The sequence below is a fragment of the Sebastes umbrosus genome, chromosome 11, assembly GCF_015220745.1.
Source record: "Sebastes umbrosus isolate fSebUmb1 chromosome 11, fSebUmb1.pri, whole genome shotgun sequence".
Taxonomy (NCBI): domain Eukaryota; kingdom Metazoa; phylum Chordata; class Actinopteri; order Perciformes; family Sebastidae; genus Sebastes; species Sebastes umbrosus.
The window spans coordinates 34270311-34342399 of NC_051279.1; positions in this window are offsets into that span (position 1 = coordinate 34270311).

A 72089-nucleotide genomic window follows, 5' to 3' on the forward strand; every position below is an offset into this window, starting at 1 on the left:
GATGTATAGGAGGGTCCAATAGACAACAGACCATGGATGTAGAAGAGGATCTAATACACCACAGACCATGGATGTAGAAGAGGGTCCAATAGACCACACACCATGGATGTAGAAGAGGGTTCAATAGACCACAGACCATGGATGTAGAAGAGGGTCCAATAGACCACAGACCATGGATGTAGAAGAGGGTTCAATAGACCACAGACCATGGCTGTATAGGAGGGTCCAATAGACCACAGACCATGGATGTAGAAGAGGGTCTAATAGACCACAGACCATGGATGTAGAAGAGGGTCCAATAGACCACACACCATGGATGTAGAAGAGGGTTCAATAGACCACAGACCATGGATGTAGAAGAGTGTCCAATAGACTACAGACCATGGATGTAGAAGAGGGTCCAGTAGACCACAGACCATGGATGTATAGGAGGGTCCAATAGACAACAGACCATGGATGTAGAAGAGGATCTAATACACCACAGACCATGGATGTAGAAGAGGGTCCAATAGACCACACACCATGGATGTAGAAGAGGGTTCAATAGACCACAGACAATGGATGTATAGGAGGGTCCAATAGACCACAGACCATGGATGTAGAAGAGGGTTCAATAGACCACAGACCATGGATGTAGAAGAGGGTCTAATAGACCACAGACCATGGATGTAGAAGAGGGTTCAATAGACCACAGACCATGGATGTATAGGAGGGTCCAATAGACCACAGACCATGGATGTAGAAGAGGGTCTAATAGACCACAGACCATGGATGTATAGGAGGGTCCAATAGACCACAGACCATGGATGTAGAAGAGGGTTCAATGGACCACAGACCATGGATGTATAGGAGGGTCCAACAGACCACAGACCATGGATGTAGAAGAGGGTCTAATAGACCATAGACCATGGATGTATAGGAGGGTCCAATAGACCACAGACCATGGATGTAGAAGAGGGTCTAATAGACCACAGACCATGGATGTATAGGAGGGTCAAATAGACCACAGACCATGGATGTAGAAGAGGGTCTAATAGACCACAGACCATGGATGTATAGGAGGGTCCAATAGACCACAGATCATGGATGTAGTAGAGGGTCAAATATACCACAGACCATGGATGTAGAAGAGGGTCCAATAGACCAAAGACCATGGATGTAGAAGAGGGTCCAATAGACCAGAGACCATGGATGTATAACAGGGTCCAATAGATCACAGACCTTGGATGTATAAGAGGGTCCAATAGACCACAGACCATGGATGTAGAAGAGGGTCCAATAGACCACAGACCATGGATGTAGGTGAGGGTCCAACAGAACCACAGACCATGGATGTAGAAGAGGGTCTAATAGACCACAGACCATGGATGTAGAAGAGGGTCCAATAGACCACAGACCATGGATGTTTAAGAGGGTCCAATAGACCACAGACCATGGATGTAGAAAAGGGTCCACTAGACCACAGACCATGGATGTAGAAGAGGGTCTAATAGACCACAGAGCATGGATGTACAAGAGGGTCCAATAGACCACAGACCATGGATGTAGAAGAGGGTCTAATAGACCACAGACCATGGATGTAGAAGAGGGTCCAATAGACCACAGACCATGGATGTAGAAGAGGGTGCAATAGACCACAGACCATGGATGTTTAAGAGGGTCCAATAGACCACAGACCATGGATGTAGAAGAGGGTCTAATAGACCACAGACCATGGATGTAGAAGAGGGTGCAATAGACCACAGACCATGGATGTTTAAGAGGGTCCAATAGACCACAGACCATGGATGTAGAATAGGGTCAAATAGACCACAGACCATGGGTGTAGAAGAGGGTCCAATAGACCACAGACCATGGATGTTTAAGAGGGTCCAATAGACCACAGACAATGGATGTAGAAGAGGGTCCAATAGACCACAGACCATGGATGTTTAAGAGGGTCCAATAGACCACAGACCATGGATGTAGAAGAGGGACCAATAGACCACAGACCATGGATGTATAAGAGGGTCAAATAGACCACAGACCATGGATGTATAAGAGGGTCCAATAGACCACAGACCATGGATGTAGGTGAGGGTCCAACAGAACCACAAACCATGGATGTAGAAGAGGGCCCAATAGACCACAGACCATGGATGTAGAAGAGGGTTCAACAGACCACAGACCATGGATGTAGAAGAGGGTTCAATAGACCACAGACCATGGATGTAGAAGAGGGCCCAATAGACCACAGACCATGGATGTAGAAGAGGGCCCAATAGTCCACAGACCATGGATGTAGAAGAGGGTCCAATAGACCACACACCATGGATGTAGAAGAGGGTTCAATAGACCACAGACCATGGATGTAGAAGAGTGTCCAATAGACTACAGACCATGGATGTAGAAGAGGGTCCAGTAGACCACAGACCATGGATGTATAGGAGGGTCCAATAGACAACAGACCATGGATGTAGAAGAGGATCTAATACACCACAGACCATGGATGTAGAAGAGGGTCCAATAGACCACACACCATGGATGTAGAAGAGGGTTCAATAGACCACAGACAATGGATGTATAGGAGGGTCCAATAGACCACAGACCATGGATGTAGAAGAGGGTCTAATAGACCACAGACCATGGATGTAGAAGAGGGTTCAATAGACCACAGACCATGGATGTAGAAGAGGGTCTAATAGACCACAGACCATGGATGTAGAAGAGGGTTCAATAGACCACAGACCATGGATGTATAGGAGGGTCCAATAGACCACAGACCATGGATGTAGAAGAGGGTCTAATAGACCACAGACCATGGATGTATAGGAGGGTCCAATAGACCACAGACCATGGATGTAGAAGAGGGTTCAATAGACCACAGACCATGGATGTATAGGAGGGTCCAACAGACCACAGACCATGGATGTAGAAGAGGGTCTAATAGACCATAGACCATGGATGTATAGGAGGGTCCAATAGACCACAGACCATGGATGTAGAAGAGGGTCTAATAGACCACAGACCATGGATGTATAGGAGGGTCAAATAGACCACAGACCATGGATGTAGAAGAGGGTCTAATAGACCACAGACCATGGATGTATAGGAGGGTCCAATAGACCACAGATCATGGATGTAGTAGAGGGTCAAATATACCACAGACCATGGATGCAGAAGAGGGTCCAATAGACCAAAGACCATGGATGTAGAAGAGGGTCCAATAGACCAGAGACCATGGATGTATAACAGGGTCCAATAGATCACAGACCTTGGATGTATAAGAGGGTCCAATAGACCACAGACCATGGATGTAGAAGAGGGTCCAATAGACCACAGACCATGGATGTAGGTGAGGGTCCAACAGAACCACAGACCATGGATGTAGAAGAGGGTCTAATAGACCACAGACCATGGATGTAGAAGAGGGTCCAATAGACCACAGACCATGGATGTTTAAGAGGGTCCAATAGACCACAGACCATGGATGTAGAAAAGGGTCCACTAGACCACAGACCATGGATGTACAAGAGGGTCCAATAGACCACAGACCATGGATGTAGAAGAGGGTCTAATAGACCACAGACCATGGATGTAGAAGAGGGTCCAATAGACCACAGACCATGGATGTAGAAGAGGGTGCAATAGACCACAGACCATGGATGTTTAAGAGGGTCCAATAGACCACAGACCATGGATGTAGAAGAGGGTCTAATAGACCACAGACCATGGATGTAGAAGAGGGTGCAATAGACCACAGACCATGGATGTTTAAGAGGGTCCAATAGACCACAGACCATGGATGTAGAATAGGGTCAAATAGACCACAGACCATGGGTGTAGAAGAGGGTCCAATAGACCACAGACCATGGATGTTTAAGAGGGTCCAATAGACCACAGACAATGGATGTAGAAGAGGGTCCAATAGACCACAGACCATGGATGTTTAAGAGGGTCCAATAGACCACAGACCATGGATGTAGAAGAGGGTCAAATAGACCACAGACCATGGGTGTAGAAGAGGGTCCAATAGACCACAGACCATGGATGTAGAAGAGGGACCAATAGACCACAGACCATGGATGTAGAAGAGGGTCAAATAGACCACAGACCATGGATGTATAAGAGGGTCCAATAGACCACAGACCATGGATGTAGGTGAGGGTCCAACAGAACCACAAACCATGGATGTAGAAGAGGGCCCAATAGTCCACAGACCATGGATGTAGAAGAGGGTCCAATAGACCACAGACCATGGATGTATAGGAGGGTCCAATAGACCACAGACCATGGATGTATAAGAAGGTCCAATAGACCACAGACCATGGATGTAGGTGAGGGTCCAACAGAACCACAGACAATGGATGTAGAAGAGGATCTAATAAACCACAGACCATGGATGTAGAAGAGGGTCCAATAGACCACAGACCATGGATGTAGAAGAGGGTCCAATAGACCACAGACCATGGATGTAGAAGAGGGTCAAATAGACAACAGACCATGGATGTATAAGAGGGTCCAATAGGCCACAGACCATGGATGTAAGTGAGGGTCCAACAGAACCACAGACCATGGATGTAGAAGAGGGTCTAATAGACCACAGACCATGGATGTAGAAGAGGGTTCAACAGACCACAGACCATGGATGTAGAAGAGGGTTCAATAGACCACAGACCATGGATGTAGAAGAGGGCCCAAAATACCACAGACCATGAATGTAGAAGAGGGCCCAATAGTCCACAGACCATGGATGTAGAAGAGGGTCCAATAGACCACAGACCATGGATGTAGAAGAGTGTCCAATAGACTACAGACCATGGATGTAGAAGAGGGTCCAGTAGACCACAGACCATGGATGTAGAAGAGGGTCCAATAGACCACCGACCATGGATGTAGAAGAGTGTCCAATAGACCACAGACCATGGGTGTAGAAGAGGGTCCAATAGACCACAGACCATGGATGTTTAAGAGGGTCCAATAGACCACAGACCATGGATGTAGAAGAGGGTCAAATAGACCACAGACCATGGATGTATAAGAGGGTCCAATAGACCACAGGCCATGGATGTAGGTAAGGGTCCAACAGAACCACAGACCATGGATGTAGAAGAGGGTCTAATAGACCACAGACCATGGATGTAGAAGAGGATCCAATAGATCACAGACCATGGATGTAGAAGAGGGTCCAATAGACCAAAGACCATGGATGTAGAAGAGGGTCCAATAGACCACAGACCATGGATGTTTAAGAGGGTCCAATAGACCACAGACCATGGATGTAGAAGAGGGTCTAATAGACCACAGACCATGGATGTATAGGAGGGTCAAATAGACCACAGACCATGGATGTAGAAGAGGGTCTAATAGACCACAGACCATGGATGTATAGGAGGGTCCAATAGACCACAGATCATGGATGTAGTAGAGGGTCAAATATACCACAGACCATGGATGTAGAAGAGGGTCCAATAGACCAAAGACCATGGATGTAGAAGAGGGTTCAACAGACCACAGACCATGGATGTAGAAGAGGGCCCAATAGACCACAGACCATGGATGTAGAAGAGGGTCTAATAGACCACAGACCATGGATGTAAAAGAGGGTCAAATAGACAACAGACCATGGATGTATAAGAGGGTCCAATAGGCCACAGACCATGGATGTAAGTGAGGGTCCAACAGAACCACAGACCATGGATGTAGAAGAGGGTCTAATAGACCACAGACCATGGATGTAGAAGAGTGTCCAATAGACTACAGACCATGGATGTAGAAGAGGGTCCAGTAGACCACAGACCATGGATGTAGAAGAGGTTCCAATAGACCACAGACCATGGATGTAGAAGAGTTTCCAATAGACTACAGACCATGGATGTAGAAGAGGGTCCAGTAGACCACAGACCATGGATGTATAAGAGGGTCCAATAGACCACAGACCATGGATGTAGGTGAGGGTCCAACAGAACCACAGACCATGGATGTAGAAGAGGGTCTAATAGACCACAGACCATGGATGTAGAAGAGGGTCCAATAGACCACAGACTATGGATGTAGAAGAGGGTCAAATAGACCACAGACCATGGATGTAGAAAAGGGTCCAATAGACCACAGACCATGGATGTAGAAGAGTGTCCAATAGACCACAGACCATGGATGTAGAAGAGGGTCCAGTAGACCACAGACCATGGATGTAGAAGAGGGTCCAATAGACCACAGACCATGGATGTAGAAGAGTGTCCAATAGACCACAGACCATGGGTGTAGAAGAGGGTCCAATAGACCACAGACCATGGATGTTTAAGAGGGTCCAATAGACCACAGACCATGGATGTAGAAGAGGGTCCAATAGACCACAGACCATGGATGTAGAAGAGGGTCAAATAGACCACAGACCATGGATGTATAAGAGGGTCCAATAGACCACAGACCATGGATGTAGGTGAGGGTCCAACAGAACCACAGACCATGGATGTAGCAGAGGGTCTAATAGACCACAGACCATGGATATAGAAGAGGGTCCAATAGATCACAGACCATGGATGTAGAAGAGGGTCCAATAGACCACAGACCATGGATGTAGAAGAGGGTCCAATAGACCACAGACCATGGATGTTTAAGAGGGTCCAATAGACCACAGACAATGGATATAGAAAAGGGTCCAATAGACCACAGACCATGGATGTAGAAGAGGGTCTAATAGACCACAGACCATGGATGTTTAAGAGGGTCCAATAGACCACAGAACATGGATGTAGAAGAGGGTCCAATAGACCACAGACCATGGATGTAGAAGAGGGTCAAATAGACCACAGACCATGGATGTATAAGAGGGTCCAATAGACCACAGACCATGGATGTAGGTGAGGGTCCAACAGAACCACAGACCATGGATGTAGAAGAGGGTCTAATAGACCACAGACCATGGATGTAGAAGAGTTTCCAATAGACTACAGACCATGGATGTAGAAGAGGGTCCAGTAGACCACAGACCATGGATGTAGTAGAGGGTCAAATATATCACAGACCATGGATGTAGAAGAGGGTCCAATAGACCAAAGACCATGGATGTAGAAAAGGGTCCAATAGACCAGAGACCATGGATGTATAACAGGGTCCAATAGACCACAGACCATGGATGTAGAAAAGGGTCCAATAGACCACAGACCATGGATGTAGAAGAGGGTCCAATAGACCACAGACCATGAATGTAGAAGAGGGTCAAATAGACCACAGACCATGAATGTAGAAGAGGGCCCAATAGTCCACAGACCATGGATGTAGAAGAGGGTCCAATAGACCACAGACCATGGATGTAGAAGAGTGTCCAATAGACTACAGACCATGGATGTAGAAGAGGGTCCAGTAGACCACAGACCATGGATGTAGAAGAGGGTCCAATAGACCACCGACCATGGATGTAGAAGAGTGTCCAATAGACCACAGACCATGGGTGTAGAAGAGGGTCCAATAGACCACAGACCATGGATGTTTAAGAGGGTCCAATAGACCACAGACCATGGATGTAGAAGAGGGTCAAATAGACCACAGACCATGGATGTATAAGAGGGTCCAATAGACCACAGGCCATGGATGTAGGTAAGGGTCCAACAGAACCACAGACCATGGATGTAGAAGAGGGTCTAATAGACCACAGACCATGGATGTAGAAGAGGGTCCAATAGATCACAGACCATGGATGTAGAAGAGGGTCCAATAGACCAAAGACCATGGATGTAGAAGAGGGTCCAATAGACCACAGACCATGGATGTTTAAGAGGGTCCAATAGACCACAGACCATGGATGTAGAAGAGGGTCTAATAGACCACAGACCATGGATGTATAGGAGGGTCAAATAGACCACAGACCATGGATGTAGAAGAGGGTCTAATAGACCACAGACCATGGATGTATAGGAGGGTCCAATAGACCACAGATCATGGATGTAGTAGAGGGTCAAATATACCACAGACCATGGATGTAGAAGAGGGTCCAATAGACCAAAGACCATGGATGTAGAAGAGGGTTCAACAGACCACAGACCATGGATGTGGAAGAGGGTTCAATAGACCACAGACCATGGATGTAGAAGAGGGCCCAATAGACCACAGACCATGGATGTAGAAGAGGGTCTAATAGACCACAGACCATGGATGTAAAAGAGGGTCAAATAGACAACAGACCATGGATGTATAAGAGGGTCCAATAGGCCACAGACCATGGATGTAAGTGAGGGTCCAACAGAACCACAGACCATGGATGTAGAAGAGGGTCTAATAGACCACAGACCATGGATGTAGAAGAGTGTCCAATAGACTACAGACCATGGATGTAGAAGAGGGTCCAGTAGACCACAGACCATGGATGTAGAAGAGGTTCCAATAGACCACAGACCATGGATGTAGAAGAGTTTCCAATAGACTACAGACCATGGATGTAGAAGAGGGTCCAGTAGACCACAGACCATGGATGTATAAGAGGGTCCAATAGACCACAGACCATGGATGTAGGTGAGGGTCCAACAGAACCACAGACCATGCATGTAGAAGAGGGTCTAATAGACCACAGACCATGGATGTAGAAGAGGGTCCAATAGACCACAGACTATGGATGTAGAAGAGGGTCAAATAGACCACAGACCATGGATGTAGAAAAGGGTCCAATAGACCACAGACCATGGATGTAGAAGAGTGTCCAATAGACCACAGACCATGGATGTAGAAGAGGGTCCAGTAGACCACAGACCATGGATGTAGAAGAGGGTCCAATAGACCACAGACCATGGATGTAGAAGAATGTCCAATAGACCACAGACCATGGGTGTAGAAGAGGGTCCAATAGACCACAGACCATGGATGTTTAAGAGGGTCCAATAGACCACAGACCATGGATGTAGAAGAGGGTCCAATAGACCACAGACCATGGATGTAGAAGAGGGTCAAATAGACCACAGACCATGGATGTATAAGAGGGTCCAATAGACCACAGACCATGGATGTAGGTGAGGGTCCAACAGAACCACAGACCATGGATGTAGAAGAGGGTCTAATAGACCACAGACCATGGATATAGAAGAGGGTCCAATAGATCACAGACCATGGATGTAGAAGAGGGTCCAATAGACCACAGACCATGGATGTAGAAGAGGGTCCAATAGACCACAGACCATGGATGTTTAAGAGGGTCCAATAGACCACAGACAATGGATATAGAAAAGGGTCCAATAGACCACAGACCATGGATGTAGAAGAGGGTCTAATAGACCACAGACCATGGATGTTTAAGAGGGTCCAATAGACCACAGAACATGGATGTAGAAGAGGGTCCAATAGACCACAGACCATGGATGTAGAAGAGGGTCAAATAGACCACAGACCATGGATGTATAAGAGGGTCCAATAGACCACAGACCATGGATGTAGGTGAGGGTCCAACAGAACCACAGACCATGGATGTAGAAGAGGGTCTAATAGACCACAGACCATGGATGTAGAAGAGTTTCCAATAGACTACAGACCATGGATGTAGAAGAGGGTCCAGTAGACCACAGACCATGGATGTAGTAGAGGGTCAAATATATCACAGACCATGGATGTAGAAGAGGGTCCAATAGACCAAAGGCCATGGATGTAGAAAAGGGTCCAATAGACCAGAGACCATGGATGTATAACAGGGTCCAATAGACCACAGACCATGGATGTAGAAAAGGGTCCAATAGACCACAGACCATGGATGTAGAAGAGGGTCCAATAGACCACAGACCATGAATGTAGAAGAGGGTCAAATAGACCACAGACCATGGATGTATAAGAGGGTCCAATAGACAACAGACCATGGATGTAGGTGAGGGTCCAACAGAACCACAGACCATGGATGTATAAGAGGGTCCAATAGACAACAGACCATGGATGTAGGTGAGGGTCCAACAGAACCACAGACCATGGATGTAGAAGAGGGTCTAATAGACCACAGACCATGGATGTAGAAGAGGGTCCAATAGACCACGGAAGTAGAAGAGGGTCCAATAGACCACAGACCATGGATGTTTAAGAGGGTCCAATAGACCACAGACCATTGATGTTTAAGAGGGTCCAATAGACCACAGACCATGGATGTAGAAGAGGGTCAAATAGACCACAGACCATGGATGTAGAAGAGGGTCCAATAGACCAAAGACCATGGATGTAGAAGAGGGTCTAATAGACCACAGACCATGGATGTAGAAGAGGGTCCAATAGACCACAGTCCATGGATGTAGAAGAGGGTCCAATAGACCACAGACCATGGATGTATAAGAGGGTCCAATAGACCACAAACCATGGATGTAGGTGAGGGTCCAACAGAACCACAGACCATGGATGTAGAAGAGTGTCCAATAGACCACAGACCATGGATGTAGAAGAGGGTCCAATAGACCACAGACCATGGATGTAGAAGAGGGTCCAATAGACCACAGACCATGGATGTTTAAGAGGGTCCAATAGACTACAGACCATGGATGTAGAAGAGGGTCAAATAGACCACAGACCATGGATGTAGAAAAGGGTCCAATAGACCACAGACCATGGATATAGAAGGGGGTTCAACAGACCACAGACCATCGATGTAGAAGAGGGTTCAATAGACCACAGACCATGGATGTAGAAGAGGGCCCAATAGACCACAGACCATGGATGTTTAAGAGGGTCCAATAGACCACAGACCATGGATGTAGAAGAGGGTCAAATAGACCACAGACCATGGGTGTAGAAGAGGGTCCAATAGACCACAGACCATGGATGTAGAAGAGGGTCAAATAGACCACAGACCATGGATGTAGAAAAGGGTCCAATAGACCATAGACCATGGATGTAGAAGAGGGTTCAATAGACCACAGACCATGGATGTAGAAGAGGGCCCAATAGACCACAGACCATGGATGTAGAAGAGGGTTCAACAGACCATGGATGTAGAAGAGGGTTCAATAGACCACAGACCATGGATGTAGAAGAGGGCCCAATAGACCACAGACCATGGATGTTTAAGAGGGTCCAATAGACCACAGACCATGGATGTAGAAGAGGGTCAAATAGACCACAGACCATGGATGTAGAAGAGGTTGTGTCCTGGTCTTTTGCCCTGCGTGTTAGTAGATAGCCTACAACTCCATTAAACTCTGTTGATGCCATGCTACTAGCACTACTAGCTACTGGCCGATAGCCGGTTGTTTGGGAACAGAAACGTTAATGCATCCACCACGGTACAGGCTTCCAGCATACAGCCCATGGGTGTATTAGAAGATAATAAAAGAGATGAATTACAGCCAATATATCTATTAATACAGCCACGTACAGCTAGCAGGAAGCTGTCATACAGCTAGCAGGAAGCTGTCATATGAGCGTGCAGGGTGGTGTGGTCCCGTGGGTTTGATGCACGTTCATTATGCCGAGGAAAATAAGTCTGGATTCAGCTGTTAGTTCATTTTACTAATTGTAGGACATCATGATTTAAATGAGGGATATTGAAGTTTCCCTACTGGGAAGTTGATTTACATCCTCTTATTTACAGACGTCTCTTTATACATCCATGGACATGGACTCATTGCCGTTTCCAGTCCAAAATGGCGGCAGCACTACCGCAGCGCCATCTAACGGCTGTTTTCAACAAAGCACCAGAGTTTCATCTCTTTGCCTCTATTCTCTTTGGGGCAGAGCGGCGGTCATGAGTGAGCCAGTGGGCTCACATGCACTAACATGCACTAAAAGCATGTGTAGCCGACCCGGCTATTTAAACAAAGCACAGAGAAGCTCTGATTAGAACACACACTTCTGCTTAGGTACACATTACTCCTCTAATCTTTACATAGCAAATAGTTGTTTGATGCTATAATAATGTTCTGAACATCGAATTTAGCACCTTTGAAGGTAGCTGAAAAGATCAATTCAATCATTACTTTAATCCTGCATTTATACACGTCTCCATATATAAAACCTACATTATTTAAGTTGTCTCGCAAACTCAATACATCTCTCACGTCTTGAAAACAAAAACCAGTGTGCAAGGTTCAATATCACCCCTCATAGCTCTATTCAAGGTGAAGTCATGATTTAACATCTCTTTATTACACATACATCTCAGCTAAGATTTTTGTATCCACCTCAAATAAAGTAGAGCACTAGCTCGTAGGACTGTTATCACCTAATGATGACCGTAGTGACCTCCATCATTTGGCAGGGGATACTACTAAATTAGAGCATCCTACATACCATCCTACCTACCTAACAGACCAGAAGGTGCTGAGCTTTAACTGAAATGGTCTGATAGGTAATAAATGCAGCCCAATTCTCAGAACATTTTAAATCATATTTAGAACTCATATTCAGGCCCATGTGTCATACCTTAGCTGGGTGTCTGTTAACGATAGTAATAAATTTATTATTGGTAATAATCCAGAGGACAATCTTGCTGTATGGTGACCCATCTGTCTGATTTCTTTTAAAATTAAACACAAAAACACTTGTATGAGGGATTTTTCTTCCACATTCTCCTTACTGTATATAACATTAGTTGTTTAGGTGCATTTGTGTTTGGTAGGTTAAATTGTAATTGACAATTTTAAAAAGTTATTTTTATAAAACAACTTTATCCTGACAGTAGTGAATGAGACAGGTAATCTGAAAAAAATCCTGTTCCTCTGTGTCCTCCAGTGTCCTCCGGTGCTCCTAACGGCATCTGTAAAATTTCACAGACCGAAGGAAAACAACCAATCAGAGACGTGCTGGAGCCTTGTCTTCTCTAAGCAGCTACTAGCTAGTGTACTGTTTAGCTGTAAAATGAGAATGTTTGTGACCCGGCAGCCATGTTGAGACCAGTTGAGGAAATACCAAGCACCGCCCACCAGCCGGAGCACAAACGTTCTCATTTTACAGCTAAACCGTACACTACAAGATGATTCTGAGAACATCTGAGGAGAGAAATAGGCATTAACGTAACAGAATATTGATTCATATTTGATCAGCACTGCCTAGTTTGACCGTATGATCAGAGTTTGCGAGTTATTGACAGCTGCCTCCGTTGAATGAACAGCCAATAGGAACGTTCTCTCTCTCTCTGAAATGACCTGTGATTGGTCAAAGTCTCCCGTCACGGGCTAGATGTTCTAAAGCCTGAAAACAGAGCCATGAGGAGGAGCAGAAGTCTAGTTTTCTCTCAGAACACTTCAATTACAATATGCTGAAAGGTTATTATTATCATTTTCTAGTAGGCAGAGCTACTGAAAAAAACAAGTTTACTTATCAAAGGAAAAGATCAGGAAACAAATTAGAAAAGTCAAATATAGATCTAATGAGTGAGAGCAAATCTAAACTGCTATGAATTGAACAACTATATGTATGAGAGGGTTATGGTGAAACAGAAAACTAGTTATAAGTAAACAATGAATGAAAACTACTAACTAATCTAAAGAGAAGACTCAAATGTACTCTGTTTTCTTAAAGGTACTAAATGTGAGATTGGGAGCATTTCTATTGCCTCCGCATGGCTCTCAATAGAGGCAGGGCGCTACACTTCCACGACGACGCGTCATCAGCTGTAACCGCCATATGAGAGCAGTGCAGAGCAGCGGCCGTGAGCTAGCCAGTGGGGCACGCTCACATGCACTAACATGCACTAAAAGCACAAAGAAGCTCTGATTATAACACACGCAGGTCTGCTCAGGTAGACATTACTCATCTATATATTTACATAGCAAATAGTGGTTTGATGCTATAATAATACTCTGGATATCGTACAGAAGAGATTTAACCAGAATGTTCTTACCGAGCTCCTCCACCAGTGGACAACAAACAGCCAGGTTAGAATTTAACAAAGGTCTCTGAAGAGAAATAGTTTCTCTTTCAATTGTACTTTCAAGAAGAGTAGAGGGTAACATATAATTCTTAATTCCTCACTCAGTATTTCAATAATTGGACATTCTTTAAGCAAGTCTAAAACAAATAATGCATCAAATAAATAGAAGAAGACTTCCCTGCCAGTAAATGTTGAGGGAAACTAGCATGTGAAATGATGCAGCCCTTGTTATGACCAGAAACACACATCTCTAACCATTACACTGTCACAATCACAGCTGTTTGTATCAGTTATAACAATATTGTTGATGATCATATGAATAATACAAATGTACATGCTTTGATTTCAGCTTACAGTTAATGAAAGCTACAAATAATGATTTAAGCTGACATCGCTGGCTCAGAGAATGAATAATTCAAAGATGCAGATTCAGTCGGTGTCATGTGCTCAGGAACAGCTTGCCTGGGGATACAAACAAGGAGATGTAAGATAAGCAAACTGCTTTTGAAATTCAAACGTGCATGTCAGTTAACATTTCTGAGTTTACCATAAGAATTGTTGATTATGGAATAGATATCAGTAAATATTGTATATAGATATTGATTGATAATAAAAACTGCATTTACATATTCTTGGAATTTGTATATATTTTTCATCTTGTCCACTGCATATTATCATTTTAGTAGAATACAGATAGACTCTCATTCATGTCTATTTAAACATTTGTACTTGATATGTTCCTGACATATTGAAATTGCTATCTGTCTTGTTATAAGAACGACATTTAAGTGCAACACACAGCAGTCAAAAAACATGTCAAAACACCCACATCCATTGTGTTATATGTAAGCCCACACACTGACGGTGTCCTGACGTGCATTATTGGGAGTTGACGAATATCAGCTCGCCATACCAAACACTACTGTCCTATTTCCTCCTATGTCCTATGTGCTTCATTTAAAAAGCATCTGTTTTATTCAACTGTCACTTTATTCCATTCAAATGTTGTTAATCTGTATCCAACTTTACGGTTGCTATGATCAAACTTTTCCTGTCCTGTATCTCTACAAATTATATTCATATTGGACTGTTCGGTACCTTCAAATTTACTTATAGTGCAATCTTCAGTGTCTAAACTTAGCCATAGCTTATTTGCCATAACCATGGTCATCCCCTAACGATTGCATGTGCACATATTGTAAAAAAGAAGGAATTTATAAAATGTTGGCTTTGAACATTAATATACGGTTATTGTTCAATATCCACTTGTCTGGCAATAGGTTGGTAATGTCATATAGCTATCCATCCTTTTCCTGCTGCTTATGCAGATCTGGGTCGTGTTGGCAGCAGGCCACATAAGGTAGTCCAGACATTCTTCTTCCCAGGTCTTTCTGGGGGATCCGCAAGTATTCTCAGGCTGAATTAGATAAAGAATCCCTCCAGTGTCGTCATTGAATTCCAAATGGCTGACTTCCTATTGGGTTTTGGGTATAACTCCAAGAGGCTTTTTTGTGCGTTTCCACATGTTACATCTGCCTACCAAATTTAATACATGTAGGTGAAACCTCAACGAGGGGCTCAATTTTTACAACTTTCTAGGGGGCTTTTGCAACGCCCAAGCCCAAAACCCTTGAAATAACAACATGTTCACGTCATCTGATAAATGTGTAAAGTTTAACAACTTTTCGAGCATGTAAAGGCCCTTGAAAATGCGATTCATTTGAGACAAGAAAAGGAAAAATAATTAAAGCCGCAAGCGGCATTTCGCGGGTTATAGTCTTTATCGCTCAAAGCGCCCCCCTAGTGGCCGATTTAAATGAAACTTCCAGCGGATGTTTCAGCTACTCTTGTGAACATTTGCTGCAAGTTTGGAGATGATTGGCCAAAGGCTTGTGAAGTTAGGTCTATTGATGTGCTGAGCCCTGCCCTCTTAAAGTTCATTGGTCAACAGATTCATAACGCAATGAGTTATCAACACGCTTAATGCAACATTAGATGACATTAGTCCAATAATGATCCATTGAAAATATGGTAGCAATCAGACCAACGGTTTAGGAGGAGATGTCAAAAATGTGTTTTTCAAAAAATCCAATATGGCGGAAAATCTAGTCAGTGGACTTTCGCGGTCCAAGAGACTTTTTTGTAGAGCACAATCATCAGCACATGTCTGTCAAATTTCAAATTGATGGGACTTATGGTGTGAGGGGGCTGGCCTTGAAAAAATGTTATAGCGCCACCATGTGGCCAATTGTTTTCATATTTTATGTGAAGCATTATGACATCATGTACAGTTATGGTACCAAGTTTCATGTCTCTAGCTCGTTCCAGCTCACAGCAAATTGAGCAAAGGCATAATTTAGCATAAAATGCTGAATAGGCCACGCCCACATGCACCGATTAATATCACACTTCAGATCTTGGTTAATACTTGCCCCCAGAGTAGGTACACCAAATTTGATAAAATGCTGTCCACCGGATCGTGAGGTACAAGTTTTTGATATTAGTGGCGGCCCCTATGGGTCAAGCGGAAAATGCTTTGGTACGCCTATTCCCAAACACGTACTAAATATATCTACCAAGATTTGTGATGATTGGATTGATGGTCCATGAATTATGGCCAATTTCCTGCTAAGCTCCTCCCATTGAAAAGTTCATTGGTCAACAGATTCATAACGCAATGAGGTATCAACACGCTTTATGCAACTTTAGATGACATTAGTCCAATAATGATCCACAGAAAATTTGGTAGTAATCGGACCTACGGTTTAGGAGGAGATGTCAAAAATGCGTTTTTCAAAAAATCCAATATGGCGGAAAATATTGCCAGGCGGACTTTAGTGGTCCCAGAGGCTTTATTGTAGATCACACGGAGCTGCACATGTCTGTCAAGTTTCAAGTCAATCGGACTTACGGTGTGAGGGGCGTGGCCTTTCCAATGTCGCGTGTTTGGGCGTTAATTACAGCGCCACAATGTGGCCGATTAGGGTCATAGTTCTTGAGAAGCACATGCACATCATTTGCAGTTATTGTGCCAAGTTTCATTTTTTTCGCTCATTTCAGCTCACGGCAAATTGAGCCGCGGCATAAGACAACAAATAATAATTAAAGCTGCAAGCAGCGATGATCGGGCCCTCGCCCACGCGCGCACGTCGGGGGAACGCGCACGTCGGGGCACGTACATGTCTTCAGGGCAAGACTCTTATAAAACATGTCAAATTTGGGGAAGATTGGACAATGTACAGCCAATTTACAACAACTTCCTGTTTCCTGTAGGGGGCGCTATGACTATCATGCATAATACCACATATATGTCTTCAGGCCTGGTCCATTATCCAGCTTGTGAAGTTTGGAGCAGATTGGACTATGTAAAGTCAAGTAACAACAGCCTCCTGTTTCTTGGCGAAAGGCGCTTTTTCGCTGCCACGCCACGGCAACACGGTTCGATAACTTTTTGATGTTTTGATAAGTTTTCATCCCAACGGTCTTAAGATACTACTGACCATGTTTCAGGTAGATATGATTAATTTCTGAGGCAGAGTACATGAATGTGTACAACATGATATTTCCTGTTACCACTAGGTGGCGCTATGACTGTGAGTCACAATTTGCATATGGATGTTGTCAGATAGGGACCTTTATCAGGCATGAGACATTTGGAGCATATAGGTTAACGTACGACAAAGTTACAACAACTTCCTGTTTCTTGGCGAAAGGCGCTTTTTCGCCGCCACGCCACGGCAACATGGTTCGATAACTTTTTGATCTTTTGATAAGTTTTCATCCCAAAGGTCTTAAGATACTACTGACCAAGTTTGAGGTAGATGTGATTAATTTCTGAGGCAGAGTACATCAATGTGTAAAACATGATATTTCCTGTTACCACTAGGTGGCGCTATGACTGTGAGTCAAAATTTGCATATGGATGTTGTCAGACAGGGACCTTTATCAGGCATGAGAAATTTGGAGCATATAGGTTAATGTACGACAAAGTTACAACAACTTCCTGTTTCTTGGCGAAAGGCGCTTTTTCGCCGCCACGCCACAGCAACATAGTTCGATAACTTTTTGATCTTTGAGTAACTTTTCATCCCAAAGGTCTTAAGATACTACTGACCAAATTTGAAGTTGATCGGGTTAAATCTCTAGGAGGAGTTCGTTAAAGTACAGCGCCTGGATATGGTAAAAAAACGCCATAAAATCCAATATGGCCGACTTCCGGTTGGGTTTACGGTATACCTCCAAGAGGGTTTTATTTACGTCTCGTCATGGTACATATACCTACCAAATTTCGTAAATTTAGGGGAAACGTGTCGTCGGGGCTACTCAATAGGGGGCGCTAGCGAGCCAATTTGCCACACCCGAGCACGAAACCCATATCAGATATTCATTTCACGCACGTCTGACACGTGTGCAAAATTTAAAAAAAAGTTCATTATCCCAAGCACCTCGTTTTCACGCTCAAAGACATAATAGAATAATAATAAGAATTAAAGCTGCAAGCAGCGATGAACGGGCCCTCGCCCCTTGCGCGTCGAGGATGCTGGCGGGACGCCGACCGACGCGGCCGGGCACCGTGAAGCCGAAACTCTGACGAGCGCCACGACGCCTGCCGCAAGGCTCTACGACAAGCGGTTCACAAGTTATGAAGGGGGGCGTGGCTAATGTGTAGGGGGCGGGCATAACCTTCACCAATGAAACAGGCACTCTCTGCTGAGCGATATAACACCTCCCACAAGACTCTACGACAAACGGATCATGAGTAATGAAAGGGGGCGTGGCTAATGTGTAGGGGGCGGGCATAACCTTCACCAATGAAACAGGCACTCTCTGCTGAGTGATATGACACCTCCCACAAGACTCTACGACAAACGGATCATGAGTTATGAAAGGGGGCGGGGCTAATGTGTAGGGGGCGGGGATAACCTTCACCAATGAAACAGGCACTCTCTGCTGAGTGATATGACACCTCCCACAAGACTCTACGACAAACGGATCATGAGTTATGAAAGGGGGCGGGGCTAATGTGTAGGGGCCGTGGCTATGACTATATTTTTGCATTTACATATAATCAGGACTGGACCCTTATCATACCTGAGAAATTTGGGGCAGATCGGACTATGTACAGTTGAGTTACGGTTAACCCACTCTCTGCTGAGTGATATGACACATCCCACAAGACTCTACTATAAACGGTTCATGAGTTATGAAAGGGGGCGGGGCTAACGTCTTAGGGCGGGGCTATGAGTATAATTTTTCATATACATGTCATCAGTACTGGAGCACCATCATACCTGAGAGATTTGGGGCAGATCGGACTATGTACAGTTGAGTTACAATAACTGGCGAATGGCTCAAAATGGCCGCCACGCTACGGTCCGATCGTTAAGTGGACACTCATCATTTTAATAACTTTTCATCTTCAAGGTCTTAAGATGGTCCTGACCAAATTTCAACTCCATCTGATCAAATCTGTAGGAGGAGTTCGTTAAAGTACGCGGCCAATAAAACTCAAAAATTGGGAAAATCGTACATAAAATCCAATATGGCCGACTTCTGGGTGGGCGGGGCTTATGAAACCCAATGAGGAATATGTTTCAAATGATGAGTGGGATATGCATACCAAATTTCATGAATATCGGATCAACTTTGACAAAGTTAAAATTTCAACGCGTTAGGGGGCGCTATAGAGCCGGCTAAACACACTGAGCCTAATGGCTATACATTTAAATGAAGTTCACAGGTGTCTATCATTTTGCCAAATTTCATGAGTTTTCGAGTACCTAAAGGTATGTTCAAAATCTGAAAGACATAAGGGGGCGCTAGAGAGCCAACATGCGACGCCCAAGCAAAATTTCACCACTAAAATAAACTAATTACGAGTTTGGATGTGCGTGTAAAGTTTCATTATTTTTTGTGCATCCTAAAGTCTTCAAATATGCGTTCGTAAATTCTAAAATCACGCAGGAAGTCCAACATGGCTGACTTCCTGTTGGCCGAAGAAATCTCAAAATCATTTAATCCAGGTATGAGGGCGTGAGCAATGACATACTTGAATTTCGTGAAGATCGAAGAAACTTTCTCGGAAAAACTGCGTACGTTAGGGGGCGCTATGGAGCCCTCTGGAGACACCCGAGCCCAGTCACTCCAGAACATTGAATTTCCCACCAGTTCTGACGCATACTCCACTTTTCGTGAGTTTTGGGGATGGCTAAGGTCGTCAAAAACGCGATCTTGCAGCGGAAAAAGAATAATAATAATCCCCAGAAAAACAATAGGTTCCTTGCACTTCGTGCCAGGACACCGTTGGGTCCTGGCACTTTCGTGCTCGGGCCCTAATTAAAGCTGCAAGCAGCGATGAACGGGCCCTCGCCCCTTGCGCGTCGAGGATGCTGGCGGGACGCCGACCGACGCGGCCGGGCACCGTGAAGCCGAAACTCTGACGAGCGCCACGACGCCTGCCGCAAGGCTCTACGACAGGCACTCTCTGCTGAGCGATATAACACCTCCCACAAGACTCTACGACAAACGGATCACGAGTTATGAAAGGGGGCGTGGCTAATGTGTAGGGGGCGGGCATAACTTTCACCAATGAAACAGGCACTCTCTGCTGAGTGATATGACACCCCCCACAAGACTCTACTACAAACGGATCATGAGTTATGAAAGGGGGCGGGGCTAATGTGTAGGGGGCGGGGCTAACCATCCCCAATGAAACAGGCACTCTCTGCTGAGTGATATGACACCTCCCGCAAGACTCTACTATAACCGGTTCATGAGATATGAACGGGGGCGGGGCTAACGTCTTGGGGCGGGGCTATGAGTATAATTTTTCATATACATGTCATCAGTACTGGACCACCATCATACCTGAGAGATTTGGGGCAGATCGGACTATGTACAGTTGAGTTACAATAACTGCCTGTTTCATGGCGAATGGCTCAAAATGGACGCCACGCCACGGTCCGCTCGTTAAGTGAAAACTCACGATTTTAATAACTTTTCATCTTCAAGGTCTTAAGATGGTCCTGACCAAATTTCAAATCGATCTGATTAAATCTGTAGGAGGAGTTCGTTAAAGTACGCGGCCTATAAAATGCTAAAAGTGACATGAAATCCAATATGGCCGACTTCCGGGTGGGCGGAGCTAATGAAACCCAATGAGGAATATGTTTCAAATGATGAGTGGGATATGCATACCAAATTTCATGATTATCGGATCAACTTTGACAAAGTTAAAATTTCAACGCGTTAGGGGGCGCTATAGAGCCGGCTAAACACACTGAGCCTAATGGCTATATATTTAAATAAAGTTCACAGGTGTCTATCATCTTGCCAAATTTCATGAGTTTTCGAGTACCTAAAGGTATGTTCAAAATCTGAAAGACATAAGGGGGCGCTAGAGAGCCAACATGCCACGCCCAAGCAAAATTTCACCACTAAAATGAAGTAATTACTAGTTTGGATGTGTGTGTAAAGTTTCATAAATTTTTGTGCATCCTAAAGTCTTCAAATATGCGTTCGTAAATTCTAAAATCACGCAGGAAGTCCAACATGGCTGACTTCCTGTTTGCCGAAGAAATCTCAAAATCATTTAATCCAGGTATGAGGGCGTGAGCAATGACATACTTGAATTTCGTGAAGATCGAAGAAACTTTCTCTGAAAAACTGCGTACGTTAGGGGGCGCTATGGAGCCCTCTGGAGACACCCGAGCCCAGTCACTCCAGAACATTGAATTTCCCACCAGTTCTGACGCATACTCCACTTTTCGTGAGTTTTGGGGATGGCTAAGGTCGTCAAAAACGCGATCTTGCAGCGGAAAAAGAATAATAATAATAATCCCCAGAAAAACAATAGGTTCCTTGCACTTCGTGCCAGGACACCGTTGGGTCCTGGCACTTTCGTGCTCGGGCCCTAATAATAATAATCCCCAGAAAAACAATAGGTTCCTTGCACTTCGTGCCAGGACACCGTTGGGTCCTGGCACTTTCGTGCTCGGGCCCTAATTAAAGCTGCAAGCAGCGATGAACGGGCCCTCGCCCCTTGCGCGTCGAGGATGCTGGCGGGACGCCGACCGACGCGGCCGGGCACCGTGAAGCCGAAACTCTGACGAGCGCCACGACGCCTGCCGCAAGGCTCTACGACAGGCACTCTCTGCTGAGCGATATAACACCTCCCACAAGACTCTACGACAAACGGATCACGAGTTATGAAAGGGGGCGTGGCTAATGTGTAGGGGGCGGGCATAACTTTCACCAATGAAACAGGCACTCTCTGCTGAGTGATATGACACCCCCCACAAGACTCTACTACAAACGGATCATGAGTTATGAAAGGGGGCGGGGCTAATGTGTAGGGGGCGGGGCTAACCATCCCCAATGAAACAGGCACTCTCTGCTGAGTGATATGACACCTCCCGCAAGACTCTACTATAAACGGTTCATGAGATATGAACGGGGGCGGGGCTAACGTCTTGGGGCGGGGCTATGAGTATAATTTTTCATATACATGTCATCAGTACTGGACCACCATCATACCTGAGAGATTTGGGGCAGATCGGACTATGTACAGTTGAGTTACAATAACTGCCTGTTTCATGGCGAATGGCTCAAAATGGACGCCACGCCACGTTCCGCTCGTTAAGTGAAAACTCACGATTTTAATAACTTTTCATCTTCAAGGTCTTAAGATGGTCCTGACCAAATTTCAAATCGATCTGATTAAATCTGTAGGAGGAGTTCGTTAAAGTACGCGGCCTATAAAATGCTAAAAGTGACATGAAATCCAATATGGCCGACTTCCGGGTGGGCGGAGCTAATGAAACCCAATGAGGAATATGTTTCAAATGATGAGTGGGATATGCATACCAAATTTCATGATTATCGGATCAACTTTGACAAAGTTAAAATTTCAACGCGTGAGGGGGCGCTATAGAGCCGGCTAAACACACTGAGCCTAATGGCTATATATTTAAATAAAGTTCACAGGTGTCTATCATCTTGCCAAATTTCATGAGTTTTCGAGTACCTAAAGGTATGTTCAAAATCTGAAAGACATAAGGGGGCGCTAGAGAGCCAACATGCCACGCCCAAGCAAAATTTCACCACTAAAATGAAGTAATTACTAGTTTGGATGTGTGTGTAAAGTTTCATAAATTTTTGTGCATCCTAAAGTCTTCAAATATGCGTTCGTAAATTCTAAAATCACGCAGGAAGTCCAACATGGCTGACTTCCTGTTTGCCGAAGAAATCTCAAAATCATTTAATCCAGGTATGAGGGCGTGAGCAATGACATACTTGAATTTCGTGAAGATCGAAGAAACTTTCTCTGAAAAACTGCGTACGTTAGGGGGCGCTATGGAGCCCTCTGGAGACACCCGAGCCCAGTCACTCCAGAACATTGAATTTCCCACCAGTTCTGACGCATACTCCACTTTTCGTGAGTTTTGGGGATGGCTAAGGTCGTCAAAAACGCGATCTACCAGCGGAAAAAGAATAATAATTAAAGCTGCAAGCAGCGATGAACGGGCCCTCGCCCCTTGCGCGTCGAGGATGCTGGCGGGACGCCGACCGACGCGGCCGGGCACCGTGAAGCCGAAACTCTGACGAGCGCCACGACGCCTGCCGCAAGGCTCTACGACAGGCACTCTCTGCTGAGCGATATAACACCTCCCCCAAGACTCTACGACAAACGGATCACGAGTTATGAAAGGGGGCGTGGCTAATGTGTAGGGGGCGGGCATAACTTTCACCAATGAAACAGGCACTCTCTGCTGAGTGATATGACACCCCCCACAAGACTCTACTACAAACGGATCATGAGTTATGAAAGGGGGCGGGGCTAATGTGTAGGGGGCGGGGCTAACCATCCCCAATGAAACAGGCACTCTCTGCTGAGTGATATGACACCTCCCGCAAGACTCTACTATAAACGGTTCATGAGATATGAAAGGGGGCGGGGCTAACGTCTTGGGGCGGGGCTATGAGTATAATTTTTCATATACATGTCATCAGTACTGGACCACCATCATACCTGAGAGATTTGGGGCAGATCGGACTATGTACAGTTGAGTTACAATAACTGCCTGTTTCATGGCGAATGGCTCAAAATGGACGCCACGCCACGTTCCGCTCGTTAAGTGAAAACTCACGATTTTAATAACTTTTCATCTTCAAGGTCTTAAGATGGTCCTGACCAAATTTCAAATCGATCTGATTAAATCTGTAGGAGGAGTTCGTTAAAGTACGCGGCCTATAAAATGCTAAAAGTGACATGAAATCCAATATGGCCGACTTCCGGGTGGGCGGAGCTAATGAAACCCAATGAGGAATATGTTTCAAATGATGAGTGGGATATGCATACCAAATTTCATGATTATCGGATCAACTTTGACAAAGTTAAAATTTCAACGCGTTAGGGGGCGCTATAGAGCCGGCTAAACACACTGAGCCTAATGGCTATATATTTAAATAAAGTTCACAGGTGTCTATCATCTTGCCAAATTTCATGAGTTTTCGAGTACCTAAAGGTATGTTCAAAATCTGAAAGACATAAGGGGGCGCTAGAGAGCCAACATGCCACGCCCAAGCAAAATTTCACCACTAAAATGAAGTAATTACTAGTTTGGATGTGTGTGTAAAGTTTCATAAATTTTTGTGCATCCTAAAGTCTTCAAATATGCGTTCGTAAATTCTAAAATCACGCAGGAAGTCCAACATGGCTGACTTCCTGTTTGCCGAAGAAATCTCAAAATCATTTAATCCAGGTATGAGGGCGTGAGCAATGACATACTTGAATTTCGTGAAGATCGAAGAAACTTTCTCTGAAAAACTGCGTACGTTAGGGGGCGCTATGGAGCCCTCTGGAGACACCCGAGCCCAGTCACTCCAGAACATTGAATTTCCCACCAGTTCTGACGCATACTCCACTTTTCGTGAGTTTTGGGGATGGCTAAGGTCGTCAAAAACGCGATCTACCAGCGGAAAAAGAATAATAATTAAAGCTGCAAGCAGCGATGAACGGGCCCTCGCCCCTTGCGCGTCGAGGATGCTGGCGGGACGCCGACCGACGCGGCCGGGCACCGTGAAGCCGAAACTCTGACGAGCGCCACGACGCCTGCCGCAAGGCTCTACGACAGGCACTCCCTGCTGAGCGATATAACACCTCCCACAAGACTCTACGACAAACGGATCACGAGTTATGAAAGGTGGCGTGGCTAATGTGTAGGGGGCGGGCATAACTTTCACCAATGAAACAGGCACTCTCTGCTGAGTGATATGACACCCCCCACAAGACTCTACTACAAACGGATCATGAGTTATGAAAGGGGGCGGGGCTAATGTGTAGGGGGCGGGGCTAACCATCCCCAATGAAACAGGCACTCTCTGCTGAGTGATATGACACCTCCCGCAAGACTCTACTATAAACGGTTCATGAGATATGAAAGGGGGCGGGGCTAACGTCTTGGGGCGGGGCTATGAGTATAATTTTTCATATACATGTCATCAGTACTGGACCACCATCATACCTGAGAGATTTGGGGCAGATCGGACTATGTACAGTTGAGTTACAATAACTGCCTGTTTCATGGCGAATGGCTCAAAATGGACGCCACGCCACGTTCCGCTCGTTAAGTGAAAACTCACGATTTTAATAACTTTTCATCTTCAAGGTCTTAAGATGGTCCTGACCAAATTTCAAATCGATCTGATTAAATCTGTAGGAGGAGTTCGTTAAAGTACGCGGCCTATAAAATGCTAAAAGTGACATGAAATCCAATATGGCCGACTTCCGGGTGGGCGGAGCTAATGAAACCCAATGAGGAATATGTTTCAAATGATGAGTGGGATATGCATACCAAATTTCATGATTATCGGATCAACTTTGACAAAGTTAAAATTTCAACGCGTTAGGGGGCGCTATAGAGCCGGCTAAACACACTGAGCCTAATGGCTATATATTTAAATAAAGTTCACAGGTGTCTATCATCTTGCCAAATTTCATGAGTTTTCGAGTACCTAAAGGTATGTTCAAAATCTGAAAGACATAAGGGGGCGCTAGAGAGCCAACATGCCACGCCCAAGCAAAATTTCACCACTAAAATGAAGTAATTACTAGTTTGGATGTGTGTGTAAAGTTTCATAAATTTTTGTGCATCCTAAAGTCTTCAAATATGCGTTCGTAAATTCTAAAATCACGCAGGAAGTCCAACATGGCTGACTTCCTGTTTGCCGAAGAAATCTCAAAATCATTTAATCCAGGTATGAGGGCGTGAGCAATGACATACTTGAATTTCGTGAAGATCGAAGAAACTTTCTCTGAAAAACTGCGTACGTTAGGGGGCGCTATGGAGCCCTCTGGAGACACCCGAGCCCAGTCACTCCAGAACATTGAATTTCCCACCAGTTCTGACGCATACTCCACTTTTCGTGAGTTTTGGGGATGGCTAAGGTCGTCAAAAACGCGATCTTGCAGCGGAAAAAGAATAATAATTAAAGCTGCAAGCAGCGATGAACGGGCCCTCGCCCCTTGCGCGTCGAGGATGCTGGCGGGACGCCGACCGACGCGGCCGGGCACCGTGAAGCCGAAACTCTGACGAGCGCCACGACGCCTGCCGCAAGGCTCTACGACAAACGGTTCATGAGTTATGAAAGGGGGCGGGGCTAATGTGTAGGGGGCGGGCATAACCTTCACCAATGAAACAGGCACTCTCTGCTGAGCGATATAACACCTCCCACAAGACTCTACGACAAACGGATCATGAGTAATGAAAGGGGGCGTGGCTAATGTGTAGGGGGCGGGCATAACCTTCACCAATGAAACAGGCACTCTCTGCTGAGTTATATGACACTTCCCACAAGACTCTACGACAAACGGATCACGAGTTATGAAAGGGGGCGGGGCTAATGTGTAGGGGGCGGGCATAACCTTCACCAATGAAACAGGCACTCTCTGCTGAGCGATATAACACCTCCCACAAGACTCTACGACAAACGGATCATGAGTAAGGAAAGGGGGCGTGGCTAATGTGTAGGGGGCGGGCATAACCTTCACCAATGAAACAGGCACTCTCTGCTGAGTGATATGACACCTCCCACAAGACTCTACGACAAACGGATCATGAGTTATGAAAGGGGGCGGGGCTAATGTGTAGGGGCCGTGGCTATGACTATATTTTTGCATTTACATATAATCAGGACTGGACCCTTATCATACCTGAGAAATTTGGGGCAGATCGGACTATGTACAGTTGAGTTAGGGTTAACCCACTCTCTGCTGAGTGATATGACACATCCCACAAGACTCTACTATAAACGGTTCATGAGTTATGAACGGGGGCGGGGCTAACGTCTTAGGGCGGGGCTATGAGTATAATTTTTCATATACATGTCATCAGTACTGGAGCACCATCATACCTGAGAGATTTGGGGCAGATCGGACTATGTACAGTTGAGTTACAATAACTGGCGAATGGCTCAAAATGGCCGCCACGCTACGGTCCGATCGTTAAGTGGACACTCATCATTTTAATAACTTTTCATCTTCAAGGTCTTAAGATGGTCCTGACCAAATTTCAACTCCATCTGATCAAATCTGTAGGAGGAGTTCGTTAAAGTACGCGGCCAATAAAACTCAAAAATTGGGAAAATCGTACATAAAATCCAATATGGCCGACTTCCGGGTGGGCGGAGCTAATGAAACCCAATGAGGAATATGTTTCAAATGATGAGTGGGATATGCATACCAAATTTCATGATTATCGGATCAACTTTGACAAAGTTAAAATTTCAACGCGTTAGGGGGCGCTATAGAGCCGGCTAAACACACTGAGCCTAATGGCTATATATTTAAATAAAGTTCACAGGTGTCTATCATCTTGCCAAATTTCATGAGTTTTCGAGTACCTAAAGGTATGTTCAAAATCTGAAAGACATAAGGGGGCGCTAGAGAGCCAACATGCCACGCCCAAGCAAAATTTCACCACTAAAATAAACTAATTACGAGTTTGGATGTGCGTGTAAAGTTTCATTATTTTTTGTGCATCCTAAAGTCTTCAAATATGCGTTCGTAAATTCTAAAATCACGCAGGAAGTCCAACATGGCTGACTTCCTGTTGGCCGAAGAAATCTCAAAATCATTTAATCCAGGTATGAGGGCGTGAGCAATGACATACTTGAATTTCGTGAAGATCGAAGAAACTTTCTCGGAAAAACTGCGTACGTTAGGGGGCGCTATGGAGCCCTCTGGAGACACCCGAGCCCAGTCACTCCAGAACATTGAATTTCCCACCAGTTCTGACGCATACTCCACTTTTCGTGAGTTTTGGGGATGGCTAAGGTCGTCAAAAACGCGATCTACCAGCGGAAAAAGAATAATAATAATAATCCCCAGAAAAACAATAGGTTCCTTGCACTTCGTGCCAGGACACCGTTGGGTCCTGGCACTTTCGTGCTCGGGCCCTAATTAAAGCTGCAAGCAGCGATGAACGGGCCCTCGCCCCTTGCGCGTCGAGGATGCTGGCGGGACGCCGACCGACGCGGCCGGGCACCGTGAAGCCGAAACTCTGACGAGCGCCACGACGCCTGCCGCAAGGCTCTACGACAGGCACTCTCTGCTGAGCGATATAACACCTCCCACAAGACTCTACGACAAACGGATCACGAGTTATGAAAGGGGGCGTGGCTAATGTGTAGGGGGCGGGCATAACTTTCACCAATGAAACAGGCACTCTCTGCTGAGTGATATGACACCCCCCACAAGACTCTACTACAAACGGATCATGAGTTATGAAAGGGGGCGGGGCTAATGTGTAGGGGGCGGGGCTAACCATCCCCAATGAAACAGGCACTCTCTGCTGAGTGATATGACACCTCCCGCAAGACTCTACTATAAACGGTTCATGAGATATGAAAGGGGGCGGGGCTAACGTCTTGGGGCGGGGCTATGAGTATAATTTTTCATATACATGTCATCAGTACTGGACCACCATCATACCTGAGAGATTTGGGGCAGATCGGACTATGTACAGTTGAGTTACAATAACTGCCTGTTTCATGGCGAATGGCTCAAAATGGACGCCACGCCACGTTCCGCTCGTTAAGTGAAAACTCACGATTTTAATAACTTTTCATCTTCAAGGTCTTAAGATGGTCCTGACCAAATTTCAAATCGATCTGATTAAATCTGTAGGAGGAGTTCGTTAAAGTACGCGGCCTATAAAATGCTAAAAGTGACATGAAATCCAATATGGCCGACTTCCGGGTGGGCGGAGCTAATGAAACCCAATGAGGAATATGTTTCAAATGATGAGTGGGATATGCATACCAAATTTCATGATTATCGGATCAACTTTGACAAAGTTAAAATTTCAACGCGTTAGGGGGCGCTATAGAGCCGGCTAAACACACTGAGCCTAATGGCTATATATTTAAATAAAGTTCACAGGTGTCTATCATCTTGCCAAATTTCATGAGTTTTCGAGTACCTAAAGGTATGTTCAAAATCTGAAAGACATAAGGGGGCGCTAGAGAGCCAACATGCCACGCCCAAGCAAAATTTCACCACTAAAATTAAGTAATTACTAGTTTGGATGTGTGTGTAAAGTTTCATAAATTTTTGTGCATCCTAAAGTCTTCAAATATGCGTTCGTAAATTCTAAAATCACGCAGGAAGTCCAACATGGCTGACTTCCTGTTTGCCGAAGAAATCTCAAAATCATTTAATCCAGGTATGAGGGCGTGAGCAATGACATACTTGAATTTCGTGAAGATCGAAGAAACTTTCTCTGAAAAACTGCGTACGTTAGGGGGCGCTATGGAGCCCTCTGGAGACACCCGAGCCCAGTCACTCCAGAACATTGAATTTCCCACCAGTTCTGACGCATACTCCACTTTTCGTGAGTTTTGGGGATGGCTAAGGTCGTCAAAAACGCGATCTACCAGCGGAAAAAGAATAATAATTAAAGCTGCAAGCAGCGATGAACGGGCCCTCGCCCCTTGCGCGTCGGGGATGCTGGCGGGACGCCGACCGACGCGGCCGGGCACGGTGAAGCCGAAACTCTGACGAGCGCGACGACGCCTGCCGCAAGGCTCTACGACAAACGGATCACGAGTTATGAAAGGGGGCGTGGCTAATGTGTAGGGGGCGGGCATAACTTTCACCAATGAAACAGGCACTCTCTGCTGAGTGATATGACACCTCCCACAAGACTCTACGACAAACGGATCATGAGTTATAAATGGGGGCGGGGCTAATGTGTTGGGGGGGGGGCTAACCATCCCCAATGAAACAGGCACTCTCTGCTGAGTGATATGACACCTCCCGCAAGACTCTACTATAAACGGTTCATGAGATATGAAAGGGGGCGGGGCTAACGTCTTGGGGCGGGGCTATGAGTATAATTTTTCATATACATGTCATCAGTACTGGAGCATCATCATACCTGAGAAATCTGGGGCAGATCGGACTATGTACAGTTGAGTTACAATAACTGCCTGTTTCATGGCGAATGGCTCAAAATGGCCGCCACGCTACGGTCCGATCGTTAAGTGGACACTCATCATTTTAATAACTTTTCATCTTCAAGGTCTTAAGATGGTCCTGACCAAATTTCAACTCCATCTGATCAAATCTGTAGGAGGAGTTCGTTAAAGTACGCGGCCTATAAAACGCTAAAAGTGACATGAAATCCAATATGGCCGACTTCCGGGTGGGCGGAGCTAATGAAACCCAATGAGGAATATGTTTCAAATGATGAGTGGGATATGCATACCAAATTTCATGAATATCGGATCAACTTTGACAAAGTTAAAATTTCAACGCGTTAGGGGGCGCTATAGAGCCGGCTAAACACACTGAGCCTAATGGCTATACAGTTACATAAAGTTCACAGGTGTCTATCATTTTGCCAAATTTTATGAGATTCCGAGTACCTAAAGGTATGTTCAAAATCTGAAAGACATAAGGGGGCGCTAGAGAGCCAACATGCCACGCCCAAGCAAAATTTCACCACTAAAATGAAGTAATTACTAGTTTGGATGTGTGTGTAAAGTTTCATAAATTTTTGTGCATCCTAAAGTCTTCAAATATGCGTTCGTAAATTCTAAAATCACGCAGGAAGTCCAACATGGCTGACTTCCTGTTTGCCGAAGAAATCTCAAAATCATTTAATCCAGGTATGAGGGCGTGAGCAATGACATACTTGAATTTCGTGAAGATCGAAGAAACTTTCTCTGAAAAACTGCGTACGTTAGGGGGCGCTATGGAGCCCTCTGGAGACACCCGAGCCCAGTCACTCCAGAACATTGAATTTCCCACCAGTTCTGACGCATACTCCACTTTTCGTGAGTTTTGGGGATGGCTAAGGTCGTCAAAAACGCGATCTACCAGCGGAAAAAGAATAATAATAATAATCCCCAGAAAAACAATAGGTTCCTTGCACTTCGTGCCAGGACACCGTTGGGTCCTGGCACTTTCGTGCTCGGGCCCTAATAATAATAATAATAATCCCCAGAAAAACAATAGGTTCCTTGCACTTCGTGCCAGGACACCGTTGGGTCCTGGCACTTTCGTGCTCGGGCCCTAATTAAAGCTGCAAGCAGCGATGAACGGGCCCTCGCCCCTTGCGCGTCGAGGATGCTGGCGGGACGCCGACCGACGCGGCCGGGCACCGTGAAGCCGAAACTCTGACGAGCGCCACGACGCCTGCCGCAAGGCTCTACGACAGGCACTCTCTGCTGAGCGATATAACACCTCCCACAAGACTCTACGACAAACGGATCACGAGTTATGAAAGGGGGCGTGGCTAATGTGTAGGGGGCGGGCATAACTTTCACCAATGAAACAGGCACTCTCTGCTGAGTGATATGACACCCCCCACAAGACTCTACTACAAACGGATCATGAGTTATGAAAGGGGGCGGGGCTAATGTGTAGGGGGCGGGGCTAACCATCCCCAATGAAACAGGCACTCTCTGCTGAGTGATATGACACCTCCCGCAAGACTCTACTATAAACGGTTCATGAGATATGAAAGGGGGCGGGGCTAACGTCTTGGGGCGGGGCTATGAGTATAATTTTTCATATACATGTCATCAGTACTGGACCACCATCATACCTGAGAGATTTGGGGCAGATCGGACTATGTACAGTTGAGTTACAATAACTGCCTGTTTCATGGCGAATGGCTCAAAATGGACGCCACGCCACGTTCCGCTCGTTAAGTGAAAACTCACGATTTTAATAACTTTTCATCTTCAAGGTCTTAAGATGGTCCTGACCAAATTTCAAATCGATCTGATTAAATCTGTAGGAGGAGTTCGTTAAAGTACGCGGCCTATAAAATGCTAAAAGTGACATGAAATCCAATATGGCCGACTTCCGGGTGGGCGGAGCTAATGAAACCCAATGAGGAATATGTTTCAAATGATGAGTGGGATATGCATACCAAATTTCATGATTATCGGATCAACTTTGACAAAGTTAAAATTTCAACGCGTTAGGGGGCGCTATAGAGCCGGCTAAACACACTGAGCCTAATGGCTATATATTTAAATAAAGTTCACAGGTGTCTATCATCTTGCCAAATTTCATGAGTTTTCGAGTACCTAAAGGTATGTTCAAAATCTGAAAGACATAAGGGGGCGCTAGAGAGCCAACATGCCACGCCCAAGCAAAATTTCACCACTAAAATGAAGTAATTACTAGTTTGGATGTGTGTGTAAAGTTTCATAAATTTTTGTGCATCCTAAAGTCTTCAAATATGCGTTCGTAAATTCTAAAATCACGCAGGAAGTCCAACATGGCTGACTTCCTGTTTGCCGAAGAAATCTCAAAATCATTTAATCCAGGTATGAGGGCGTGAGCAATGACATACTTGAATTTCGTGAAGATCGAAGAAACTTTCTCTGAAAAACTGCGTACGTTAGGGGGCGCTATGGAGCCCTCTGGAGACACCCGAGCCCAGTCACTCCAGAACATTGAATTTCCCACCAGTTCTGACGCATACTCCACTTTTCGTGAGTTTTGGGGATGGCTAAGGTCGTCAAAAACGCGATCTTGCAGCGGAAAAAGAATAATAATAATCCCCAGAAAAACAATAGGTTCCTTGCACTTCGTGCCAGGACACCGTTGGGTCCTGGCACTTTCGTGCTCGGGCCCTAATAATAATCCCCAGAAAAACAATAGGTTCCTTGCACTTCGTGCCAGGACACCGTTGGGTCCTGGCACTTTCGTGCTCGGGCCCTAATAATCCCCAGAAAAACAATAGGTTCCTTGCCCTTCGTGCCAGGACACCGTTGGGTCCTGGCACTTTCGTGCTCGGGCCCTAATAATAATTAAAGCTGCAAGCAGCGATGAACGGGCCCTCGCCCCTTGCGCGTCGAGGATGCTGGCGGGACGCCGACCGACGCGGCCGGGCACCGTGAAGCCGAAACTCTGACGAGCGCCACGACGCCTGCCGCAAGGCTCTACGACAGGCACTCTCTGCTGAGCGATATAACACCTCCCACAAGACTCTACGACAAACGGATCACGAGTTATGAAAGGGGGCGTGGCTAATGTGTAGGGGGCGGGCATAACTTTCACCAATGAAACAGGCACTCTCTGCTGAGTGATATGACACCCCCCCCAAGACTCTACTACAAACGGATCATGAGTTATGAAAGGGGGCGGGGCTAATGTGTAGGGGGCGGGGCTAACCATCCCCAATGAAACAGGCACTCTCTGCTGAGTGATATGACACCTCCCGCAAGACTCTACTATAAACGGTTCATGAGATATGAAAGGGGGCGGGGCTAACGTCTTGGGGCGGGGCTATGAGTATAATTTTTCATATACATGTCATCAGTACTGGACCACCATCATACCTGAGAGATTTGGGGCAGATCGGACTATGTACAGTTGAGTTACAATAACTGCCTGTTTCATGGCGAATGGCTCAAAATGGACGCCACGCCACGTTCCGCTCGTTAATTGAAAACTCACGATTTTAATAACTTTTCATCTTCAAGGTCTTAAGATGGTCCTGACCAAATTTCAAATCGATCTGATTAAATCTGTAGGAGGAGTTCGTTAAAGTACGCGGCCTATAAAATGCTAAAAGTGACATGAAATCCAATATGGCCGACTTCCGGGTGGGCGGAGCTAATGAAACCCAATGAGGAATATGTTTCAAATGATGAGTGGGATATGCATACCAAATTTCATGAATATCGGATCAACTTTGACAAAGTTAAAATTTCAACGCGTTAGGGGGCGCTATAGAGCCGGCTAAACACACTGAGCCTAATGGCTATACAGTTACATAAAGTTCACAGGTGTCTATCATCTTGCCAAATTTCATGAGTTTTCGAGTACCTAAAGGTATGTTCAAAATCTGAAAGACATAAGGGGGCGCTAGAGAGCCAACATGCCACGCCCAAGCAAAATTTCACCACTAAAATTAAGTAATTACTAGTTTGGATGTGTGTGTAAAGTTTCATAAATTTTTGTGCATCCTAAAGTCTTCAAATATGCGTTCGTAAATTCTAAAATCACGCAGGAAGTCCAACATGGCTGACTTCCTGTTTGCCGAAGAAATCTCAAAATCATTTAATCCAGGTATGAGGGCGTGAGCAATGACATACTTGAATTTCGTGAAGATCGAAGAAACTTTCTCTGAAAAACTGCGTACGTTAGGGGGCGCTATGGAGCCCTCTGGAGACACCCGAGCCCAGTCACTCCAGAACATTGAATTTCCCACCAGTTCTGACGCATACTCCACTTTTCGTGAGTTTTGGGGATGGCTAAGGTCGTCAAAAACGCGATCTACCAGCGGAAAAAGAATAATAATAATAATTAAAGCTGCAAGCAGCGATGAACGGGCCCTCGCCCCTTGCGCGTCGGGGATGCTGGCGGGACGCCGACCGACGCGGCCGGGCACCGTGAAGCCGAAACTCTGACGAGCGCCACGACGCCTGCCGCAAGGCTCTACGACAAACGGTTCATGAGTTATGAACGGGGGCGGGGCTAATGTGTAGGGGGCGGGCATAACCTTCACCAATGAAACAGGCACTCTCTGCTGAGTTATATGACACTTCCCACAAGACTCTACGACAAACGGATCACGAGTTATGAAAGGGGGCGGGGCTAATGTGTAGGGGGCGGGCATAACCTTCACCAATGAAACAGGCACTCTCTGCTGAGCGATATAACACCTCCCACAAGACTCTACGACAAACGGATCATGAGTAATGAAAGGGGGCGTGGCTAATGTGTAGGGGGCGGGCATAACCTTCACCAATGAAACAGGCACTCTCTGCTGAGTGATATGACACCTCCCACAAGACTCTACGACAAACGGATCATGAGTTATGAAAGGGGGCGGGGCTAATGTGTAGGGGGCGGGGATAACCTTCACCAATGAAACAGGCACTCTCTGCTGAGTGATATGACACCTCCCACAAGACTCTACGACAAACGGATCATGAGTTATGAAAGGGGGCGGGGCTAATGTGTAGGGGCCGTGGCTATGACTATATTTTTGCATTTACATATAATCAGGACTGGACCCTTATCATACCTGAGAAATTTGGGGCAGATCGGACTATGTACAGTTGAGTTAGGGTTAACCCACTCTCTGCTGAGTGATATGACACATCCCACAAGACTCTACTATAAACGGTTCATGAGTTATGAAAGGGGGCGGGGCTAACGTCTTAGGGCGGGGCTATGAGTATAATTTTTCATATACATGTCATCAGTACTGGAGCACCATCATACCTGAGAGATTTGGGGCAGATCGGACTATGTACAGTTGAGTTACAATAACTGGCGAATGGCTCAAAATGGCCGCCACGCTACGGTCCGATCGTTAAGTGGACACTCATCATTTTAATAACTTTTCATCTTCAAGGTCTTAAGATGGTCCTGACCAAATTTCAACTCCATCTGATCAAATCTGTAGGAGGAGTTCGTTAAAGTACGCGGCCAATAAAACTCAAAAATTGGGAAAATCGTACATAAAATCCAATATGGCCGACTTCTGGGTGGGCGGGGCTTATGAAACCCAATGAGGAATATGTTTCAAATGATGAGTGGGATATGCATACCAAATTTCATGAATATCGGATCAACTTTGACAAAGTTAAAATTTCAACGCGTTAGGGGGCGCTATAGAGCCGGCTAAACACACTGAGCCTAATGGCTATACAGTTACATAAAGTTCACAGGTGTCTATCATTTTGCCAAATTTTATGAGATTCCGAGTACCTAAAGGTATGTTCAAAATCTGAAAGACATAAGGGGGCGCTAGAGAGCCAACATGCCACGCCCAAGCAAAATTTCACCACTAAAATGAAGTAATTACTAGTTTGGATGTGTGTGTAAAGTTTCATAAATTTTTGTGCATCCTAAAGTCTTCAAATATGCGTTCGTAAATTCTAAAATCACGCAGGAAGTCCAACATGGCTGACTTCCTGTTTGCCGAAGAAATCTCAAAATCATTTAATCCAGGTATGAGGGCGTGAGCAATGACATACTTGAATTTCGTGAAGATCGAAGAAACTTTCTCTGAAAAACTGCGTACGTTAGGGGGCGCTATGGAGCCCTCTGGAGACACCCGAGCCCAGTCACTCCAGAACATTGAATTTCCCACCAGTTCTGACGCATACTCCACTTTTCGTGAGTTTTGGGGATGGCTAAGGTCGTCAAAAACGCGATCTTGCAGCGGAAAAAGAATAATAATAATAATAATAATAATTAAAGCTGCAAGCAGCGATGAACGGGCCCTCGCCCCTTGCGCGTCGAGGATGCTGGCGGGACGCCGACCGACGCGGCCGGGCACCGTGAAGCCGAAACTCTGACGAGCGCCACGACGCCTGCCGCAAGGCTCTACGACAGGCACTCTCTGCTGAGCGATATAACACCTCCCACAAGACTCTACGACAAACGGATCACGAGTTATGAAAGGGGGCGTGGCTAATGTGTAGGGGGCGGGCATAACTTTCACCAATGAAACAGGCACTCTCTGCTGAGTGATATGACACCCCCCACAAGACTCTACTACAAACGGATCATGAGTTATGAACGGGGGCGGGGCTAATGTGTAGGGGGCGGGGCTAACCATCCCCAATGAAACAGGCACTCTCTGCTGAGTGATATGACACCTCCCGCAAGACTCTACTATAAACGGTTCATGAGATATGAAAGGGGGCGGGGCTAACGTCTTGGGGCGGGGCTATGAGTATAATTTTTCATATACATGTCATCAGTACTGGACCACCATCATACCTGAGAGATTTGGGGCAGATCGGACTATGTACAGTTGAGTTACAATAACTGCCTGTTTCATGGCGAATGGCTCAAAATGGACGCCACGCCACGTTCCGCTCGTTAAGTGAAAACTCACGATTTTAATAACTTTTCATCTTCAAGGTCTTAAGATGGTCCTGACCAAATTTCAAATCGATCTGATTAAATCTGTAGGAGGAGTTCGTTAAAGTACGCGGCCTATAAAATGCTAAAAGTGACATGAAATCCAATATGGCCGACTTCCGGGTGGGCGGAGCTAATGAAACCCAATGAGGAATATGTTTCAAATGATGAGTGGGATATGCATACCAAATTTCATGATTATCGGATCAACTTTGACAAAGTTAAAATTTCAACGCGTTAGGGGGCGCTATAGAGCCGGCTAAACACACTGAGCCTAATGGCTATATATTTAAATAAAGTTCACAGGTGTCTATCATCTTGCCAAATTTCATGAGTTTTCGAGTACCTAAAGGTATGTTCAAAATCTGAAAGACATAAGGGGGCGCTAGAGAGCCAACATGCCACGCCCAAGCAAAATTTCACCACTAAAATTAAGTAATTACTAGTTTGGATGTGTGTGTAAAGTTTCATAAATTTTTGTGCATCCTGAAGTCTTCAAATATGCGTTCGTAAATTCTAAAATCACGCAGGAAGTCCAACATGGCTGACTTCCTGTTTGCCGAAGAAATCTCAAAATCATTTAATCCAGGTATGAGGGCGTGAGCAATGACATACTTGAATTTCGTGAAGATCGAAGAAACTTTCTCTGAAAAACTGCGTACGTTAGGGGGCGCTATGGAGCCCTCTGGAGACACCCGAGCCCAGTCACTCCAGAACATTGAATTTCCCACCAGTTCTGACGCATACTCCACTTTTCGTGAGTTTTGGGGATGGCTAAGGTCGTCAAAAACGCGATCTTGCAGCGGAAAAAGAATAATAATAATCCCCAGAAAAACAATAGGTTCCTTGCACTTCGTGCCAGGACACCGTTGGGTCCTGGCACTTTCGTGCTCGGGCCCTAATAATAATTAAAGCTGCAAGCAGCGATGAACGGGCCCTCGCCCCTTGCGCGTCGAGGATGCTGGCGGGACGCCGACCGACGCGGCCGGGCACCGTGAAGCCGAAACTCTGACGAGCGCCACGACGCCTGCCGCAAGGCTCTACGACAGGCACTCTCTGCTGAGCGATATAACACCTCCCACAAGACTCTACGACAAACGGATCACGAGTTATGAAAGGGGGCGTGGCTAATGTGTAGGGGGCGGGCATAACTTTCACCAATGAAACAGGCACTCTCTGCTGAGTGATATGACACCCCCCACAAGACTCTACTACAAACGGATCATGAGTTATGAAAGGGGGCGGGGCTAATGTGTAGGGGGCGGGGCTAACCATCCCCAATGAAACAGGCACTCTCTGCTGAGTGATATGACACCTCCCGCAAGACTCTACTATAAACGGTTCATGAGATATGAAAGGGGGCGGGGCTAACGTCTTGGGGCGGGGCTATGAGTATAATTTTTCATATACATGTCATCAGTACTGGACCACCATCATACCTGAGAGATTTGGGGCAGATCGGACTATGTACAGTTGAGTTACAATAACTGCCTGTTTCATGGCGAATGGCTCAAAATGGACGCCACGCCACGTTCCGCTCGTTAAGTGAAAACTCACGATTTTAATAACTTTTCATCTTCAAGGTCTTAAGATGGTCCTGACCAAATTTCAAATCGATCTGATTAAATCTGTAGGAGGAGTTCGTTAAAGTACGCGGCCTATAAAATGCTAAAAGTGACATGAAATCCAATATGGCCGACTTCCGGGTGGGCGGAGCTAATGAAACCCAATGAGGAATATGTTTCAAATGATGAGTGGGATATGCATACCAAATTTCATGATTATCGGATCAACTTTGACAAAGTTAAAATTTCAACGCGTTAGGGGGCGCTATAGAGCCGGCTAAACACACTGAGCCTAATGGCTATATATTTAAATAAAGTTCACAGGTGTCTATCATCTTGCCAAATTTCATGAGTTTTCGAGTACCTAAAGGTATGTTCAAAATCTGAAAGACATAAGGGGGCGCTAGAGAGCCAACATGCCACGCCCAAGCAAAATTTCACCACTAAAATGAAGTAATTACTAGTTTGGATGTGTGTGTAAAGTTTCATAAATTTTTGTGCATCCTAAAGTCTTCAAATATGCGTTCGTAAATTCTAAAATCACGCAGGAAGTCCAACATGGCTGACTTCCTGTTTGCCGAAGAAATCTCAAAATCATTTAATCCAGGTATGAGGGCGTGAGCAATGACATACTTGAATTTCGTGAAGATCGAAGAAACTTTCTCTGAAAAACTGCGTACGTTAGGGGGCGCTATGGAGCCCTCTGGAGACACCCGAGCCCAGTCACTCCAGAACATTGAATTTCCCACCAGTTCTGACGCATACTCCACTTTTCGTGAGTTTTGGGGATGGCTAAGGTCGTCAAAAACGCGATCTACCAGCGGAAAAAGAATAATAATAATAATAATAATAATCCCCAGAAAAACAATAGGTTCCTTGCACTTCGTGCCAGGACACCGTTGGGTCCTGGCACTTTCGTGCTCGGGCCCTAATAATCCCCAGAAAAACAATAGGTTCCTTGCACTTCGTGCCAGGACACCGTTGGGTCCTGGCACTTTCGTGCTCGGGCCCTAATAATAATCCCCAGAAAAACAATAGGTTCCTTGCACTTCGTGCCAGGACACCGTTGGGTCCTGGCACTTTCGTGCTCGGGCCCTAATAATAATAATCCCCAGAAAAACAATAGGTTCCTTGCACTTCGTGCCAGGACACCGTTGGGTCCTGGCACTTTCGTGCTCGGGCCCTAATTAAAGCTGCAAGCAGCGATGATCGGGCCCTCGCCCACGCGCGCACGTCGGGGGAACGCGCACGTCGGGGCACGTACATGTCTTCAGGGCAAGACTCTTATAAAACATGTCAAATTTGGGGAAGATTGGACAATGTACAGCCAATTTACAACAACTTCCTGTTTCCTGTAGGGGGCGCTATGACTATCACGCATAATACCACATATATGTCTTCAGGCCTGGTCCATTATCCAGCTTGTGAAGTTTGGAGCAGATTGGACTATGTAAAGTCAAGTAACAACAGCCTCCTGTTTCTTGGCGAAAGGCGCTTTTCACCGCCACGCCACGGCAACATAGTTCGATAAATTTTTGATCTTTTGATAAGTTTTCATCCCAAAGGTCTTAAGATACTACTGACCAAGTTTCACGTAGATGTGATTAATTTCTGAGGCAGAGTACATCAATGTGTAAAACATGATATTTCCTGTTACCACTAGGTGGCGCTATGACTGTGAGTCAAAATTTGCATATGGATGTCGTCAGACAGGGACCTTTATCAGGCATGAGAAATTTGGAGCATATAGGTTAATGTACGACAAAGTTACAACAACTTCCTGTTTCTTGGCGAAAGGCGCTTTTTCGCCGCCACGCCACGGCAACATAGTTCGATAACTTTTTGATCTTTGAGTAACTTTTCATCCCAAAGGTCTTAAGATACTACTGACCAAATTTGAAGTTGATCGGGTTAAATCTCTAGGAGGAGTTCGTTAAAGTACAGCGCCTGGAAATGGTAAAAAAACGCCATAAAATCCAATATGGCCGACTTCCGGTTGGGTTTACGGTATACCTCCAAGAGGGTTTTATTTACGTCTTGTCATGGTACATATACCTACCAAATTTCGTAAATTTAGGGGAAACGTGTCGTCGGGGCTACTCAATAGGGGGCGCTAGCGAGCCAATTTGCCACACCCGAGCACGAAACCCATATCAGATATTTATTTCACGTACGTTTTATCTTGCATGAGAAATTTGGAGCAGATTGGTTACTATACGCCAAAGTTACAACAACTTCCTGTTTTTTGGCGATGAAGCTTTTTCGCCGCCACGCCACGGCAACATGGTTCGATAACTTTTTGATCTTTTGATAAGTTTTCTTCCCAAAGGTCTTAAGATACTACTGACCAAGTTTCAGGTAGATGTGATTAATTTCTGAGGCAGAGTACATCAATGTGTAAAACATGATATTTCCTGTTACCACTAGGTGGCGCTATGACTGTGAGTCAAAATTTGCATATGGATGTCGTCAGACAGGGACCTTTATCAGGCATGAGAAATTTGGAGCATATAGGTTAATGTACGACAAAGTTACAACAACTTCCTGTTTCTTGGCGAAAGGCGCTTTTTCGCCGCCACGCCACGGCAACATAGTTCGATAACTTTTTGATCTTTGAGTAACTTTTCATCCCAAAGGTCTTAAGATACTACTGACCAAATTTGAAGTTGATCGGGTTAAATCTCTAGGAGGAGTTCGTTAAAGTACAGCGCCTGGAAATGGTAAAAAAAACGCCATAAAATCCAATATGGCCGACTTCCGGTTTGGTTTACGGTATACCTCCAAGAGGGTTTTATTTACGTCTCGTCATGGTACATATACCTACCAAATTTCGTAAATTTAGGGGAAACGTGTCGTCGGGGCTACTCAATAGGGGGCGCTGGCGAGCCAATTTGCCACACCCGAGCACGAAACCCATATCAGATATTTATTTCACGCACGTCTGACACGTGTGCAAAATTTCAAAACGCGTTCATTATCCCAAGCACCTCATTTTTACGCGCAAAGACATAATAGAATAATAATAATAATAAGAATTAAAGCTGCAAGCAGCGATGATCGGGCCCTCGCCCACGCGCGCACGTCGGGGGAACGCGCACGTCGGGGCACGTACATGTCTTCAGGGCAAGACTCTTATAAAACATGTCAAATTTGGGGAAGATTGGACAATGTACAGCCAATTTACAACAACTTCCTGTTTCCTGTAGGGGGCGCTATGACTATCACGCATAATACCACATATATGTCTTCAGGCCTGGTCCATTATCCAGCTTGTGAAGTTTGGAGCAGATTGGACTATGTAAAGTCAAGTAACAACAGCCTCCTGTTTCTTGGCGAAAGGCGCTTTTTCGCCGCCACGCCACGGCAACATAGTTCGATAACTTTTTGATCTTTGAGTAACTTTTCATGCCAAAGGTCTTAAGATACTACTGACCAAATTTGAAGTTGATCGGGTTAAATCTCTAGGAGGAGTTCGTTAAAGTACAGCGCCTGGAAATGGTAAAAAAACGCCATAAAATCCAATATGGCCGACTTCCGGTTGGGTTTACGGTATACCTCCAAGAGGGTTTTATTTACGTCTCGTCATGGTACATATACCTACCAAATTTCGTAAATTTAGGGGAAACGTGTCGTCGGGGCTACTCAATAGGGGGCGCTAGCGAGCCAATTTGCCACACCCGAGCACGAAACCCATATCAGATATTTATTTCACGTACGTTTTATCTTGCATGAGAAATTTGGAGCAGATTGGTTACTATACGCCAAAGTTACAACAACTTCCTGTTTTTTGGCGATGAAGCTTTTTCGCCGCCACGCCACGGCAACATGGTTCGATAACTTTTTGATCTTTTGATAAGTTTTCTTCCCAAAGGTCTTAAGATACTACTGACCAAGTTTCAGGTAGATGTGATTAATTTCTGAGGCAGAGTACATCAATGTGTAAAACATGATATTTTCTTTTACCACTAGGTGGCGCTATGACTGTGAGTCAAAATTTGCATATGGATGTCGTCAGACAGGGACCTTTATCAGGCATGAGAAATTTGGAGCATATAGGTTAATGTACGACAAAGTTACAACAACTTCCTGTTTCTTGGCGAAAGGCGCTTTTTCGCCGCCACGCCACGGCAACATAGTTCGATAACTTTTTGATCTTTGAGTAACTTTTCATCCCAAAGGTCTTAAGATACTACTGACCAAATTTGAAGTTGATCGGGTTAAATCTCTAGGAGGAGTTCGTTAAAGTACAGCGCCTGGATATGGTAAAAAAACGCCATAAAATCCAATATGGCCGACTTCCGGTTGGGTTTACGGTATACCTCCAAGAGGGTTTTATTTACGTCTCGTCATGGTACATATCCCTACCAAATTTCGTAAATTTAGGGGAAACGTGTCGTCGGGGCTACTCAATAGGGGGCGCTACCGAGCCAATTTGCCACACCCGAGCACGAAACCCATATCAGATATTCATTTCACGCACGTCTGACACGTGTGCAAAATTTCAAAAAAAGTTCATTATCCCAAGCACCTCGTTTTCACGCTCAAAGACATAATAGAATAATAATAAGAATAATAATAATAATAATAATAATAATAAGAATAATAATCATTTGAATTACAATAGGTCCTCGGACCGACTTTGTCGGTGCTCGGGCCCTAATAATAATAAGAATAATAATCATTTGAAATACAATAGGTCCTCGGACCGACTTTGTCGGTGCTCGGGCCCTAATAATAATAATCATTTGAAATACAATAGGTCCTCGGACCGACTTTGTCGGTGCTCGGTCCCTAATAATAAGAATAATAATAATCATTTGAAATACAATAGGTCCTCGGACCGACGTTGTCGGTGCTCGGGCCCTAATAAGAATAATAATCATTTGAAATACAATAGGTCCTCGGACCGACTTTGTCGGTGCTCGGGCCCTAATAATAATCATTTGAAATACAATAGGTCCTCGGACCGACTTTGTCGGTGCTCGGGCCCTAATAATAATCATTTGAAATACAATAGGTCCTCGGACCGACTTTGTCGGTGCTCGGGCCCTAATAATAATTATTTGAAATACAATAGGTCCTCGGACCGACTTTGTCGGTGCTCGGGCCCTAATAATAATAAGAATAATTAAAGCTGCAAGCAGCGATGATCGGGCCCTCGCCCACGCGCGCACGTCGGGGGAACGCGCACGTCGGGGCACGTACATGTCTTCAGGGCAAGACTCTTATAAAACATGTCAAATTTGGGGAAGATTGGACAATGTACAGCCAATTTACAACAACTTCCTGTTTCCTGTAGGGGGCGCTATGACTATCACGCATAATACCACATATATGTCTTCAGGCCTGGTCCATTATCCAGCTTGTGAAGTTGGGAGCAGATTGGACTATGTAAAGTCAAGTAACAACAGCCTCCTGTTTCTTGGCGAAAGGCGCTTTTTCGCCGCCACGCCACGGCAACATAGTTCGATAACTTTTTGATCTTTTGATAAGTTTTCATCCCAAAGGTCTTAAGATACTACTGACCATGTTTCACGTAGATGTGATTAATTTCTGAGGCAGAGTACATCAATGTGTAAAACATGATATTTCCTGTTACCACTAGGTGGCGCTATGACTGTGAGTCAAAATTTGCATATGGATGTCGTCAGACAGGGACCTTTATCAGGCATGAGAAATTTGGAGCATATAGGTTAATGTACGTCAAAGTTACAACAACTTCCTGTTTCTTGGCGAAAGGCGCTTTTTCGCCGCCACGCCACGGCAACATAGTTCGATAACTTTTTGATCTTTGAGTAACTTTTCATCCCAAAGGTCTTAAGATACTACTGACCAAATTTGAAGTTGATCGGGTTAAATCTCTAGGAGGAGTTCGTTAAAGTACAGCGCCTGGAAATGGTAAAAAAACGCCATAAAATCCAATATGGCCGACTTCCGGTTGGGTTTACGGTATACCTCCAAGAGGGTTTTATTTACGTCTCGTCATGGTACATATACCTACCAAATTTCGTAAATTTAGGGGAAACGTGTCGTCGGGGCTACTCAATAGGGGGCGCTAGCGAGCCAATTTGCCACACCCGAGCACGAAACCCATATCAGATATTTATTTCACGTACGTTTTATCTTGCATGAGAAATTTGGAGCAGATTGGTTACTATACGCCAAAGTTACAACAACTTCCTGTTTTTTGGCGATGAAGCTTTTTCGCCGCCACGCCACGGCAACATGGTTCGATAACTTTTTGATCTTTTGATAAGTTTTCTTCCCAAAGGTCTTAAGATACTACTGACCAAGTTTCAGGTAGATGTGATTAATTTCTGAGGCAGAGTACATCAATGTGTAAAACATGATATTTCCTGTTACCACTAGGTGGCGCTATGACTGTGAGTCAAAATTTGCATATGGATGTCGTCAGACAGGGACCTTTATCAGGCATGAGAAATTTGGAGCATATAGGTTAATGTACGACAAAGTTACAACAACTTCCTGTTTCTTGGCGAAAGGCGCTTTTTCGCCGCCACGCCACGGCAACATAGTTCGATAACTTTTTGATCTTTGAGTAACTTTTCATCCCAAAGGTCTTAAGATACTACTGACCAAATTTGAAGTTGATCGGGTTAAATCTCTAGGAGGAGTTCGTTAAAGTACAGCGCCTGGAAATGGTAAAAAAACGCCATAAAATCCAATATGGCCGACTTCCGGTTGGGTTTATGGTATACCTCCAAGAGGGTTTTATTTACGTCTCGTCATGGTACATATACCTACCAAATTTCGTAAATTTAGGGGAAACGTGTCGTCGGGGCTACTCAATAGGGGGCGCTAGCGAGCCAATTTGCCACACCCGAGCACGAAACCCATATCAGATATTCATTTCACGCACGTCTGACACGTGTGCAAAATTTCAAAAAAAGTTCATTATCCCAAGCACCTCGTTTTCACGCTCAAAGACATAATAGAATAATAATAATAATAATAATAATAATTAAAGCTGCAAGCAGCGATGATCGGGCCCTCGCCCACGCGCGCACGTCGGGGGAACGCGCACGTCGGGGCACGTACATGTCTTCAGGGCAAGACTCTTATAAAACATGTCAAATTTGGGGAAGATTGGACAATGTACAGCCAATTTACAACAACTTCCTGTTTCCTGTAGGGGGCGCTATGACTATCACGCATAATACCACATATATGTCTTCAGGCCTGGTCCATTATCCAGCTTGTGAAGTTTGGAGCAGATTGGACTATGTAAAGTCAAGTAACAACAGCCTCCTGTTTCTTGGCAAAAGGCGCTTTTTCGCCGCCACGCCACGGCAACATAGTTCGATAACTTTTTGATCTTTTGATAAGTTTTCATCCCAAAGGTCTTAAGATACTACTGACCAAGTTTCACGTAGATGTGATTAATTTCTGAGGCAGAGTACATCAATGTGTAAAACATGATATTTCCTGTTACCACTAGGTGGCGCTATGACTGTGAGTCAAAATTTGCATATGGATGTCGTCAGACAGGGACCTTTATCAGGCATGAGAAATTTGGAGCATATAGGTTAATGTACGTCAAAGTTACAACAACTTCCTGTTTCTTGGCGAAAGGCGCTTTTTTCGCCGCCACGCCACGGCAACATAGTTCGATAACTTTTTGATCTTTGAGTAACTTTTCATCCCAAAGGTCTTAAGATACTACTGACCAAATTTGAAGTTGATCGGGTTAAATCTCTAGGAGGAGTTCGTTAAAGTACAGCGCCTGGATATGGTAAAAAAACGCCATAAAATCCAATATGGCCGACTTCCGGTTGGGTTTACGGTATACCTCCAAGAGGGTTTTATTTACGTCTCGTCATGGTACATATACCTACCAAATTTCGTAAATTTAGGAGAAACGTGTCGTCGGGGCTACTCAATAGGGGGGGCTAGCGAGCCAATTTGCCACACCCGAGCACGAAACCCATATCAGATATTCATTTCACGCACGTCTGACACGTGTGCAAAATTTCAAAAAAAGTTCATTATCCCAAGCACCTCGTTTTCACGCGCAAAGACAAGGAAGAATAATAATAATAATAATAATAATAATAATAATAATAATAATAATAATAATCATTTGAAATACAATAGGTCCTCGGACCGACTTTGTCGGTGCTCGGGCCCTAATAATAAGAATAATAATCATTTGAATTACAATAGGTCCTCGGACCGACTTTGTCGGTGCTCGGGCCCTAATAATAATCATTTGAATTACAATAGGTCCTCGGACCGACTTTGTCGGTGCTCGGGCCCTAATAATAAGAATTAAAGCTGCAAGCAGCGATGATCGGGCCCTCGCCCACGCGCGCACGTCGGGGGAACGCGCACGTCGGGGCACGTACATGTCTTCAGGGCAAGACTCTTATAAAACATGTCAAATTTGGGGAACATTGGACAATGTACAGCCAATTTACAACAACTTCCTGTTTCCTGTAGGGGGCGCTATGACTATCACGCATAATACCACATATATGTCTTCAGGCCTGGTCCATTATCCAGCTTGTGAAGTTTGGAGCAGATTGGACTATGTAAAGTCAAGTAACAACAGCCTCCTGTTTTTTGGCGAAGAAGCTTTTTCGCCGCCACGCCACGGCAACATGGTTCGATAACTTTTTGATCTTTTGATAAGTTTTCATCCCAAAGGTCTTAAGATACTACTGACCAAGTTTCAGGTAGATGTGATTAATTTCTGAGGCAGAGTACATCAATGTGTACAACATGATATTTCCTGTTACCACTAGGTGGCGCTATGACTGTGAGTCAAAATTTGCATATGGATGTTGTCAGACAGGGACCTTTATCAGGCATGAGACATTTGGAGCATATAGGTTAATGTACGACAAAGTTACAACAACTTCCTGTTTCTTGGCGAAAGGTGCTTTTTCGCCGCCACGCCACGGCAACATAGTTCGATAACTTTTTGATCTTTGAGTAACTTTTCATCCCAAAGGTCTTAAGATACTACTGACCAAATTTTAAGTTGATCGGGTTAAATCTCTAGGAGGAGTTCGTTAAAGTACAGCGCCTGGATATGGTAAAAAAACGCCATAAAATCCAATATGGCCGACTTCCGGTTGGGTTTACGGTATACCTCCAAGAGGGTTTTATTTACGTCTCGTCATGGTACATATACCTACCAAATTTCGTAAATTTAGGGGAAACGTGTCGTCGGGGCTACTCAATAGGGCGCGCTAGCGAGCCAATTTGCCACACCCGAGCACGAAACCCATATCAGATATTTATTTCACGTACGTTTTATCTTGCATGAGAAATTTGGAGCAGATTGGTTACTATACGCCAAAGTTACAACAACTTCCTGTTTTTTGGCGATGAAGCTTTTTCGCCGCCACGCCACGGCAACATGGTTCGATAACTTTTTGATCTTTTGATAAGTTTTCTTCCCAAAGGTCTTAAGATACTACTGACCAAGTTTCAGGTAGATGTGATTAATTTCTGAGGCAGAGTACATCAATGTGTAAAACATGATATTTCCTGTTACCACTAGGTGGCGCTATGACTGTGAGTCAAAATTTGCATATGGATGTCGTCAGACAGGGACCTTTATCAGGCATGAGAAATTTGGAGCATATAGGTTAATGTACGACAAAGTTACAACAACTTCCTGTTTCTTGGCGAAAGGCGCTTTTTCGCCGCCACGCCACGGCAACATAGTTCGATAACTTTTTGATCTTTGAGTAACTTTTCATCCCAAAGGTCTTAAGATACTACTGACCAAATTTGAAGTTGATCGGGTTAAATCTCTAGGAGGAGTTCGTTAAAGTACAGCGCCTGGATATGGTAAAAAAACGCCATAAAATCCAATATGGCCGACTTCCGGTTGGGTTTACGGTATACCTCCAAAAGGGTTTTATTTACGTCTCGTCATGGTACATATACCTACCAAATTTCGTAAATTTAGGGGAACGTGTCGTCGGGGCTACTCAATAGGGGGCGCTACCGAGCCAATTTGCCACACCCGAGCACGAAACCCATATCAGATATTCATTTCACGCACGTCTGACACGTGTGCAAAATTTCAAAAAAAGTTCATTATCCCAAGCACCTCGTTTTCACGCTCAAAGACATAATAGAATAATAATAAGAATTAAAGCTGCAAGCAGCGATGATCGGGCCCTCGCCCACGCACGCATGTCGGGGGAACGCGCACGTCGGGGCACATACATGTCTTCAGGGCAAGACTCTTATAAAACATGTCAAATTTGGGGAAGATTGGACAATGTACAGCCAATTTACAACAACTTCCTGTTTCCTGTAGGGGGCGCTATGACTATCACGCATAATACCACATATATGTCTTCAGGCCTGGTCCATTATCCAGCTTGTGAAGTTTGGAGCAGATTGGACAATGTAAAGTCAAGTAACAACAGCCTCCTGTTTCTTGGCGAAAGGCGCTTTTTCGCCGCCACGCCACGGCAACATAGTTCGATAACTTTTTGATCTTTTGATAAGTTTTCATCCCAAAGGTCTTAAGATACTACTGACCAAGTTTCACGTAGATGTGATTCATTTCTGAGGCAGAGTACATCAACGTGTAAAACATGATATTTCCTGTTACCACTAGGTGGCGCTATGACTGTGAGTCAAAATTTGCATATGGATGTTGTCAGACATGGACCTTTATCAGGCATGAGAAATTTGGAGCATATAGGTTAATGTACGTCAAAGTTACAACAACTTCCTGTTTCTTGGCGAAAGGCGCTTTTTCGCCGCCACGCCACGGCAACATAGTTCGATAACTTTTTGATCTTTGAGTAACTTTTCATCCCAAAGGTCTTAAGATACTACTGACCAAATTTGAAGTTGATCGGGTTAAATCTCTAGGAGGAGTTCGTTAAAGTACAGCGCCTGGAAATGGTAAAAAAACGCCATAAAATCCAATATGGCCGACTTCCGGTTGGGTTTACGGTATACCTCCAAGAGGGTTTTATTTACGTCTCGTCATGGTACATATACCTACCAAATTTCGTAAATTTAGGGGAAACGTGTCGTCGGGGCTACTCAATAGGGGGCGCTAGCGAGCCAATTTGCCACACCCGAGCACGAAACCCATATCAGATATTCATTTCACGCACGTTTTATCTTGCATGAGAAATTTGGAGCAGATTGGTTACTATACGCCAAAGTTACAACAACTTCCTGTTTTTTGGCGATGAAGCTTTTTCGCCGCCACGCCACGGCAACATGGTTCGATAACTTTTTGATCTTTTGATAAGTTTTCTTCCCAAAGGTCTTAAGATACTACTGACCAAGTTTCAGGTAGATGTGATTAATTTCTGAGGCAGAGTACATCAATGTGTAAAACATGATATTTCCTGTTACCACTAGGTGGCGCTATGACTGTGAGTCAAAATTTGCATATGGATGTCGTCAGACAGGGACCTTTATCAGGCATGAGAAATTTGGAGCATATAGGTTAATGTACGACAAAGTTACAACAACTTCCTGTTTCTTGGCGAAAGGCGCTTTTTCGCCGCCACGCCACGGCAACATAGTTCGATAACTTTTTGATCTTTGAGTAACTTTTCATCCCAAAGGTCTTAAGATACTACTGACCAAATTTGAAGTTGATCGGGTTAAATCTCTAGGAGGAGTTCGTTAAAGTACAGCGCCTGGAAATGGTAAAAAAACGCCATAAAATCCAATATGGCCGACTTCCGGTTGGGTTTACGGTATACCTCCAAGAGGGTTTTATTTACGTCTCGTCATGGTACATATACCTACCAAATTTCGTAAATTTAGGGGAAACGTGTCGTCGGGGCTACTCAATAGGGGGCGCTAGCGAGCCAATTTGCCACACCCGAGCACGAAACCCATATCAGATATTTATTTCACGTACGTTTTATCTTGCATGAGAAATTTGGAGCAGATTGGTTACTATACGCCAAAGTTACAACAACTTCCTGTTTTTTGGCGATGAAGCTTTTTCGCCGCCACGCCACGGCAACATGGTTCGATAACTTTTTGATCTTTTGATAAGTTTTCTTCCCAAAGGTCTTAAGATACTACTGACCAAGTTTCAGGTAGATGTGATTAATTTCTGAGGCAGAGTACATCAATGTGTAAAACATGATATTTCCTGTTACCACTAGGTGGCGCTATGACTGTGAGTCAAAATTTGCATATGGATGTCGTCAGACAGGGACCTTTATCAGGCATGAGAAATTTGGAGCATATAGGTTAATGTACGACAAAGTTACAACAACTTCCTGTTTCTTGGCGAAAGGCGCTTTTTCGCCGCCACGCCACGGCAACATAGTTCGATAACTTTTTGATCTTTGAGTAACTTTTCATCCCAAAGGTCTTAAGATACTACTGACCAAATTTGAAGTTGATCGGGTTAAATCTCTAGGAGGAGTTCGTTAAAGTACAGCGCCTGGAAATGGTAAAAAAACGCCATAAAATCCAATATGGCCGACTTCCGGTTTGGTTTACGGTATACCTCCAAGAGGGTTTTATTTACGTCTCGTCATGGTACATATACCTACCAAATTTCGTAAATTTAGGGGAAACGTGTCGTCGGGGCTACTCAATAGGGGGCGCTGGCGAGCCAATTTGCCACACCCGAGCACGAAACCCATATCAGATATTCATTTCACGCACGTCTGACACGTGTGCAAAATTTCAAAAAAAGTTCATTATCCCAAGCACCTCGTTTTCACGCTCAAAGACATAATAGAATAATAATAATAAGAATAATAATAATAATAATAATAATAAGAATAATAATCATTTGAATTACAATAGGTCCTCGGACCGACTTTGTCGGTGCTCGGGCCCTAATAATTAAAGCTGCAAGCAGCGATGATCGGGCCCTCGCCCACGCGCGCACGTCGGGGGAATGCGCACGTCGGGGCACGTACATGTCTTCAGGGCAAGACTCTTATAAAACATGTCAAATTTGGGGAAGATTGGACAATGTACAGCCAATTTACAACAACTTCCTGTTTCCTGTAGGGGGCGCTATGACTATCACGCATAATACCACATATATGTCTTCAGGCCTGGTCCATTATCCAGCTTGTGAAGTTTGGAGCAGATTGGACTATGTAAAGTCAAGTAACAACAGCCTCCTGTTTCTTGGCGAAAGGCGCTTTTTCGCCGCCACGCCACGGCAACATAGTTCGATAACTTTTTGATCTTTTGATAAGTTTTCATCCGAAAGGTCTTAAGATACTACTGACCATGTTTCACGTAGATGTGATTAATTTCTGAGGCAGAGTACATCAATGTGTAAAACATGATATTTCCTGTTACCACTAGGTGGCGCTATGACTGTGAGTCAAAATTTGCATATGGATGTCGTCAGACAGGGACCTTTATCAGGCATGAGAAATTTGGAGCATATAGGTTAATGTACGTCAAAGTTACAATAACTTCCTGTTTCTTGGCGAAAGGCGCTTTTTCGCCGCCACGCCACGGCAACATAGTTCGATAACTTTTTGATCTTTGAGTAACTTTTCATCCCAAAGGTCTTAAGATACTACTGACCAAATTTGAAGTTGATCGGGTTAAATCTCTAGGAGGAGTTCGTTAAAGTACAGCGCCTGGAAATGGTAAAAAAACGCCATAAAATCCAATATGGCCGACTTCCGGTTGGGTTTACGGTATACCTCCAAGAGGGTTTTATTTACGTCTCGTCATGGTACATATACCTACCAAATTTCGTAAATTTAGGGGAAACGTGTCGTCGGGGCTACTCAATAGGGGGCGCTAGCGAGCCAATTTGCCACACCCGAGCACGAAACCCATATCAGATATTTATTTCACGTACGTTTTATCTTGCATGAGAAATTTGGAGCAGATTGGTTACTATACGCCAAAGTTACAACAACTTCCTGTTTTTTGGCGATGAAGCTTTTTCGCCGCCACGCCACGGCAACATGGTTCGATAACTTTTTGATCTTTTGATAAGTTTTCTTCCCAAAGGTCTTAAGATACTACTGACCAAGTTTCAGGTAGACGTGATTAATTTCTGAGGCAGAGTACATCAATGTGTAAAACATGATATTTCCTGTTACCACTAGGTGGCGCTATGACTGTGAGTCAAAATTTGCATATGGATGTCGTCAGACAGGGACCTTTATCAGGCATGAGAAATTTGGAGCATATAGGTTAATGTACGACAAAGTTACAACAACTTCCTGTTTCTTGGCGAAAGGCGCTTTTTCGCCGCCACGCCACGGCAACATAGTTCGATAACTTTTTGATCTTTGAGTAACTTTTCATCCCAAAGGTCTTAAGATACTACTGACCAAATTTGAAGTTGATCGGGTTAAATCTCTAGGAGGAGTTCGTTAAAGTACAGCGCCTGGATATGGTAAAAAAACGCCATAAAATCCAATATGGCCGACTTCCGGTTGGGTTTACGGTATACCTCCAAGAGGGTTTTATTTACGTCTCATCATGGTACATATACCTACCAAATTTCGTAAATTTAGGAGAAACGTGTCGTCGGGGCTACTCAATAGGGGGCGCTAGCGAGCCAATTTGCCACACCCGAGCACGAAACCCATATCAGATATTTATTTCACGTACGTTTTATCTTGCATGAGAAATTTGGAGCAGATTGGTTACTATACGCCAAAGTTACAACAACTTCCTGTTTTTTGGCGATGAAGCTTTTTCGCCGCCACGCCACGGCAACATGGTTCGATAACTTTTTGATCTTTTGATAAGTTTTCTTCCCAAAGGTCTTAAGATACTACTGACCAAGTTTCAGGTAGACGTGATTAATTTCTGAGGCAGAGTACATCAATGTGTAAAACATGATATTTCCTGTTACCACTAGGTGGCGCTATGACTGTGAGTCAAAATTTGCATATGGATGTCGTCAGACAGGGACCTTTATCAGGCATGAGAAATTTGGAGCATATAGGTTAATGTACGACAAAGTTACAACAACTTCCTGTTTCTTGGCGAAAGGCGCTTTTTCGCCGCCACGCCACGGCAACATAGTTCGATAACTTTTTGATCTTTGAGTAACTTTTCATCCCAAAGGTCTTAAGATACTACTGACCAAATTTGAAGTTGATCGGGTTAAATCTCTAGGAGGAGTTCGTTAAAGTACAGCGCCTGGATATGGTAAAAAAAACGCCATAAAATCCAATATGGCCGACTTCCGGTTGGGTTTACGGTATACCTCCAAGAGGGTTTTATTTACGTCTCATCATGGTACATATACCTACCAAATTTCGTAAATTTAGGAGAAACGTGTCGTCGGGGCTACTCAATAGGGGGCGCTAGCGAGCCAATTTGCCACACCCGAGCACGAAACCCATATCAGATATTTATTTCACGTACGTTTTATCTTGCATGAGAAATTTGGAGCAGATTGGTTACTATACGCCAAAGTTACAACAACTTCCTGTTTTTTGGCGATGAAGCTTTTTCGCCGCCACGCCACGGCAACATGGTTCGATAACTTTTGATCTTTTGATAAGTTTTCTTCCCAAAGGTCTTAAGATACTACTGACCAAGTTTCAGGTAGACGTGATTAATTTCTGAGGCAGAGTACATCAATGTGTAAAACATGATATTTCCTGTTACCACTAGGTGGCGCTATGACTGTGAGTCAAAATTTGCATATGGATGTCGTCAGACAGGGACCTTTATCAGGCATGAGAAATTTGGAGCATATAGGTTAATGTACGACAAAGTTACAACAACTTCCTGTTTCTTGGCGAAAGGCGCTTTTTCGCCGCCACGCCACGGCAACATAGTTCGATAACTTTTTGATCTTTGAGTAACTTTTCATCCCAAAGGTCTTAAGATACTACTGACCAAATTTGAAGTTGATCGGGTTAAATCTCTAGGAGGAGTTCGTTAAAGTACAGCGCCTGGATATGGTAAAAAAACGCCATAAAATCCAATATGGCCGACTTCCGGTTGGGTTTACGGTATACCTCCAAGAGGGTTTTATTTACGTCTCATCATGGTACATATACCTACCAAATTTCGTAAATTTAGGAGAAACGTGTCGTCGGGGCTACTCAATAGGGGGCGCTAGCGAGCCAATTTGCCACACCCGAGCACGAAACCCATATCAGATATTTATTTCACGTACGTTTTATCTTGCATGAGAAATTTGGAGCAGATTGGTTACTATACGCCAAAGTTACAACAACTTCCTGTTTTTTGGCGATGAAGCTTTTTCGCCGCCACGCCACGGCAACATGGTTCGATAACTTTTTGATCTTTTGATAAGTTTTCTTCCCAAAGGTCTTAAGATACTACTGACCAAGTTTCAGGTAGACGTGATTAATTTCTGAGGCAGAGTACATCAATGTGTAAAACATGATATTTCCTGTTACCACTAGGTGGCGCTATGACTGTGAGTCAAAATTTGCATATGGATGTCGTCAGACAGGGACCTTTATCAGGCATGAGAAATTTGGAGCATATAGGTTAATGTACGACAAAGTTACAACAACTTCCTGTTTCTTGGCGAAAGGCGCTTTTTCGCCGCCACGCCACGGCAACATAGTTCGATAACTTTTTGATCTTTGAGTAACTTTTCATCCCAAAGGTCTTAAGATACTACTGACCAAATTTGAAGTTGATCGGGTTAAATCTCTAGGAGGAGTTCGTTAAAGTACAGCGCCTGGATATGGTAAAAAAACGCCATAAAATCCAATATGGCCGACTTCCGGTTGGGTTTACGGTATACCTCCAAGAGGGTTTTATTTACGTCTCATCATGGTACATATACCTACCAAATTTCGTAAATTTAGGAGAAACGTGTCGTCGGGGCTACTCAATAGGGGGCGCTAGCGAGCCAATTTGCCACACCCGAGCACGAAACCCATATCAGATATTCATTTCACGCACGTCTGACACGTGTGCAAAATTTCAAAAAAAGTTCATTATCCCAAGCACCTCGTTTTCACGCTCAAAGACATAATAGAATAATAATAATAAGAATAATTAAAGCTGCAAGCAGCGATGATCGGGCCCTCGCCCACGCACGCACGTCGGGGGAACGCGCACGTCGGGGCACGTACATGTCTTCAGGGCAAGACTCTTATAAAACATGTCAAATTTGGGGAAGATTGGACAATGTACAGCCAATTTACAACAACTTCCTGTTTCCTGTAGGGGGCGCTATGACTATCACGCATAATACCACATATATGTCTTCAGGCCTGGTCCATTATCCAGCTTGTGAAGTTTGGAGCAGATTGGACTATGTAAAGTCAAGTAACAACAGCCTCCTGTTTCTTGGCGAAAGGCGCTTTTTCGCCGCCATGCCACGGCAACATAGTTCGATAACTTTTTGATCTTTTGATAAGTTTTCATACCAAAGGTCTTAAGATACTACTGACCAAGTTTCACGTAGATGTGATTAATTTCTGAGGCAGAGTACATCAATGTGTAAAACATGATATTTCCTGTTACCACTAGGTAGCGCTATGACTGTGAGTCAAAATTTGCATATGGATGTCGTCAGACAGGGACCTTTATCAGGCATGAGAAATTTGGAGCATATAGGTTAATGTACGACAAAGTTACAACAACTTCCTCTTTCTTGGCGAAAGGCGCTTTTTCGCCGCCACGCCACGGCAACATAGTTCGATAACTTTTTGATCTTTGAGTAACTTTTCATCCCAAAGGTCTTAAGATACTACTGACCAAATTTGAAGTTGATCGGGTTAAATCTCTAGGAGGAGTTCGTTAAAGTACAGCGCCTGGAAATGGTAAAAAAAACGCCATAAAATCCAATATGGCCGACTTCCGGTTGGGTTTACGGTATACCTCCAAGAGGGTTTTATTTACGTCTCGTCATGGTACATATACCTACCAAATTTCGTAAATTTAGGGGAAACGTGTCGTCGGGGCTACTCAATAGGGGGCGCTAGCGAGCCAATTTGCCACACCCGAGCACGAAACCCATATCAGATATTTATTTCACGCACGTCTGACACGTGTGCAAAATTTCAAAAAAAGTTCATTATCCCAAGCACCTCATTTTTACGCGCAAAGACATAATAGAATAATAATAATAAGAATAATAATAATCATTTGAAATACAATAGGTCCTCGGACCGACTTTGTCGGTGCTCGGGCCCTAATAATAATAATAATAATAATAATAAGAATAATAATCATTTGAATTACAATAGGTCCTCGGACCGACTTTGTCGGTGCTCGGGCCCTAATAATAATCATTTGAAATACAATAGGTCCTCGGACCGACTTTGTCGGTGCTCGGGCCCTAATAATCATTTGAAATACAATAGGTCCTCGGACCGACTTTGTCGGTGCTCGGGCCCTAATAATCATTTGAAATACAATAGGTCCTCGGACCGACTTTGTCGGTGCTCGGGCCCTAATAAGAATAATAATCATTTGAAATACAATAGGTCCTCGGACCGACTTTGTCGGTGCTCGGGCCCTAATAATCATTTGAAATACAATAGGTCCTCGGACCGACTTTGTCGGTGCTCGGGCCCTAATAATAATAATCATTTGAAATACAATAGGTCCTCGGACCGACGTTGTCGGTGCTCGGGCCCTAATAATAACAAATCGGAGCAAACTTAGAAGGGTTATGCCCCTTCGGGGCTATAACCCTAAATAACAAATCGGAGCAAACTTAGAAGAGTTATGCCCCTTCGGGGCTATAACCCTAATAACAAATCGGAGCAAACTTAGAAGGGTTATGCCCCTTCGGGGCTATAACCCTAATTAAAGCCGCAAGCGGCATTTCGCGGGTTATAGCCTTTCGCGCTAGTCGCCGATTTGAATGAAACTTTCAGCGGATGTTTCAGCTACTCTTGTGAACATATGCTGCAAGTTTGGAGACGATAAGCCAAAGGCTTGGGAAGTTAGGTCTATTGATGTGCTGAGCCCGCCCCTTAAAAATGAATTGGTCAATAACTTCACAACACAATGACATATCAACAAGCTTTATGCGACTTTTGATGAGCCTGGTCCAATAATGATTCGCAGAAAATATGCCAGCAATCAGACCTACGGTTTAGGAGGAGATGTCAAAAATGTGTTTTTTAAAGAATTCAACATGGCGGAAAATCTAGTCAGTGGACTTTCGTGGTCCAAGAGACTTTTTTGTAGATCACATTCAGCAGCACATGTCTGTCAAATTTCTAATTGATGGGACTTATGGTGTGAGGGGGCTGGCCGTGAAAATTTTTATAGCGCCACCATGTGGCCAATTGTTTTCATATTTTATGTGAAGCATTATGACATCATGTACAGTTATGGTACCAAGTTTCATGTCTCTAGCTCGTTCCAGCTCACAGCAAATTGAGCAAAGGCATAATTTAGCATAAAATGCTGAATAGGCCACGCCCACATGCACCGATCAATATCACACTTCAGATCTTGGTTATGTCAGAGTATGTGCACCAAATTTGATAAAATTCTGTCCACCGGATCTTGCGATATAAGTTTTTGACAGTTTTGGCGCCCCCTATGGGTCAAGCGGATAATGCTTTGGTACGCCTATTCCCAAACACGTATTGGAGATATCTACCAAGATTTATGATGATTGGACTAATGGTCAATGAATTATGGCCAATTTCCTGCTAAGCTCCGACCATTGAAAAGTTTGTTGGTCAATAGCTTCATAACGCAATGAGGTATCAACACGCTTTATGCAACGTTAGATGACATTAGTCCAATGATGATCCACTGAAAATTTGGTAGAAATCGGACCAACGGTTTAGGAGGAGATGTCAAAAATGTGTTTTTAAAAAAATCCAATATGGCGGAAAATCTAGTTAGGCGGACTTTAGTGGTCCCAGAGGCTTTATTGTAGATCACACGGAGCTGCACATGTCTGTGAAGTTTCAAGTCAATCGGACTTACGGTGTGCGGGGCGTGGCCTTGCCAAAATCGCATGTTTGGGCGTTAATTACAGCGCCACCATGTGGTCGATTGGGGTCATAGTTCTTGGGAAGCAGCTGCACATCATTTCCAGTTAGTGTGCCAAGTTTCATGTTTCTAGCTCATTCCAGCTCACGGCATTTTGCGCCTATTCGGCAGACAACAAATAATAATAATAAGAATAAATAATAACAAATCGGAGCAAACTTAGAAGGGTTATGCCCCTTCGGGGCTATAACCCTAATAACAAATCGGAGCAAACTTAGAAGGGTTATGCCCCTTCGGGGCTATAACCCTAATTAAAGCCGCAAGCGGCATTTCGCCGGTTATAGCCTTTCACGCTCAAAGCGCCCCCCTAGTCGCCGATTTGAATCAAACTTTCAGCGGATGTTTCAGCTACTCTTGTGAACATATGCTGCAAGTTTCAAGACAGTAACAGTGTTGAGGGAAGGACACAGAGAGGTAATACAACAGTACCAGTGTTGAGGGAAGGACACCAAGAGGGAATAAAACAGTAACAGTGTTGAGGGAAGGACACCAAGAGGGAATAAAACAGTAACAGTGTTGAGGGACAGACACAGAGAGGGAATAAAACAGTAACAGTGTTGAGGGAAGGACACAGAGAGGGAATAAAACAGTAACAGTGTTGAGGGAAGGACACCAAGAGGGAATAAAACAGTAACAGTGTTGAGGGAAGGACACCAAGAGGGAATAAAACAGTAACAGTGTTGAGGGAAGGACACAGAGAGGTAATACAACAGTACCAGTGTTGAGGGAAGGACACCAAGAGGGAATAAAACAGTAACAGTGTTGAGGGAAGGACACCAAGAGGGAATAAAACAGTAACAGTGTTGAGGGACAGACACAGAGAGGGAATAAAACAGTAACAGTGTTGAGGGAAGGACACAGAGAGGGAATAAAACAGTAACAGTGTTGAGGGACAGACACAGAGAGGGAATAAAACAGTAACAGTGTTGAGGGAAGGACACAGAGAGGGAATAAAACAGTAACAGTGTTGAGGGAAGGACGCCAAGAGGGAATAAAACAGTAACAGTGTTGAGGGACGGACACAGAGAGGGAATACAACAGTACCAGTGTTGAGGGACGGACACAGAGAGGGAATACAACAGTAACAGTGTTGAGGGAAGGACACAGAGAGGGAATAAAACAGTAACAGTGTTGAGGGAAGGACACAGAGAGGGAATAAAACAGTAACAGTGTTGAGGGAAGGACACAGAGAGGGAATAAAACAGTAACAGTGTTGAGGGAAGGACACAGAGAGGGAATAAAACAGTAACAGTGTTGAGGGACGGACACAGAGAGGGAATAAAACAGTAACAGTGTTGAGGGAAGGACACAGAGAGGGAATAAAACAGTAACAGTGTTGAGGGAAGGACGCCAAGAGGGAATAAAACAGTAATAGTGTTGAGGGACGGACACAGAGAGGGAATACAACAGTACCAGTGTTGAGGGACGGACACAGAGAGGGAATACAACAGTAACAGTGTTGAGGGAAGGACACAGAGAGGGAATAAAACAGTAACAGTGTTGAGGGAAGGACACAGAGAGGGAATAAAACAGTAACAGTGTTGAGGGAAGGACACAGAGAGGGAATAAAACAGCAACAGTGTTGAGGGAAGGACACAGAGAGGGAATAAAACAGTAACGGTGTTGAGGGAAGGACACAGAGAGGGAATAAAACAGTAACAGTGTTGAGGGAAGGACACAGAGAGGGAATACAACAGTACCAGTGTTGAGGGAAGGACGCCAAGAGGGAATAAAACAGTAACAGTGTTGAGGGACGGACACAGAGAGGGAATAAAACAGTAACAGTGTTGAGGGAAGGACACCAAGAGGGAATACAACAGTAACAGTGTTGAGGGAAGGACACAGAGAGGGAATACAACAGTAACAGTGTTGAGGGACGGACACAGACTGATGGACACCACAGTGAATAGGCCAGTTTGAACAGGTGAGTTTTAAGATGGGGTTTGAATGTTGTAACAGTGTCATACTGTTGGATGTGTGGAGGGAGGGAGTTCCAGAGCCTGGGAGCAGTGCAGCTGAATGTCCTAGCACCAATGGGTGCTGAGGCGTGAGGTTGGGGTGGTCAGAAGACAAGCTGAGGATGAGCGCTGGGAACTGGTTTCTCTCACTCACTGAAGGTCCTTTCAGACACAACGCCACCACTGCGCTCTGAAACACGTTATTTCCAATGGCTTGCGCCGCGCCACGACGGCTTTTCGCAGTAGGTATTATGCACACTGTTCAGTTCCAGAAATAAGCTAAGAAAACAAAAAGGAAAACATTTTTTAAAAATTGTGGAAAAATACGGGAGAATTGTGATCCCGGGAGGAAACCGGGAGAAGGCAATGAAAAACAGGAGTCTCCAGGGAAAATGGTGAGGGTTGACAAGTATGATGGAGTGTACAGTAAACAACATCATTTGTTGTCAGTCTACCTCATGCCTTTGCACGATATTCCTTTCAGTAAAGCAAATAAAAATAATCCATGTCTTGATCAGAGGTTCAAGTAATCCAGTCAGAGAAAGGAGATTTGTACATCAGGAGTTCTGCTGAAGACATTAACCTTTCCAAATAAAACTTACTTTATCAACTAAAACACCTCTTCATTTACATTTAGCAAGACTCTTCATCCTCTCAGCACCAAAACAAACCCCACACCAGCTGACCGGAAAAAAACGGCAAAACAGGAAGTGACTGATTGTAATTGCCTGGCTATAGGCCATAATACTGAATCTATTCATAGGATTTCTACATAAAAGATAGTTTAATGTAGTATATTAGTCATTCAGAATATCAAAGATAGTTCTTACATATTAAGTTCAGGTCAAGTGGAAAAAATAAAATCATTGTTTGCAATATAAATGCACAATTATGAGGTTATTTTCATCACTGAAAACATGATTTGTATCATTCTAGACAGACATAGTTGTCTTACACTCATTGCTTAGAATAAAACACAGTATTGTTGTAATGGTAGAAAAATACACAGATTATAAGGAGAGCATAAGCCACTTTCAGCATAGGTTCCAATTAGAGCAAGTTTAAAACTGGACCCAGGTAAGATTGCCGCCGTATGGGTCCATCCTGGAATGATGGTCATTAGAACACGTCACGTCTACTGTTTTATATCTATGTCTGTAATGTCGCTCTTATACCTGTCATCTTGAAAAATATATATTGTTGTACATGAGCAGTTTGTGTATCAAGTGGCAAGTTTAAGGAGGACCTTGCAGATTGTGATATGACAGCTGTACAAGAAACATCATAATAAAGCATTTAACTAGAAGCATTTAAGAATCCCTATCTGGTGGTCTCGTAGTCATAGCTTCCCAGAGATGGTTCATGATAACTCTGGGGATGACTGGATTAAAGGTTTAGGAGGAATCTGAGAATTCAAAATGGAATACTATTCAATGTGTGAGGAAATTGATCCATCCATCCATCCATCTTTAACCGCTTATCCGGGATCGGGTCGCGGGGGCAACAGCTCCAGCAGGGGACCCCAAACTTCCCTTTCCCGGGCCACATTAACCGGCTCTGACTGGGGGATCCCGAGGCATTCCCAGGCCAGAGCAGAGATATAATCTCTCCACCTAGTCCTGGGTCTTCCCCGTGGTCTCCTCCCAGCTTGTCGTGCCTGGAACACCTCCCAAGGGAGGCGCCCAGGGGGCATCCGTGCTAGATGCCCGAACCACCTCAACTGGCTCCTTTCGACGCAAAGGAGCAGTGACTCTACTCCGAGTCCCTCACGGATGACTGAGCTTCTCACCCTATCTCTAAGGGAGACGCCAGCCACCCTCCTGAGGAAACCCATTTCGGCCGCTTGTACCCGCAATCTCGTTCTTTCCGTCATGACCCAACCCTCATGACCATAGGTGAGAGTAGGAACGAAGATTGACCGGTAGATCGAGAGCTTTGCCTTCCGGCTCAGCTCTCTTTTCGTCACAACGGTGCGGTAAAGCGAATGCAATACCGCCCCCGCTGCTCCGATTCTCCGACCAATCTCACGCTCCATAGTCCCCTCACTCGCGAACAAGACTCCGAGGTACTTGAACTCCTTCACTTGGGGTAAGGACTCATTCCCTACCCGGAGTAGGCACTCCATCGGTTTCCTGCTGAGAACCATGGCCTCAGATTTAGAGGTGCTGATCCTCATCCCGACCGCGTCACACTCGGCTGCGAACTGATCCAGTGAGTGCTGGAGGTCGCAGATGCCAACAGGACCACATCATCTGCAAAAAGCAGCGATGAGATCCCCAGCACACCGAACTGCAAACCCACCTCCCCCCGACTACGCCTCGATATCCTGTCCATGAATATCACAAACAGGATTGGTGACAAAGCGCAGCCCTGGCAGAGGCCAACCCCCACTGGAAATGAGTCCAACTTGTTGCCGAGGATCCGAACACAGCTCTCGCTTTGGGCGTACAGGGATTGGATGGTCCTGAGAAGTGCCCCCCTCACCCCATACTCCCGCAGCACCCCCCACAGTATCTCCCAGGGGACCCGGTCATACGCCTTCTCCAAGTCCACATGACACATGTAGACTGGATGGGCATACTCCCAGGCCCCCTCCAGGATCCTTGCGAGAGTGAAGAGCTGGTCCGTTGTTCCACGGCCAGGACGGAATCCGCATTGTTCCTCTTCGATCTGAGGTTCGACTATCGGCCGAACCCTCCTTTCCAGCACCTTGGAGTAGACTTTACCAGGGAGGCTGAGTTGTGTGATACCCCTGTAATTGGCACACACTCTCTGGTCCCCCTTTTTGAACAGGGGAACCACCACCCAGGTCTGCCACTCCTTAGGCACTGTCACCGACTTCCACGCAGTGTTGAAGAGACGTGTCATCCAAGACAGTCCCTCCACACCCAGAGCCTTCAGCATTTCTGGACGGATCTCATCAATCCCCGGGGCTTTGCCACTGTGGAGTTGTTTGACTACCTCAGTGACTTCCACCAGGGTAATTGATGATGGTTCCCCATCAGCTTCCAGCTCTGCCTCCTATAAAAGAGGGCATATTGGTCGGATTCAGAAGTTCCTCAAAGTGCTCCTTCCACCGCCCGATTACCTCCTCAGTTGACGTCAACAGTGTCCCATCCTTACTGTACACAGCTTGGATGGTTCCCCGTTTCCCCCTCCTGAGGTGCCGGATGGTTTTCCAGAAGCACTTTGGTGCCGACCGAAAGTCCTTCTCCATGGCTACCCCGAACTCCTCCCACACCCGCTGCTTTGCCTCCGTCACGGCAGCGGCTGCTGCTCTTCGGGCCAGGTACTGACCTTGCAACTGCCTCCGGAGTCTTCAGAGATAACACATCCCGGAAGGCCTCCTTCTTCAGTCGGACGGCTTCCCTGACCACCGGTGTCCACCACGGTGATCGAGGGTTGCCGCCCCTTGAGGCACCTAAGACCTTAAAACCACAGCTCAGCGCCGCAGCTTCAGCAATGGAAGCTTTGAACATTGCCCACTCGGGTTCAATGCCCCCAACCTCTACAGGGATGCCAGAAAAGCTCCGCCGGAGGTGTGAGTTGAAGATCTCTCGGACAGGGGCCTCCTCCAGACGTTCCCAGTTCACCCGCACTACCCGTTTGGGCTTACCATGTCTGTCCAGAGTCTTTCCCCACCCTCTGACCCAACTCACCACCAGATGGTGATCAGTTGACAGCTCCGCCCCTCTCTTCACCCGAGTGTCCAAAACATGCGGCCTCAGATCAGACGATACGATTACAAAATCGATCATCGACCTTCGGCCTAGGGTGCTCTGGTACCACGTACACTTATGAGCATCCTTATGTTCAAACATGGTGTTCGTTATGAACAGTCCATGACTAGTACAGAAGTCCAATAACAAACGACCACTCGGGTTTAGATCAGGGAGGCCGTTCCTCCCAATCACGCCACTCCAGCTGTCTCCATCGTTGCCCACGTGCGCGTTGAAGTCTCCCAGCAGAACTATGGAGTCCCCTACTGGAGCCCCATACAGGACTACATTCAGGGTCTCCAAGAAGGCCGAATACTCCGAACTGCTGTTCGGTGCATACGCACAAACAACAGTCAGAGTTTTCTCCCCCATAACCCGAAGATGTAGGGAGGCGACCCTCTCGTCCAACATAGGACATAGCACTCAGCCGGGGATTTGTGAGTATCCCCACACCCGCCCGGCGCCTCACACCATGGGCAACTCCAGAGAAGAATAGACTCCAACCCCTATCCAGGAGTACGGTTCCAGAACCGAGGCTGTGCGTAGAGGTAAGCCCTACCAGATCCAACTGATAGCGCTCCACCTCCCGCACAAGCTCCGGCTCCTTCCCCCACAGAGAGGTGACGTTCCACGTCCCCAGAGCCAGCCTCTGCTGCCCGGGTACAGTCCGTCGAGGTCCCTGGCCTTCACTGCCACCCGTGTGACAGCGCACCCAACCCCAGCGGTTCTTCCCGCAGGTGGTGAGCCCACAGGATGGAGAGGAGGGGGGTGCCACGTTGCTTCTTCGGGGTATCCCCGGCCGGGCTCCGTGGCAAGCCCAGCCACCAGGCGCTCGCTGACGGGCCCTCCGTCTGGGCCTCGCTCCAGATGTGGGCCCCGGGCTTCCTCCGGGCCGTGTAACTCCTCCTCTGCCTCGTTTCGTCATTGGGGTTTTGTGAACCATTCTTAGTCCGGCCCCTCACCTGAGACCAATTTGCCATGGGAGACCCTACCAGGAGCACGAGGCTCCAGACAATACAGCCCTCAGGGTCATAGGGACACACAAACCTCTCCACCACGTTAAGGTGATGGTTCCCGGAGAGGGAGGAAATTGATATCAGCAAGAATTCTATGGAAAACACAGAATTGTGTTCATACAAAAAGTCGACCATAAGCCAGAAAATGAAGCGCGTGGCGGCTGCGTTACCTGTTGTTGTTTATTTCGGCGTTCGTGTTAACAGGTTAGAACAGCCACACTGCCCGCCTCACACGCGACTCAGCTGCGTCTCTCCTAGAGAATAGAGGTCTCACCTATTTTTGACACAAGCCGCGTGTCTCACAGCAACAACAGACAGTGAAAGTTGACTGTATATTGACATCATACCAGCAACATTACTACAGTTTACATGTCTATCTGTAGAAACTGTTACGGACATTAAAAAAAGTAAAGATTTGTTTTTAAATCAACATTTCCTGATTTCAAATCAAAATAAAAGCCCTCAAGTATTTTTTTTCTGTGGACAGAATTTCTTCCTTTGTTAACACAATGCTTTTATTCTGAAATATGTGCCGGACAGTGTTGTAGAACATGCAGTGACTTGGAGAGCTCCATGAATGAATATAGTAGGGGGTTTTAATTGTGGATTATTACTATTATTTTCAAATTACCACAGATTTCTTAACCTTTCTCTGTCTAAAATAAATATAAATGATATTTATAATGAAATGAAATGGCCATTAAAAGGCAAACTTTATGTAGAAATTTAGAGCTGACAGCAGCAGCTGCAGCAGACACAAAGCTGGTGTGAACACCCGACGCGTGACTCACGCAGCCGCCACGCCACGCTACGCAGTATATTTATATATGTATATATGTATGTATATATATATATATGTATATATATATATACATACATATACTGTATATATATATATATATATATATATATATATATATATATGGTATACAACATAAGGCGAATGGTCCTTGAGCTTTGCGTGAATGTGTTCGATGTGTGCATCGTGTGTTTCAGTCCTGACCTCCCCCTCAGGCTCCACCCTCACCACTGATGCTATTCAAGGAGTGGCTGGCCTGTCAGACAGGCCATGGTTGGATGACTGCTGCTTAGCAACAGCAAGGAAGGATGTAATATGATCCAAACTTTTTCTCTTTTCGTTGTCTCCCTCCTTGTCTCTGGATAAATATTATCAAACGGTTTTGAGTCTGCATGTGGACCAGCTAGGACATGTGGCACAGGTTCGGGGTCTATGCAGGTTTGGGGTCTTAGTGATTTTAGAATTGAAATCAGATGAGATGAAACTTCACTCCAGTTCTTCCAAACAAAAATATGATGAAATAATCTTCTCCAACTCAGCTTTATTTACTACTGTTGTACACTCGGTGGTCACTCTGTTAGGGACACCTGTACAGTCTAATACAGTCTAATACAGCTGTTCTGCCATAATGTCTACTTTTACATTGCCTATACTATTGACTGGATGGACTTGCATTTATATATCTCCTTTCTAGTCTTCCAACCACTCAAAGCTCTTTACATGTCAGCATTCACCCATTTGCACACACATTCATACACTGATATCAGAGGCTGCCAAGCAAGGAGCCAACATGTCCTTAACAACATGACACTTAGTGTAACCCTCTCTAGGTCTAGATCTAGGTTCTATGAGGAGAATGGCATACTATGAAGTAGTAAAGTAATGTCTTATACTTTAACCTCCCTTTAATGATTCACACCAACAACTGATTCTTTTTCATCAAACTTACTGTATTGTTTGTTTTTTTCTTCTTTCTTAGTGTTTAGTTATTTGAACAATAACCCAAGGTATTTCTTTCACATTCACAATAACATACCTTTTGTTTTCAAGTATATCTTAAACCTCTTTACCATTTACACATGTTAAACAGAACAAATAATACCCAGGAGAATAAAACTAAAATAAACAATGTAAAATTGACTCCTTTTTTCAGTTTTACTCAGTCTCTATACTTTTGTTTGAGTTCCTACCCAACCCTTAAATACTGATGACCCATGTCTATCCTGGCGGAGAAAGGGAGGATGAAGATGATTGGGGATGATGATGATGATGATGATGAGGGGAATCCAACGTAGGATGTGGAGGTGATGAGATGTATGAGGGTGAAGACCAGGAGGCAGTGAAATGGCGGCGACTCGTACTTCAACTGCTGGGTTCTGAATCTATTTATTCACCACTGCTAGTTAAATCATGTTTTTATCTGATCCCGACCGGTTTTAGATAAAGGTCCCATGTCATGCTCATTTTTAGGATTGTACTTGTATTTTGTGTTTCTACTAGAATATGTTTACATGCTGTAATGTTAAAAAAAAACGTTATTTTCCTCATACTGTTGGCCTGAATATGCCTCTGTCTGAAATGCTCCGTTTTAGCGCATTTCAACGAAAATGCAACAAAATTGCAACAAAATTGCAACATAATTGCATTGCTAGGCAACAGCTTGGGCCCATGTGTACTTCCGGTGTGTTGATGACATTCACATACACTGCAACCAGGAATAAACAGGGACACATTTAGAATGTTTATGTTTAAAACTGTGTAGAGTCTAAATATAATAATAATAATAATAATAATAATAATAATAAATAAATAAATAATAAATAATTTGTGAAATCACAATCCTGACAGCTTGTTTCAAATGCAGAGTTTCTGAATACGGCTGTGTGTATTTCCCTGTGGATTGAGCGTTTCCATACTTTCACAGTATTTATATAGAACTTAAGCCTGCTTTATAATAAAAAAACATGAAAATCTCACTTTTTTTATAATATGGGACATTTAAACTCTGGCAGTTGCTCAGTCCATGGCTCGGGAACCAGAGGGTCGCTGGTTCAAGTCCCCGCATCGATCAAGTACTGAGTGTGAACTGGTCCCTGGAGAGATGCCAGTTTGCCTCATGGGCACTGCTGAGGTGCCCTTGAGCAAGGCTCTGACATCTCTCCATTAATGCATGTATATGGGTCCTGTTTGTGCATGTGTGTGTGTATTTCGGGCCTGTGTGTACTATATACTGTGTGTAAATATAACAGAGTGAAAAAAATTGAATTTCCCCTCGGGGATCAATAAAAAGTGCCTTTCTTCTTCTTCTTCTTCTTCTTCTTCTTCTTCATTCAAGCTGCAGTTACCTAAATACTAACAGCAGTGCTCAGTAGCAGTTTTAGCTAGTAGCTAACTCAGCAGGAAATCAACATGCACGCCGCTGATACAGAGAAGACCGCTCTGTTGTAGTTTGTGTTCTCATCTATCTTCATAAAACCACAGCGTGGCTTGTGTTTACTTCTGACATTGATCCATATCTCTCTTTTCTGTTTTTTCGATCACGATGGTGAGGGTACTTTTCCTGCACGACGATCTGTCGTGTGCGTGTCTGAGTGACTGTCTGAGTTCCTTTACCAGGTTACACATAGATTAATTAAAAGTATTTATTCTAATAAAGCCATGTCTGTTAGTGACTTTTAACTCTTAAATTGTTCTTTATTTCTAAGTTAGTAATGGTGTTGAACTGGTCTGCATTCTACTGAGAAGTCTTTTTACTATCCTATTCCCCTCATGTGTGTAAATAAAAATGACAACTTTTCTTTTCTTTTTTTTTATTGCAAGACAAAAGACAATACATTAACACAACAACAAGAGGACGACAAGAACAGTGAGTACAGGCCAGAATGTTGTGACTCACGGTATCGAAGGCTGCACTCAGGTCCAGGAGGATGAGGATGTTGAGGGCTCCGGTGTCAGCAGAGGTGAGGAGGTGATTGAGGACTTGGAGGAGTGCAGTTTCTGTGCTGTGGAGGGGGCGAAAGCTGGATTGAAGGGGTTCAAACAAGTTGTTGGAATGCAGGTGGGATTGGAGCTGTGTGGAGACGAGGCGTTCGAGGGTTTTTGGAGAGGAAGGGGAGGTTGGAGATAGGGCGGTAGTGATTGAGACAGGAGGGGTCCAGACCAGGTTTCTTGAGTGTGGGGGTGACAGCAGCAGTTTTGAAGGCTGAGGGGACAGTTCCATAGGACAGTGAGGAGTTGAAGAGGTCGGTGAGGTAGGGGCATAGGACAGGGAGGCAGGACTTCAGCAGGGGAGTGGGGAGGGGGTCGAGGGAGCAGGTGGTGGGTTTGGATGTGCTGATGAGTTTGGCAATGGTTGCTGAGTCAAACCGGGAGAGGCGGCGCTGGGGGGGAGGGGTCAGGGGGTCCAGAGGGATGGAGAGAAAAGGGGCCGTTGTGGTTGCTGCTGGGTCAGACTTGGGGAACAGTGAGTTGTTGATGGTGGTGATTTTTTTGGCGAAGAATTGAAGGAATGAGTTACATAGATTGGGTGAGGGGGCAGGAGGCACGAGGCTTGAGGAGAGTGTTGACAGTGGAGAAGAGGGTTCGGGGGTTACGGGTGGGGTCATTGATGATGGTGGAGAAGTAGTCAGATTTGGCAGCAGTGATGGTGTCTTTGTAGGTGATGAGGTGAGATTTATAGACTTCAAGGTGAACAGTGATGTTTTTCTCCAGAGGCGTTCTAGTTGCCGGCCGGTCTGTTTGAGTTTTCTGAGGTGGGGTGTGAACCAGGGGGAGGAGGTGTTGAACGAAACAGTTTTGGTTCTCAGGGGGGCCAGTGAGTTGAGGGAGGCAGACAGGGTGGCGTTGAGGTGGTTGGTGAGATCATCAGGTGAGGTGGGGGGTGGGTCCAGGTGGAGGGCAGTAGATAGCAGGTCGGAGAGATGGAGGGGATTGATGGACTTGGTGTTACGGAATGATATGACTCTGGGGAGTTGCAGACGGGGTGTTGGGGAAGGGATTGTGAATTGGATGAGTTTGTGATCAGATAGGGGAAAGGGGGATGGGTGGATGTTCAGAACCGGGACGTTGACAGAGCAGATGAGATCTAGATTATGGCCTTTATTGTGTGTGGGGAAGGTGATGTGCTGGGTGAGGTTGAAGTTGTCCAGTAGAGTGGAGAAATCAGAGGCAAGTTTACAGGTGGGGGAGTCCATGTGGATGTTGAAGTCGCCCAGTAGCAGTAGGGGTAGGGGGAGGGATGATGCTAGGTTGAGGAGTTCAGACAGATCGGAGAGGAAGGATGAATTTGGTTTAGGTGGGCGGTAAATGAGGATGACTGTGGTGGAGCAGGTTTTGAAGGCGAGGGATTCGAATGATGTGACTGTAGGGAAAGTGAGTTCTGTGGTCCTGAGGTTCCGGTTGAATAATACTGCGACGCCCCCTCCATGACGGGAGGGGCGGGGTTTAGCCGAAGTTGGTGGGGGATGCTTGGTTGAGGGAGAAGAAGTCATTGGGTTGTTGCCAGGTTTCAGTGAGCAGGAGGAAGTCCAGTGAATTGTCCAGGATGAGTTCATGGAGGATGGGGGATTTGTTGTTAAGTGATCGGGTGTTGAGGAGGGCAAAGTTGGATGAGTGGGAGGGTGGTGGGATGGGGGCACGCTGGAGAGGTTGGAGGTTTGCTAGGTTCACAGTGCGGGGGGTAATGGAGGAGTGTAGATGACGGTTGTGTTTGGGGCCACGGTGAAGGTAGCATTTGCAGATGAGGATTCCAGCAGATTGAGCAGAGGAAAGCGCTGTAGTTTTTCCTGAGGCGGAGGAGTTGACAGCGAGAGTAGGGGAGGGGAGGGGAGGAGGTATTGAGGGGACAAAACAACTGTGGGAATCAGGGGAATCCTTTGAATATCAGGGGGGGTAGTGTAAGAAACAACAAGAGAGGGGTGAGTAGGGTTGATGGTTCCATGGTTTAGCAGGGGGTTAGCGGTTAGCAGGCTGGGAGAGGGACGGTAGAGGCAGCACAGGGTAGTGTTAGACAGGAGGGGGGGATGGGTGGCGGTGGCGTTGGTACTCACGGTACAGATGGAAACAGATGGTGGGGAGAACAATTCCAGTGGTAGAGTGTCCAGAAGGAGTTGAGGGGGACAGAGAAACATGCAGGGCAGCTCCGCTAGCGAGTTAGCAGCTAACCGGTTAGCTATCAAGGAGAGTGGAGCGATCGGGAGCACAGGGAAAACCAAAAGACGGAGAACAAGAGCGGGAACGAGACGGAACACAACAAAACTCAGGAGAACAGTGAAGAAACAGCAACAAAACAAAACAAAACGAGAAGAAAGACAGCTGACAGAGGGAGAAGCGGCAGTCAAGCGACGCCAGCAGTACTCGCCCACCGGCACAAACATAAAAAAACACACTCGTGTACGGAGGCCGCGAAGTGCAAACACGAGCAGAGATTTAGATTTAGACTAATTATCTCCTCACTATGATTGCTGATACTAGATTTCGTGCTGACTCGCTCATAGTGACACACACGTATAGCAGCACCAAGACCTGTACGGATAATGACCTAAAACACAAGACGGCGGCAGCGCCATGATGAAGTCAGATATCATTCCATATTCTCAGAGTTTCATTCAATATTCTAAGAGTTCATTCAATATTCTCAGGGTTCATTCAATATTCTGAGAGTTCATTCAATATTCTCAGAGTTTCATTCAATATTCTCAGGGTTCATTCAATATATTCAGGATTTCATTCAATATTCTCACATTTCATTCCATATATTCAGGATTTCATTCCGTATTCTCAAATTTCACATTATATATATAATAATTTCCTAAACGGCATGCCATAATATATATACATAAATGTATAAATAAAGAAAATAAACAAATAAATAAACAA